The sequence below is a fragment of the Castor canadensis genome, chromosome 3, assembly GCF_047511655.1.
Source record: "Castor canadensis chromosome 3, mCasCan1.hap1v2, whole genome shotgun sequence".
Classification (NCBI taxonomy): Eukaryota; Metazoa; Chordata; class Mammalia; order Rodentia; family Castoridae; genus Castor; species Castor canadensis.
This window is the reverse complement of record NC_133388.1, coordinates 80,407,323-80,479,411: the sequence shown is the minus strand read 5'-3', so window position 1 is coordinate 80,479,411 and position 72,089 is coordinate 80,407,323. Positions and strand designations below refer to the sequence as shown.

General features: G+C 36.2%; 2 protein-coding genes and 1 pseudogene across 3 annotated transcripts; all 3 read left to right on the top strand.

Moving 5' to 3' along the window:
• Positions 1-19,066: 19,066 nt before the first annotated feature.
• LOC109687604 (dual specificity protein kinase TTK-like) lies at positions 19,067-63,434 on the top strand. 2 transcript variants are annotated; one of them, XR_012446203.1, is made up of 12 exons: positions 19,067-19,119; positions 32,946-33,047; positions 35,636-35,753; positions 37,914-37,974; positions 38,533-38,653; positions 40,304-40,467; positions 42,172-42,264; positions 42,846-42,989; positions 50,561-50,693; positions 52,025-52,145; positions 54,843-54,935; positions 60,154-61,314. XR_012446203.1 is itself a non-coding variant. In XM_074068255.1 (5 exons), exons 1-5 carry the CDS (start codon positions 59,803-59,805, stop codon positions 63,066-63,068), a joined length of 711 nt encoding a protein of 236 aa, XP_073924356.1. In that variant the 5' UTR covers positions 58,501-59,802; the 3' UTR covers positions 63,069-63,434. The 2 variants fall into 2 exon arrangements, 1 of the variants encoding a protein (XP_073924356.1); XM_074068255.1 differs by lacking the exons at positions 19,067-19,119; positions 32,946-33,047; positions 35,636-35,753; ... (6 more) ...; positions 52,025-52,145; positions 54,843-54,935 and adding exons at positions 58,501-60,038; positions 61,358-61,482; positions 62,721-62,801; positions 62,952-63,434 and having other exon boundaries at positions 60,154-60,305.
• Positions 27,323-29,474, top strand: LOC141421603 (m7GpppN-mRNA hydrolase-like). The gene has a single exon (XM_074068254.1). It carries the CDS (start codon positions 27,348-27,350, stop codon positions 28,617-28,619), a length of 1,272 nt encoding a protein of 423 aa, XP_073924355.1. The 5' UTR covers positions 27,323-27,347; the 3' UTR covers positions 28,620-29,474.
• Positions 63,435-71,405: 7,971 nt separating the features above from the next.
• Positions 71,406-72,089, top strand: part of LOC141421604 (fat storage-inducing transmembrane protein 1-like) — a 12,991-nt pseudogene continuing 12,307 nt past the window's right edge.

Here is a 72,089-nt window from a genome sequence, read left to right as displayed (position 1 = left end):
TCTGAAATGGAATAGGAAATAGAAGAAAAGGTGTTAGACATATTAATGAGTGGAGTGCTGTGAATTCTCTTGGATTTCTCAACTTTGCTTTTAGAGTAAAGGCAATAATACTTCCAATTTTATTCTGGGCTTCACTACTCTGCATCTCTTGCCTCTTAACAGCATTGTACAGGAACATTAAAATAAGTGAGGATTAGCCTTTCAGATGGATTTTGTTACCAGGAAAACTGTGGACCTACCATCCCAGTATGTCTGTCTCTGGTAGAAGAGACAATTGTGCATGTACATAACAAAACAGAGCTGGAATACTGCCCTCAGAAATTTTATAGTTGCAAAGTCCTACAGAGAAGATGAGGTCTTTACAATCCAAACAAGACATCATATCCATCCTTCCTACATATTTTCCTATAGAGTAGCTCGGATCTATACAGTCTCTGCAGAGTAGGAGAGATGGGGAAAGAAACATGAACAGTAAGGACTGGCAAATTCTAAAAGGCCTCCATTGAGCATGGAAGCTGCCAAGTCTGTGTCCTACCTGGTGTTTTAAGTCATCTACTCAACCAAAGGGAATTTAAAGCAATCCTACTAGAGTGATAAAAATGATAGGAAGTTCTTTTGTACTTTCTCCCCATGTATAAGAAAAGAATTTTAATGAGGAATAATTGTTTCTTTTGTGGACTTTTCCCAAAGGGTTGCAAATAGACCAGAGACATCAGTAGACAGTTGGTATTTTTTCAAACATCTGGACTCACTTCCATCATTCAGGTCAATTTTCTGACATGTCCTCTCTGAATTATAGAAATACATTCTGGTCATTTTCCATCACATGTACCTGTTCTTGCTGCTCAATTTGAGAGAGCAATTAGAAATAAGAGAATGCTAAAAGCACTTGAGTTTGATGCTCTCCTTTGGCATTTTCTAGCTGTGGACTGAAGACCTCAATCCTTGCTTACTCTTACTTTCCTTATCTGTAAAATGAGTATGCTACGTTAGTTCCATAATGAAGGTATATATAATCATATGAATACTTATATGCAATCACAGACATGAGCATTTTTAAAATTGGACCTATTATTTTATTTTCAAAGTTGAAGATAAGTCTATCGAAATGAGTATTACAGGAATAATTGAGGTCCAAGGTTAACTGAATGAGGAAAGGAAACATATTTTAATAAACATTTTATGGAATTTTTCTTAATGCTGTTTACAACTGTAAGAGATGAGTTACTATTCTTACTTTACGGATGGAGAAACTAAGGCTTTGAAGGCTAAACACCTACCCCTAAGTAATATAACTAATGACTAGAAAAAAATCAATTTGAACCCAGGACTATCTCATGTATATTAGTTACTTTTGTTTCACCCTCACAGAAACAACTTAAGGAATGAAGGATTTATTGTGGCTCACAGTTTCATAGGGTTCAGTCCCCAATCACTTGATTAAGTGAATGGTGAAGCAGAACATCATGATGGTAAAAGTACGCAGTGGAGGAGAGCTATTCACCTCATGGTAGACAGGAAGCAGAAAGACAGGAGAAGAGGCCAGGGCAAAGATATCCCCAAGGACTTATCTCTAGTTTCCTACTGCCTCCAGCTAGGCCCTACCTTCTAAAATTTCCAGAACCTCCCCAAAAAAGCACCACCAGCTGAGGGCATAGACTTTAAGACATGATCTTTGGGGAGTCAGGGGGTGGTCATTTCATATTGAAATCCCAACATCATGCCAAGGCTATGTATTTTTCCCCAAGAAGAGAAAGTACCAACTAGATTTAAAACAAGAAAAATATGGCATCAGTCAGACAGGTCAGGAAATGGGTTAGAAATATTACAGTCACAAATGACAAAAAGCAGAACCTATAGTGGTTGAGTATAAAGAGAAATAAGATTTTCTTCAGGGATAGCAAATCTTACTATTTTTATCATTTGATAAAGGATCAAATGATGCCACTAGAAACATTTGTCTATCTCTTCTTTGTTTTCCCTGGAAGTACCTCCATTCTCAAATAAGATGTCCTCCTGTACTTAGTTGTGCCAACTAAAATGGCACCTACAACTACAGTCCTTATGTTCATCTCTCACAGTTCAGAGGCTGGGAAGTCTAAGATCAAAGTGCTCACAGATTCCATATCTGGTGAGAACACATTTCCTGCTTTGCAGAGAGCCTTTCCTTACTGTGTCTTCAAATGGAGAAGAGATGAGAGGGAAAGAGAAGGAGATTGAGTCCATATCTCTCCCTCTATTTGTTTGTTTGTTTACTTATTTGTTTATTTAGGTAGGAGATTGAGCCAAAGCCTCACACATGCTAAACACATACTCTACCACAGAGCTAAACCCCCAGACCCTCGTCTTTTTTTTGTAAGGACAACAATCCTCCTATTCATTAGGGTCACATCCTCAGACCTAATTACTTTGTTAGAACCATCACCTCCATATATCATCACAGTAGGCATTTGGATTTCAACATATGAAGTGAAAAGTCAAAACATTCAGTCCGTAATAGTCAAATAGTGCACACATTTAGAAAGTGTTAATAAGTCATTTAGTAGGTTATAAGCATCCCATGCTTGTATATTATGATTGAGAGCACAAATTATAAGACATTTATTTGAAAGAATGGAAGAATATTTGAGTTACTCTGAGGTGAGCCATGAAGACCCCTGAAACTCATCAGTAGTTAACAGCTCGTATGTTTTAGAATCATAGCCTAGATCACTAGGTTCATCACCAGAAATAGTAACCAAACCCAAAACAGAGAATCAGTTCATATTCTTTAGTCCACCCCACTAAAAAATTATAGAATGGAACTGATGTCTGAAATCCTACATACTTTTACATTTTGAGGTAAAGGACCCTCCAGACAGTGAATCAGCATCTCTAGGTCTCTCCTGACCTTCTACAATTTTCAATTTTTGGAATTTGTCCTTATCTCATTTTTTCACTCATACCATCTCTTCTACTGCCCTTATGTAAAAGTATGCTACTTCTACTTTAAGAATTTTAAGGTTTGATGTAGAGATAAGAAGTAATTGCTTAGAGGCAAAAAAATTAAAGCATTTACAGTAGCTGCTTCCTACCTGCCTCCTTTTCTGGAAATGTGCTCTTGCCTGTGGTAACCTTCAAGATTACAACAGAATAGTATTCAAGATGAGATCTCCAACCCTCACACCATGAGTCATGACAACCCCCATCTCACCTGCCTGAGTCACCAGAGGGCGACACCTGCCTTTCTTCACTGACAGCTATAACATACCCTACTTCAAATTGTATCTTTGTTGACAGTGTGCTTGTTTAAACAAGCTTGGCCCAGCTTTGCGAACAAAACTGAATATAGTACTACTATTCTGAGGAATGTTTTAGTCTTCATTGTAAACGTGTGTATGTGTGTGTGTGCACATACACATGTGTTCATGTATGCTCACACTCTGATCAAGAAAAAGTCTCTGCTGTGTGGTCTACATCACTGCCTCAAGAGGCACAATCACAATCATTCCAGAAATTCCAACCCTTCTTGGCAAAGCTAAGGACTCTTCTGAGCAAAAGCCACATACACAAAACATTTAAGATAATTTCAAGAAATTGGGGGACCTTGGTTGGCAAATCCAGAGATTCTGGACTCCAGTTTAAAATCCTCTGTTCTATTCTGGGATCAAATCCCCCTTGCTGACTGAAGAAGACTGACTGAGGACACAGTCCACCTGGTAGAGAGAGAAAAGGTGTATCTTAAGTGGGGGTGATTTGTAGGGTATATTTGGCAATGTCTAAAGACAATTTTGATTGTCAAAACTGGAGAAATGTTAGTAGCTTAAAATGGAAGAGGCCAGAGATACTGCTACAACACACAGGACACAATTAACTGGTCCAATAACTCCAGAATATGGAAGTTGAGAAGCCCATTCAAAAGAAACAGAAGCCAAGCATGGTGGTGCACAGTGTAATCCGAACACTCAAGAGGTGGAAGCAGGAGGATGACAAGTTCAAGGTCAGCCTGAGTCACAGAACCAAGGGCTGAAGGTGTACAGCAGTGGTTGTCTAGCATGCACAGGCCCTGGGTTTGGACCCCAGCACTTTCTTTGGATGAGTGGGAAGGAAGGAAGGGGAGGGAAGGAGGGAAGGAAGAAAGGGAAGGGCAAAGGAAAAACAGAGAGGGGAAGAAGGAAGGAAGGGAGGGAGAGAGGGAAAGAGAAAGAGAAAAACAGATGAGTAGCAATTTGTCTTGAAAAAATCGTATTAGAACTTTACCTGGGCTATGATAATGAAAGACATACTTCAGGAGGACCCAAAGATGATAATTGGCCAAGGAGACATTTCTCCTTCCCAGGAAACTTCTGTCTGTACCTGAGAGACATCTCCACCCTTGGGCAATACAAAAAGGGCTATAAAAACCCAATTTCCAACCTGACCCAAGGGACCACCAGTTTCTGGGTCCCCCTGTATGCCCCTATGCAGTCTTTCTCTTCTGTTCTCTACAAATAAAATCTTTCCGACCCCTGCTGCTGGAGTCCATCTGTGTTTTCATTCTCAGTGTGGACCAAAGAACCCTGAGCACCAGAAAATTCCTGCGTGTATCATCCGTGCATCAGTAAGAGCACTGAAGAGGAGTGCATACTCCAGGCCTGGATGGACACTTCATCTATCTTTAGCTAAATTCAAATTGAATAATAGTAACAAAAGGTAAAAAATAAAACAAAACAAAACAAAAAAACCTCCCACTTGCTGCCAAGTCATAAAAAGGTTTATTCATTTCTAGACACTACTGTGTTAAAAGTACATTTAGCAACCCTATAGTTAACTATTTTTAGGAGACTTTAAGTCATTGTACTTCTAATGTCTTTGTATATTTCCATGGCCTGGATTATAATCCCTACTACATTAGAAGAGACAGAATGGAAAAACACTTAGGAACATGAACTCTGGAGCCCAAATGCTAAGGTCAAATCCCAGCTCTGCCACTCATTGCTTGGTCTCTAGCATAATATTCAACCTCTCTGTGTTTCAATCTCTCCATCTGCAAAATATGGGTAATAATAATACCAAACTCATGATGTTGCAAGGATTACAGAAATACGATGTATAAACCACTTACATTATGTTTAGGAATACTGGCTACCTGTATTATTATGGTCATCGTCATCACCATCTGCATATGAGACTTAAGACATTGCACCAAATAAAATCAATTTATTAGCTATTTGCCAGCCAAAGGGTAAGGTATCCATTTTTAAAGACATGTGTTTATAACCTAAATTTGAATCAAACATATGTTTGCTAATTATCATCTTTTATGTTAGTAGAAGCTAGCTCATATGTCAATATTATTTTAGAAATACAGCTCCTTCTGTTCACTCTAAATTGGGGGGAGAGGAGAATTAAAGCATCCATTAAAATGCCAGAATAGCAAAACAACATAATGGCATTTATTCAGAAAGTTTGAAGGAATAAAAGTGATTCCCAAGCTTGTCTTAACTGATTTAGTATTTTATTCTTCAAAAGGTTTTAATGGTTCCTTGCTGTCCACAGCAGAAAATTCAAACACTTTGCTTAAGCATTCTGCCATCTGGTCCACCTGCTGCAGTAAGTGTGTCACCCACTAGTTCCCTATCCAAAACTAAGTTTCTTGCCAAATTCTAAATGTACCATTTACCTTCCCTCAGCCATTACATTTAATCTAAATGTCGGATATACCTCCATTAATACCGTACTATTTTCGATAAAACGTCCTGTCTGCTAAAGTTTGGATTTACAATGTTCCTCAAAAGCACCTTAATTAAAGACCTGGTCCCCAGGCTGGGACTATTGGGAGGTGGTGAAAATTTTAAGAGGTGGGGACTGGTGGGAGGTACTTAGTTAATAGGAGACATGCCCTGGAAGGTGATTGTGGGACTCTGATCTCTTCCTCTTCCCCTCTTTCTTGTCCTAGCCACAAAGTTAATATCTTTTTGCTCAACCATGAGCTTGTGCTATGATGTGCTGCCCCCAATCCCGAGTCCGAAAAACAATGTGTCTGCCCATATCATGGACTGAAACTTCCAAAACGGTGAACTATGATAAACCTCTTCTCTTCCTAAGTTGATTTAGCTCAGGCATTTGCTATAGAAACAGAAAGCTGACTAATACACTGTCAAATGCCACCTCTACCATGAATAAGTTCTGTTTGCTCCACCTCCCCCTTCCCAAACCAAACACCATCATTCCTTCCATTGAGTTTCTGCAATCTTTGATTTACACCTTGCAGGTGCTTCTATACCAGTGAATCTAACAACACTATGCACAATATTAGAAACAGACATTTCCATCTGAGCTGGGAAAAGGATTCCTATAATTCTCACACTGTTATAATGTATAGAACTTGCAAGAGTAAGAAATCAGTTCTGAATTTGTAATCTGGGGCATTACATTTCTCTCTGGTTGGGGCAAAACATTGTTGAGACAAAGCATTTCCCTCCGTTTTAATCAATGACTGAATTACAGTGTTCATTTAAGAAACTAAGCATACAAGTCCTGTCCTCTTGCAATCAGAAATAGTCAAAATAAAATTCTGCTGGCAGCTTTAAGCCCATGGAATCAAAGACTCAGCAGGCTTAGAAAAATCATCAAATCCTTCCAATTATTTACACTAATTCTCATTATTTTCAACCCTTGGACCTTCTTTTTACCTTCAAGTAAGATAAACTCTTAGTACCTGGACTCTGTCTCTTTGTTTCTGTTTTTTGCTGGACCTTCGCAGGTCTGCATCATTACCCATTTTATCTTTCATGTCTCCCAGTACTCAGATTAAATATGAGTTTCTATGAAAGATCATTGGTAATTACATAAAATATAGTCCTGTTACTTTTCTTTTCTTTAAAAGGAGCAGGATAATTACAAGCTGCAACAAACGGAGCTGAAAATAACTCCCCAGGCAGTTGTGTATTAGGAATTAGATTAAAATGAGCCCAATTTATTTTTCAATGACCTGGTAATTTGTAGGAAAGATTTAAGCTACTTAAATTTTCATCAGTGGAAAACTAGGAGGCTCAGGAAAATCAACCATTGGTCACTGCAGTGGGAGACTAGACCCATTTCACAACAGCCAAAGAGGTGGTGTTGATAGACTGTTGTTTAAAGATTTACGTTTAAACAATAAGAGAAAAAGAAAGACCAAATTTAATATGAGTTTAATCTGCTTTAAAAGGCTAAAATAAAATAGTTCAATGTCAGTTCACAATTCTAGGTGAAAAAAATCTGTACTTATAGCTAATTTTCTGACTAGGGTTTGAAATCAAATCTCTAGTATTTTTCTTTTTCATTTAGGTATGTTGACTGCTTGCATTTATAGCATGAAGTATTCAGTTTTTCTGTAAAAAAAAGCAAGGTGACATTAAACTTCTCCTGTGCTCACTGCAAAATAGGAACTTGGTTGGGGCATTGAGGCAGGAGCCTCAATCTCTCTGCAGTCATACTCATTCCCACTGCCTCACACTACTGATTGTATAAGCATTTTTTAAAGGCAATCCCTATGAGGTTTCATCAAAGAATGATTCTGCTGACTCCCATCTCCCAAGGTTTAAACAATGAGCTATAGTAATAATGCTACATACTCTATAAGGTGATTGGCTGAATTTGATGAACTCTTAAGTTACTAAAAATTATTAATCCAAATTACCTTCCTTCCTCTCTTGGAAGGAAACTATTACAATTCCCCTAATCATGGTGCATATAGTTCAGTGTAAACATAAAAATCCTTCATATGAGCCATCTACGAGCAATACTTTGTATTCAGTATAGCAGTACAGTATTCAAACCTTTTCTAGACATAGATGACTACTGATCTTTCTCCTCTTAACTTCAACCATTTCTCTGGGGCTGAAAACACTGTTATAGACATATTGATGAATGTACATCAATAGCTATATACATATATACATATGTACATAGCCATATAGTCACATAGATATATACATATTTCATATAGCCCAAGGCAAAAGAACAGTTTGGTTGGTCACTGAGACATCACTCAAGTACTTAAACTTCCCACTTTAAGGAGGATTATTTGCTGAACCCAAAAGCATGAAATGTGTAAATATAGAGTACCTTAAACTTTTAATGGTGCCCAAAACAAACTAGGCTCAAGTAAGGCCAGATGTGTTCTATTGCTGTTTTCTACTCCAGAAATACTCTTTACTCTTGTTAGATTCCTTGGTATAGTTTATCTTTATTTTGTTGGAGTCTGTATCTGGGTATGTGTTTTCTTCATTTTGCTCTAAATACTGTACTCCATTTTTTTGGGGGGGAGAATGGTTTCCATCCCTTTTTCTTCTTCCCATATTTCCACTAGGTACTGTTTCTATCCCTAGACTATGTGTAACTTAGTATTAGCTGGGTTACAATATTAATACTAACAAAACCAAGAGAGAAGGATAAAAAAGAGAATGAGACAGAAAGATAAAAGGAAGAGAGAAGAGAGGGAAAAAAAATGAGAGAGATGATGGGTGATCAAACAGCAAACCAGGCAGCAAAACCCTTAAAGAAGGGGAAAAAAAGAAAAAACAAATCACCAGTTCTGGAAAAGTAGAATTAGAGTCTTAGTTGTTTTGACGTTACTTCTTTAGCATCCAGACCTGTGTGTGTGTCTCTTAGACAGGTTTGGAGCCCTCCTGTGGTGGGTAGCAGGTGGGTGTGGTCCCACGGGCCTGCAGGTGGAGGCCTTTTGTTGAGGCAAACTAGTGGGCCTTTGGAGTGTGGGCCTGGCATGCCTGAAGGGCATGGGCCTGGCAAAGTGGAGATCGTGTGTGTCTGTGGATTGCAAGCTTCGTAGGCTTCAGGGACATGGCCAGGCAGAGATTGTGAATGCCTGTGGATCGCCGGCTTGACAAGCCTTAGGAGCGCAAGCCGGTGGAGTGGAGATTGTGCAGGCCTTAGGGGTGCGGGCCTGGCAGAGTGGAGATCGTGAATGCCTATGGATCTCCAGCTTGGCAGGCCTTAAGGGCTCGGTCCATCCGAGATCCTGTGGGTCTGAGGGGTGGGAGTTTGGGGAGTGGCCCTGGCGAGGCTGAGGACCAGGCCCAAGGATCAGAGGTCCCATGGCCTGCAGAGCAGCGGCTCCGCGGGCCTATTTGGTGGGGCTTGGCATGCAGCGCCGAGTATTCTTTTAGTATACTGTGGCTTGGAGAAGCCTTCCACGAGCTAGGGGTTCAGAGTGCTGATGTTTCAGTTCTCCCTGGTGCTTTACCTCAGCCGAGGGTGTCTCCAGCCTCTCAGCAAAGTCCCTGGTCCACGGAACTCAGGAGGTCTGCGGCTGTGTCCCTATCTTGGATCTCTCTTCCCAGCTTTTAAAATCTGCTCAAGGAAAGGGATAGTTTCCACATAACCCTAACAGCTGCCATAAAGTAGATGCAAAGATATACATACAAATAAGAGGAAAAGGGTCACTTTGAATTGTTCAGATCTAGAAAGGTTGCATAAAGTCCATGTGGCATTTGAAACAGAGCTTCAAGGACTTTCAGGTAAGACTGGTGGAGACAAAGTCATCACTACAAGGTGAAGGAAAGATCAGGACCGCACCTAAACCTGAAAGACCGCAAAGTATTGGCAGCTTTCAGAGACAACTAGATGTTCCATGTGTACAAAGGAAGGATAAGGAACAACAATTAAAAAAAAAAAAAACTCTGAAAAGTGAATCTGGGGCCATACTTTAGAAAAGTTTGAACTTCAAGCAAATCCCAAAATTAGCAGGAGAGAAATAAGAAAAGTAAATGCTGAAATCAATGAAATAGAACCAAAAAAAGCATACAAAGAATCAACAAAACAAAAGCTGGTTCTTTGAAAAAATAAACAAGATTGACAGACCCCTGGCACACCAGACTAAAATGAGGAGAGAAAACACCCAAATCAGTAAAATCAGAAATGCAAAAGGGGAGATAACAACAAACACCACAGAAATCCAGGGAATCACATGGAAATCCAGAAAATCATAAGAGACTATTTTGAGAATGTATATTTTAATAAATTTGAACATCTTGAAGAAATGGACAAATTTCTAGATACTTACGACCATCCAAAATTTAACCAAGAGGGTATCAATCACCTGAATAGATCAGTAACACAAAATGAAATTGAAGAAGCAATAAAGCGTCTCCAAAAAAAGAAAAGTCCGGGACCTGATGGATTCTCTGGTGAATTCTATCAGACCTTTAAAGAAGAACTAATACCAACTCGCCTTAAACTTTTCGACAAAATAGAAAGGGAAGGAACACGGCCTAACTCATTTTATGAAGCCAGTATCACACTCATCCCAAAACCAGACAAAGACACCTCCAAAAAGGAGAACCACAGACTAATCTCCTTAATGGGCATCAATGCAAAAATCCTCAATAAAATAATGCAAACCAAATCCAACAACAAATCAGAAAGCTCATTCACCACAACCAAGTCAGTTTCGTCCTAAGGATACAAGGGTGGTTCAACATATGCAAATCTATAAATGTAATACAGCACATTAATAGAAGTAAATACAAAAACCACTTGATCATCTCAATAGGTGCAGAAAAACCCTGTGACAAAATCCAACACCACTTCATGATAAAAGCTCTAATAAAACTAGGAATAGAAGGAATGTACCTCAACATTGTAAAGGCTATTTATGAAAAACCTACAACCAACATCATACTTAATGGAGAAAAACTGAAACCATTTCCCCTAAAATCAGGAACAAGACAAGGGTGCCCACTATCTCCACTCCTATTAAACATAATAATGGAATTGCTAGCCAGAGCAATTAGGCAAGAAGAAGAAATAGGTAGCTACAAATAGGTAAAGAAACTGTCAAAATATCCCTATTTGCAGACGACATGATCCTAGATCTTTAAGACCCAAAAAACTACCCAAAAACTCCTAGACACCATAAACAGCTATAGCAAAGTGGCAGGATACAAAATCAACTTACAAAAATCATTAGCTTTTCTATACACCAACAATAAACAAATTAAGAAAGGATATTTGGAAACAATTCCATTTACAATAGCCTCAAAAAAAAAATCAAATACCTAGGAGTAAACTTAACAAAGGATGTGAATGACCTCTATAAGGAGAACGACAAACCCCTGAAGAAAGAGCTCGAGGAAGACTATAGAAGATGGAAAGATCTCCCGTGCTCATGGATTGGTAGAAGCAACATAGTGAAAATGGCTATACTACCAAAAGCAATCTACATGTTTAATGCAATTCCCATCAAAATCTCAATGACTTTCAGCATAGAGATTGACAAATCTACCCTAAAGTTCATTTGGAAACACAAGAGACCATGAATTGCTAAGGCAATACTCAGCAAAAAGAGCAATGCTGGCGGTATCACAATGCCTGACTTCAAACTATACTACAGAGCCATAGCAATAAAAACAGCATGGTACTGGCATAAAAACAGATATGAAGACTAGTGGAACAGAAGAGAGGACTCGGATGTGAATCCACACAGCTATGGCCACCTTATTTTTGACAAAGGAGCCAAAAACATACAATGGAGGAAAGACAGCCTCTTCAATAAATGTTGCTGAGAAAAGTGGTTATCCACCTGCAAAAAACTGAAGCTAGATCCATGTTTATCACCCTGTACTAGTATCAACTAAAAATGGATCAAGGACCTAAATATCAGACCCAAAACTCTGAAGTTAGCATAGGGAAGAGCAGGGAATACTCTGGAAGTAGTAAGTATAGGCAAGGACTTCCTCAATAGAACCCCAGCAGCCCAGCAACTAAGAGAATTAATTCAAAAGCTTCTGCACAATAAAAGAAATGGTCTCTAAACTGAAGAGACCACCCACAGAGTGGGAGAAAATATTTGCCAGCTGTACTTCAGACAAAGGACTGATAACCGGAATATACGGTGAAATTAAGAAACTAAACTCTCCCAAAATCAATGAACCAATAAAGAAATGGGCAACTGAACTAAACAGAGCTTTTTCAAAAGAAGAAATTCAAATGGCCAAAAAACACATGAAAAAATGCTCACCGTCTCTAGCCACAAAGGAAATGCAAATCAAAACCACACTAAGATTCCACCTCACTCCTGTTAGAATAGCCATCATCAAAAACACCACCAACAACAAATGCTGGCGAGGATGTGGGGAAAAAGGAACCCTCATGCACTGCTGGTGGGAATGCAAGCTGGTGCAACCACTGTGGAAAAAAATATGGAGGCTTCTTGAAAAATCTAAACATAGATCTGTCATATGATCCAGCAATCCCATTCCTAGGGATATACCCAAAGGAATTTGACTCAGGTTATTCCAGAGGCACTTGCACACCCATGTTTATTGCAGCACTATTCACAATAGCCAAGTTATGGAAACAGTCAAGATGCCCCACTACTGACGGGTGGATTAAGAAAATATGGTACTTGTACACAATAGAGTTTTACTCAGCCATGAAGAAGAATGAAATCTTATCATTCGCAAGTAAATGGATGGAACTGGAGAACATCATTCTGAGCAAGGTTAGCCAGTCTCAGAAGACCAAAAATCATATGTTCTCCATCATATGTGGACTTTAGATCTAGGGCAAAGGCAGTAATGTTGTTGGACATGGGTCACACACTAAGGGGAGAGCACATACGGGAAGTACGGGGATAGGTAGGAAACCAAAAACTTGAAAGTGTTTGATTTCCCCACTGCAGAGGAGCTAATACAGTAACCTTAAAATGACAGAGGTCAATTTGAGAAGGTGACTGGGAAGTAGTGAAGAGGTCAGTTAGAGATGAATCAATTTGGGTTGTAATACACTTGTGTCCAGAAGCAATGTTAGGAATCTCTCTGTATAGCTATCCTTATCTCAACTAGCAAAAATGCTATGTCTCTCTTATTATTGGCTTATGTCTACTGTTCAACAAAATTAGACAAAAGGGCAGAACAGGTTCAGCCTGGAAGCAATGGGGTTGGGGAGAGAGGGAGGGAGCAGGGGGCACGGGGGAGAAATGACCCAAACAATGTATGCACATATGAATAAATGAATTAAAAAAGAATCCAACAGCAAAATCAATAAGCAGAAGAAAGAATCTTCAAACTTAGACAAGTCTTTTGAAGTTATCCAGGCAAAAGACAGAATATGTAAAAACTAAAAAGGAATGAAGAAAGGACTTACAGGACATCTTTAAGTGAACTAATGTAAGCATTCTACGAGTTAACAACATAAGAAAAGGGAAAAAAGGACAGAGCTTATTTAAAGAAATAATGCCTAAAAACTTCCCAAAGTTGATAAAAGATTTAAATATCCAAGTGCAGGAAGCTCATAAGTCTCCAATCACTTTCAATCCAAAAAAGACTGAATCCAAACATACTATAATCAAAATGTCAAAAATCAAAGACAGAGAGTAAGCTTAACCTGATTTAATCATTACAGAATATATACATGTATCAAAACACCTCACAGAATCCCATTACTAAGTACAATTTTCATATTTTTGTGAATCAGTTAAAATGAATTCAATAGAAAAAGTATGTATTAAATAATAACAGTGGGAGGAAAAAGCAGAGTAATAAAAATATACAAATAATATTCTTTCAAAAGGAGAACTCCATTCTGGATAAAGATAGAGGAGTTAGCCACTTTGTTTGGAGATCCTGAAGACTCAGTTTTAGCAGAAGAGGAAACCCAGGTGACATTGAGGCTGGAATTTTGAAACCCAGGTAACCAGGAATTCTAGATATAATCAAATTCCTACAACCTCCACAAAGCAAATGCAAAGCTCTGGAAATTCATATCACTACAACTTCTTTGACTTATAAGATCCACTCCTTGATTCTTATGCAACCTTGGAAAAGGTCTTTAACCTTTCTAGACATGATGAGTGCCTTCATCTGCAGAAAAGGGCTCTAGGGACTTACTGCATAGTTTAAATGAAGTATCTTCTTGAAAAGATCTGATATATCGCAGTGAAGAATCAATGTCACTTTTCTCTTTTTTAATGGTAGGGTTTTAATCAAAGAATAACATGATTTTTATAGACATACATCATCTTTGAAGTTACTCACTCAATATCAGAGGATGCCAATGTATCAAATAGGGCTCTTGGGCACAAATAGTAGGGGAAAAAGCCCAGTTAACTAAACAAAACAGAAGAGTTTAATATAAGGATTATAGAGTCATCAAGAAGGAACTGAAACCACAGCCCAGAAAGCATCAAACATTCTCTCAATTTCTGATCTCACCCCTTATATATCCCTGCTTTCTCATTCTTGCTCACTTTTTTTTAGAGACAGGGTATTGCCATGAAGCCAAGGCTGGTCTCAGACTCACAATCCTCCTGCCTTAGCCTTTAGAATCCTGGGATTACAGACATTTACCACTTTGAACAGCTTCTTGCTCATTCTTTTAAGACTAACTTCATCCTGTCTGTGGGGGGGTAGTACCAGTGGGAGGGGGAGGATGTGGGGAAAGGGTATGGGAGCATGAATGTAGTGCAAATTCTGTGTATACATGTGTGTAAATGGAAAAATGAGACCTCTTGAAACTATTCCAAGAATGGGGCTACGGGGGATAAAGGAGAATGATGGAGGGGACAAATTCAAGTATGATATATTTGATAAATTGAAAGAACTTTTATAAATGTTACAATGTACCCCCAGCACAGCAATAAAAAAAGAGGAAAAAAAAGATCCATACAAGTGATAGGTACAAAATTAAAATAAAATCAATTAAAAAAAGACTTCCTTCTACTTCTCCTGCCTGTGGGATACACACTGTATGTCAATCACTGACAGACACTGAATCTCCCATTAGTTTCGAATCCAGATTCTCACAGGAGGCCTGTGAATGGCCCAGCTTGAATACAGGCCCAATGGGTTGAATCTAACAGTGTGGATTATATGCCAAAGGTTGCTGGACATATCTGCTGTGAGCTAAAAGCATCTTTTAAAGAGAATGAGGGTGTCATTATGAATTAGGCAGGTTCTCAATATAGTCATCCCAAACAGGTGGCCTATTCCTTAAGAATTCTACTGCCTTTACCACAGTCATGTTACTATGAGTAATTGCTTTAAAAGTGTTGACTAGTAGGTAGCAATTTAATATTAAGTCAGATTAGTGTTATTCCTTTTTATGAGTAATTTCTGTCAAGATAATATGCTCTAAGGAAATGTCACTGTAAGAAAAACCAAAGAAATGTATAGATGTTTCTATTGATATAAAGCAATGTTTGATAAATATCCAACCATAAAAGATGATTAAGTAATTTATGAAATGTCAATTTTCAGTGGAGTATCTTGAGTCATTAAAAATGATTTTGAGCTGGTGGAGTGGCTTAACTGGTAGAATGCCGGTGTAGCAAGCATGAGACCCTGAGTTCAAACCCCGGTTACCACCAAAACAAATTAACAACAATAGAAATAATCTTAATGGGGACCATAAAAATGCTTTTGAGAAAAAGCAGATTTTTTTTGTCTTGGTTTTGTTTCCAACTGACAATGGCCAACCTTATAAACTACCTCAAATACTTTTGAAAACAAAGTGCCTTATAAATTTTTAAAATAAATTTTAAAATATAAATTCATATAAACACACCAGTGATGAGCATGAAAATGAATCATTTTGTTAAAGGAATGGAATTAAGGATGTTTTTTCCACTTTTGTTTTGAAATTTGCTCAAGTAGTAAGAATACCTACGAAGCAAGCATGTGGCTGAGTTCAAAAGGCAGTAGCCACCCAAAAAAGTAAAATTTGTAACAACAATAACACTGGTTTTATAAAAGATAGCCTTGGGTTTGGTGGTTCATGCCTGTAATCCCAGCACTCAGAGGTCTGGAGCAGAAGGATGACAAGTTAATGAGTTTGAGGCCATCCAGGCAAACAGGAAACGACTCTATCTTTAAAAAGAAAGACTTCCATCATGAAGGCCAAGACTTTGGTCTGAGAGGTGACTGTGACAGATATATCAGCAGATGGTGAATCCTGGAAATGGTCTGGAATCCAAGTATCAAGGAATGTGCTACCCACACTTTTCCCTGCTGTCCCTGACGTGGCCATTAAGGATGCTCAGGTCACTGCAGCACAGGAAGGGGAATCCCCTCCTGCTAAAACTATCAACAAAAGTTTCAGGGAGCACTTACTTGAAATCCTTAAGAAAGCCTCCAATCCCAGAGAGCTGGTCTTCAGTGACAAGGGAAGGAAGTAAAGCCCAATGGTAACTTCTATACACCTGTCAGCAAGCTAGACCTCATCAGTGATGGGAGTCTGACCAGTGACTTGGGTTTCCCAGAACAGGACTTCTGATACCTCTCTCAGGTATGTTCTCAAATGGCAACCGTGCCTTGGAAGAAGAGATCTGGGATTTCCTGAATATGTTAAGGATCTCTGATGTGAGCAGTCATTTCATCTATGGGGATGGGGATGAAGAAACTCATTACTGATGATCTGGTGCAGTAAAATGACCTGAGTACTAGCAAGTACCAAGTTCATGCTATGAACTGCTGTGCGGTCCCCAAGTCTGTGTTGAAACCAACAAAATCAAAGTCCTGCAATTCTGGCCAAGGTCAGTGATGCCATCCCCAATGCCTTTCTATACCATTATGAATAGGTTTTGAGAATAAGAAAGAGAGTCCAAACTGAAATTGCAGCCAGTCATGGCACTTCTGCTAAAGCCAGTCCAAGTCAGAGGGCCAAGTCCATCTACTCTACCCCTAGTGAGATCTGAGGTAGATGGTTCACCTTGCAATTGAAAAGGCCTGCTAATCTTTGTTCTTGTTATGCATAAATAAGTTGTTCATAATATTTTTGTATTTTTCTTTTCTTTTTTTTTTTTGTGGTTCTGGGGTTTGAACTCAGGGTCTTCACCTTGAGCCACTCCACCAGCCCTATTTTTGTGAAAGGTTTTTGGAGACAGGGTCTCGCGGAACTATTTCCCATGCTGGCTTCAAATCGGATCCTCCTCATCTCTGCCTCCTGAGTAGCGAGGATTATAGGCATGAACCACCAGTGCCTGGCATTTTTGTATTTTTCAACTAGTCTTTTCAGCACAATATTTATTTATAATCTGAATGTAAATTGATGAATGTAGTGGATCACACAATTTTTGCCAGGCTTAATAGCAGGAGTCTCCTCTGTTTTGAAACTGAAATTGAGTTTCTTAAGCAATCTTGGTGACCTACAGCAGGATAACATGGCATGGAAATAGGGACATCCCTGGAAACATGAAAGATCCACACTGAAATGGGTGAGAACAGAAAAAAGAAAAAAAGTAAAAATTGGTCAGCTCTTGGTTTGCTTTATTTCATTTTTAGTCTTTGTTTTCAAACATGTAAAAGACATATACTGGGATTTGCGTATGTTATTCAAGAATATATGAGAAATTAAATAATAATGAATAAAAATGTAATCTAATTCACTATATATAGTGAAATATAACAGTGAAATAAATAGATAGATAGACAGACAGACAGATGGATGGATAGATAGCCATTATACAAGGCACTCTATTGTATGTTTTACATAACTTAGTTGATTTCATCCTCAAAGCAATTCTGTAAATTTACTGTTATAATAATTGGCACTTACAGAGAAGAATTTAAACCAAAATGATGCAAGCTTAAAGCCACACAGCAACGTTGTCATGATCAGACCTGAAGTCTAGATGATTCCATAATTGATCCTGCTTTCAAGTGCGTGCTTTAATACTGAGTGTGCATATGTACATGTTCATACATATGTACATACACTTAAAAATATAAATGAATTTTTCAAAATCAAGTGAAAATGAAATGATAGATCCACTTTTCATTGATAACCAACTGAAACTTTAATAAAAATGGAACAAAGCTCACCTATCCCAATATTACCTGGGGAAGGGTCAAAACATCAAGTGTTCAAAGTAGCTTAGTCAACAACATTTATAAGTTCCAAAACACTCAATGTCGATATTCTGTAACTCCCATTTCCAATAGTTCTTCAAAAGACACTTCTCTTTTCACAAACTATTCTCCATCAACTAATTAAGTTGATGCAAGGAGAAAACTCTCAGTATAATTTATATTTGCTAAGAGATTAATGGACACTTCCCTATCATGATTTCCACCCCCCCAGGCAAAGCACGGCAAGTACAACACATTTTAAAGTCATTTCACAGATCAAGTCACTCAGAGATATGATATAATTAGTCCTTTGACAGTATGCATTTATTAAATTAGGGAGGAACAACTAAATGAAAAAAGGATGAAAACATCAAAAATTAACACACCATTGACATTAAAATGTCAAAATGAGAATGTCATTATTGATACAAATATTTAAATTGGTAGGATTCTCACAAAGAATAAAAATTTGCTGCTGCAAGCGTTCTAACTATGGCAGAATTATAAAAGTCTTTTTAGGTTACAGGATAGAGCTATGTATTCCCCATAGTTTCTGTGAAACATGTTACAAGATAATTTTAAGAAGGAAATCTCTATAATTGTAACCTAGGGAGATTTTTTTGTTACGTTTTTCTATAGAATTTTTGTGTTCTGGGGAACTCATGTGCTTGAAAAGAGAGTGAATATTCTGAACTACAGTCTCAGCACAATAAAATCTCAGCTTCTCACACTGGATGAATTAATGCCTGCAAGCAACAAGTTTACCAACCATAATTAAATTCTGCTAGTTACTGTTGTTGAGGAGCACTAATGAACTAAGTTTACAGTGACCTAATAATACAGAGACCTAGCATGAATTATAAAGTACTGTGATATTCAAGAAGTAGAATGACTGCTGGCGGGAAGTGTGGCTCAACTGGCAGAACACCTGCCTCAAAAGCACAAAGCCCTAAGTTAAAATACCAGTAGAAAAAAGAAGAAGAAGAAGAAGAAGAAGAAGAAGAAGAAGAAGAAGAACAAGAACAAGAACAGAAAAAGACAAAGAAGTGGAACAAACCAGAAAGACAGAAAAGCTTCATCTTCTTTCACTTACAAATCAAAGATCTGACACCACTCCCTCAAGGGAGGCATTTTGAGAGTCCCAACACTGACAGTATTTTTGTTTTGGCTTAAACTCATTGCTTTAGAATGTCTCTAACATTTTTTTCTTCTGTGTTATTATCATTAGGTTCATTGAGAGGAACCAACCATATATTTCTCCTCAAGACAGGGTATTTCAGAAGAATAAAGAGGAAATCAAGACAAAAAGGTAAGAGAGCTACTAGAGGGTAAGGGTCTCAAGTAATAATAATGGTAAAATAACCATAACAATAGTGGTAATATAGTAGTAAAACACATTAAATATCATAATAATAGTGGTAACAGTAATAAAATACTTTAAGTATTATTTTCCAATGAATTATAGGATTAGGTGGCTGGAATTATATATGATCTAAAGAAAACAAATCCAAGAAACATCAATGCCACCTTAACCCCCAAACAAGTGATCCTAATGAAAAATTAAAACATGGGCAAAAGTATACCAGACAAATACAAATAAAAAGAAAGCAAAAATGCTGGTTTTAATAGCAAAAGGTAGACTGCAATCCAAAAGTATTAATCAGAGAATATATAGAAATTTACTGTATAAAAGATCAAAATTAATAAAATTATAGATATCTAAGAATTACAAAGCATGTATCAATATTCATAAACTAGAAGCTGTATGAATAAGAATCAATGAACAGAATACACACTAGATAATAAAATATAATTAACCTCTGCCAATGGCACATCAAGGATTCAAAAATGTAAGAATACAGAACACTTTAATAAAATAATTACTAAAGTGTACATTTGTTAAGTATCCAATGCTAAATTCTCAAAATATCAAAATACGACTTCTTTCCAAATATTAATATAATAAACACTAAAACTAATCATACATTATGCCATAGAGGATATCATATTAAATTCAGAAATTTCTCACAATACACTAAAACTAATTAATAACATCAGAATGGTCCCTTTCACCTAAAAATTAAATTGCTCTTGAACAACTCTTCATAAAAGAAGAGATGCTAACTAAATGACATAATTTCATTTTTAAAACAACAGACTACAGCTGAGGCAGTTCAGAGGAAAATCCAGTCTTAAATGCGTCTGTGATGGAGATTCAAGATGGAGTCGCCAGCTAGGAAGGGATCAACACACCATGGCAAAATCACATTTCCAGCTTCTCTTACCCACTCCAAGCCAGGCAGGAGGTGCTTCTCTTTCCTATTCAATTGCTCCCCAGTTTACATTGTTTTTCTGAATAAATCCTTGCTACACTTAAAAAGAGAAAGAAATAGCTAAAGAAAAATGATATATTAGACAAATGGTTCCAAAAAAACTTCCAAATACATGAAGAAAAATAAGAAGGAAAAACATAGAAAACAAAATTAAACAGATTTTCAAGACAGTAGAACTAATACGTGCCCCCCCAAATTGAAGAAAGTAATTATTTGAAAATAAAATAAAATACAGTACTAGCTACAATACTAGGAAAAATGAAAACTTCATAAAGCATGCAAATTAGAAATAATAAAAGGGATAGTAACTCATAGAGATAGAGAATTAAAAAAAATCATAAAAAGCTGATTTTGCTCAATTTTATCCAAGGAAGGTTGAAACAAAACTATCTAGTAAAAAAGATACCAAAACTAAAAGATATTTAAAAATCTAAAAAGATCCAGTCTCCTCCTCAAACAAATTCTGTTTAAGAAAGAGATAATGGTGTCATATTCCTACTATCCCTGCTTCTTCCTCCACTTGCCAAAAAAACATGAGCTTGTGGAAGAATTTTCAAAAGCTCTTAACAATTACTCCTAAATGCATTCATATTGTCCAAAGTGGAGAAGAGAAGAAGTCATCTAAAGTCTTATGAAGTAAATATTGGTTTCACACACACATCACATCACATCATATCACAAACACACATGAAACATACTAAACTCATATATTACCGATAGAAAAATCTTCATAAACTGTTTGATTTTTAAATTATTTTATTGTTGCACTGGGGATGCATTGTGACATTCACAAAAGTTCTTACATCATATCATAGTCCAATTGATTATATATATATTGATCTTACATCCTACAACTGTGCAAATTCTTTCACTAGTCCTAAAAGCTTTTTCGTGAATTTCTTATGATTTCCATATGTAAGATCATCCCATCTACAGACACAGTTTTATCTCTTTCTTTGTAATCTCGATGCCTTTTTTTCCTTTTTCTTGCCTAATTGCCCTGACTATGAGAACCTCTAGTACTACTCTGGATAGAAGTGGGGAGAGTGGCAATCCTTGTCTTAATTTCTTTTCTGTTTTATTTATTTGGTGTTACTGGGGTTTGAACTGAGGACCTTGCACTTGCTATGGCAAGTACTCTACCACTTGAGCCACATTAGTCTTGATCCTGACTTTAGGAGGAAAGCATTCAGTTTTTCACCATTAATTATTATGTTAGTTGTTTTTTTCTTTTTCTTTCTTTCTTTTTTTAAGTTTATCAAGTTAAGGAAGATCCTTTCTGTTCCAATTGGAGTGTTTTTTTTTTATCATGGTTTTTATGTCTGTTGAGATGATCATATTTTTTTTGGTCTTTTATTCTGTTCTTGTGTATTAGTTATATTTGGTTGATTTTCATGTGTAGAATCATTCTTTTATTCTGGGGATATTCCACTTGATCATGTATGATATTTGTATATGCTCCTGAGTTCGGTTTGTTAGATTTTGTTGGTGATTTTTTTTTTTTTTTGTAATTTAAGGGATATTGGTTTTAGTTTTCCTGTAATTTCCTTGGCTTCAGTTTCAAGATAATATTTACCTTATTGCATGAGTTGAGAAGTACTCCTCATCTGCATTTTACAGTGATTGGGAAGAATTGGTTTTAATACTTCTTTAAATGTTCAGTTGAATTCACCAATGAAGTCATCTGATCCTGGACTTTTCATTGTGGGCATTTTTTTCTTTTTGATTACTGATTAAATCCCTTTACTTATTGTAGGCATTTTCAGATCTTTGTTTTGTATTGTGTAGGTTTTAGTAGTTGTGCTTTCTATTTGTCCTTTCCATCTAGGTTATCAAATTTATTGGTGTACAGATGTATTCATAGTTCATAGCATTCTGATATCTTTTTTATTTTTAGAATGTTTGGTTATAAAGTTGCCTCTTTATTTCCATAATTTAGGTCTGCTCTTTTTTTATAAGAAAGATTCTAGCTAAAAGCTTGTCAGTTTTGATTATTTTCAAAGAACCAACTTTGACTTTTGTTGATTATCTTTATTTTTTCTAGTCATTTCTTTTATTCCCAGACTAATCTTTGTTTTTTTAAAAAGATTTTTATTATCATATTATTGTTCTACTGAGGGTACATTTTGACATATACAAAAGTGCTTACAAATATATCAGTCAAATTCATCATTCTCCTTTATCTCTCCTCCACTCTTCTTAGAATAGAAATCTTTGCTTAAAAAAAATTTTTTTTTTGCTTATTTTGGGTTCATTTTCTCTTCTTTTCTATAGGTGCTTAGAGTAATTTGAGATTTTTTTTTTCCTGTTTAGTCTGTCTTTTGTGTAAAATAGATAGTTCATGTGCTTTAAAAATTCCCTTGTAATTTCCTTTACCGTATTTTTAAAAGCTATTTTCTTAGTGTCTTCGTAGAGTATGATATTATAAAACAATCCTGTTTGTATTAATGCCAGCTTAATTTCAGCATTATTTTAAAAAGTATTGTTTCTTCATAGCTCTCTCTCCTCCCTACACTTTGTGCTATTGTCATTTACGTTGTATCTTTGTATATTGTATACCTCTCAACATAGATTTGTTTTGTTTCTGCTTCATGCAGTTGGAAAAGAAAGAGCTCTTAAGGAAAAAATACGTTCACACTTTATTTATTTATGTAGTTATCTTTGTTGGTGTTCTTATTTCTTGATGTGGATTTGAGTTAGTCAACTACCCTTTCATCTCGGCCTGAATTATTTCATTTTAGTATTTCTTTTTAGGGCAGGTTTCCTAATAACAAACTGTCTTTGTTGTGTTAATCTGAGAATGTCTTAATTTCTTTATTCTTAGAGGATAATTTTGCTAGAAAATAGAATTCTGGTTGACTATCTTTTCTCTGTTAGGACTGTGTTATCCCATTGCCTTCTGGCCTCCATGGTTTCTGTTGAAAAATTAAGGCCTGAGTCTTTTTTGAGGGCCCCTTGCATATGATTAGCGACTTTCTTACTTCCTGTCTCTCCAGATTCATTTCTTTACATTTCAACAATGTATGGTGTGTCTAGATGTGATTCTCTCTAAGTTTATGTAAATAGTTGTTTGTTGTGCATTTTGGATGTACAGATTGATGTTTTCCATCAAATTTGGTAAGTTTTTAGCCATTATTTCTTCATATATTCTTCTTTTATCCTTCCCATCCCACCCCCATTCTGGGACTTATGTGTCTTGATATGCTTCATGAGTCTTCTCTACTTTGTTTTTCTTCATTCTTTTTTGTTTTTGGTCTTTATATTAGATAATCTCAATTGACTTTAATTGCTGTTTTTTCAAAGATATTCTTAATTTTATGAAATATTATCTTCATCATTTTATTTTTCAGACATGGTTTCCTTTATTTTTTTAAAATAGCTAGTTTAAAGTCTTTATCTAGTGAGTCCAAATCTTGACTTCTTCCAGGACAGTTTCTCTTAGCTGCTTTTTTTCTTGTGTGTGGGTCATACTTACATCTTTCATTGCATCTCTGCATCTTTCATAATTTTTTTTCTGTTGGGATCTGGACATTTAAATGATAGTGTTACATCTCTAGAAATAAGATTCTTTCTCATCCTTAGGGTTTGCTGTTTTTTTTTTGTTTGTTTAATGACTTTTCTAAGCTAATTCTGTAAATTGTGACTTCTTTGTCATATTTGACTATTAACATCTACTTAGTTGGGCAGTAGTCAGTGAATACTTAAGCAATTTTCCATTAATGTCTAGAAGCAGTTTTTGCCTAGAGGATCTCCATGTGTTGGTGACATGCTGCCAGTGTTCAGATTGGCAGTTTATAGTGTGTCTTCACTTATGTTTCCTTCTTGTGCAGAATCTCAGCTTATGCCAGAGGTTTTAGCCTTCAAAAGTCTTTTCTGGGTATGTTCATTTGTGTGGCTACATTCACAGGACTATATTAGCAATTTTCAAAAATTCCTGCAGACATCTGCATTAGTCTGCTCCGGGTGCCATCACAAAAGTCTATAGATTAAGTGCCTTAATATCATAAGTTTATTTTCTCACAGTTCTGGAGGCTAGATGTCCTAGAGCATGCTCTGGAAGAGTTGATTTCTGGTGAAGGCTCTCTTCTAGGCTTGCACATGGCATCTTCATATGTTGTCACATGGCCTTAATGCATGTGTGTAAAAAGATTGTAAGCAAGGTCTCTAGGATCTCTTCTTAGAATAACACTAATCCTATTGGATTAGTGCCCACACTTAATGACCTCATTTAACTTTAGTTACTTCCTGAGAGGTCCCCTTTCCAAATATAGCCATACTGGGGAGTAGGACTTCAACAGCTGAATGTTAAGATTTTTTTTCCTTCTGTTGCTTATTTTTATTTTGTACAGTTAGCATCATCTCAGGCAGCCTCAATCAATGTTAAGCAATTATTGCTGATAATTTTTAGTAAATGCCCCTAGGGAAAAGCTTGTTTTCAACAAGCAAGCTTTGACACAGGTCAAATAAAGACATGCATTTCTAGTGGCATTTCCAGGAAAGAACCAGGTCATACAGTGGTAGTTCTTTGGTAATATTGCTCTGTGATTGTTCTTCCTCTCCCCAGTGTCTCCTAGGCTGCTCATTTTCATTGTGATTGTGGATCTGTTGATTTTGGTACAGGTTGATGATCCCTTATCCAAAGTACTTGGAACTTAGAAGTATTTTGGAGTTTGGATGTTTTTAAAAAAATTGGAATATTCATAAATACATAAGGAGATATCTTGAGGTAGAAAAAAACCTAAACATGAAATTCACTTATGTATCATATATACCTTATACACATACCCTGAAGGTAATTTTATTCAGTAGTTTTAGTGTGTTTGCATTTTGATTCTAACGTCACATGAGGTCAGCTGTGGAATTTTCCATTTCATGTCAACATTCAAAAAGGTTTGAATTTTGCAAATTAATATAACCATTATGGAAAGCAGTATGGAGATGTCTCAAAAAGCCAAAGATAGTACTGCTGTATGATCCAGTGATAACTGTCTTGGGCACATATGTAGGAACATAAAGTCAGGATACAATAGAGACACCTGTACACTGATGTTCATCGTAGCACTATTCACAATACTAAGTTCTGCAAATAACCCAGATGTCCTACGACTGATGAATGGATCAAGAAAATATGGTGTATATACACAATGGAGTTTTACTTAACCATAAGGAATAGTGATATGTGGGTGGAAAGTAAATGGATACAATTGGAGGACATTATGTTAAGTAAGTTAGTCTCAGAAAGACAAAGGCTGCATGTTTTCTCTCATGTGGAAGATAGATCTGAAAGATAAACATAAACAAAAACAAATGTGATCATATGCAAATGCATATGTAGAACATGTTTGTAATAGTGGAACTACTCTGTGGAACTCAGAAGGAGGGAAAGGAAAAGAGAGATGGAGCATCAGCAATAGCATAAAACAACATCTGAAGATAGAGGATGTAAGGATATGTATTGAAAGCTATTGAAAAATGGGGGGTCGGAGGTAAAAGGTAGGGGAGAGCAATTGAAGTAGTTGAAGGACTAGTGTAAAGTAGTCTTACAGTGGGGACACAGTGTGAAACCCCTTGGAACATTGACTTAAATATTAATAAGGAAAGACAGGACAGGACTGTATAACAGGTATAGAATGTGTGTGGGTGATACTAGTGGGAGGGGGAGAGTAAAGGAGATTAAGGTGAGGGTATATGGTGGATGGACTTCATTCATCTACTTTTATGAAATAGAACAAAGAAACCTTGCAATTGCTCTAAGTGGGGCAGGGAAGGAGTTGAGGGGTGAGACAGCAAGGGTGATCTAACCAATGTACAATATAAGCCTATTTGGAATTGTCACAGTGAATTCTCCCTGTACTATGAATATATCCTAACTTAAAATACCTCATAAAAACGTTTTGGATTTTGGGAATATTGAATTTTTTGGATTAGGGAAGCTTATAACTTTTAGCTGAAAATTAAAAGCTTCTGTGACCCAAGGCTTACTTGTTTTTTTTAAACCAAGATTCAGTCACTTTTCTTGAGTAAATACATACCAGATTAATGTAAGCCTTTGGCTGATTTCTGGAATTCTGAAAAAGTTGATTTCAATAATTTTTGCTAGACTTCAGATTGCATTTATGGAGGAAAGAATTTTCAGATGTTCTTGTCTGTCATTCCCATTGACCATCACTTTTTCATTTTTATAAAACATTTTCTGTTCTTTTTCTTTGGTAACCTCTTTTCTCCTTCCCTGTTATCTTCCTGTTTCTGTTATTTTGCTTAGGGGCAAGTGTTTAAGATCATTGGCAGTACTTAGGATCAAGAAGGCAATTTTATTTTCCAATTTTTTTGTTTAAGAGCATAAATATTCCATTTTCATACAGTCATACAATGTACATTCACCATATTAGCCCTCCTTCACCCTCTCCATTTATTTTCCCCCTTCTAATTGGTACCCACCCTAAAACAAAACCTGTTTTACCTTCTTGGTCTTCATTTATTTAAGTGAATGTTGACTGTTCAAGGGGATTTTGCCTTGATGTTTCACACATGTGTATATTGTACTTTAATCAGATTAACCCCCTCTAATACTCTCTCTTTCTTCGTGCCCCAGTTCCCTATTATTTAGCAGCTCTCAGTGCATTTTATTACACTATCTTCATACACAGATGCAATATATTTCAATAGTATTTGATTTCTATCATGCGCTTTACCTCTCCTGCCACCCCATAGTCACCTCAGACTCACTGTTATGATCATGCTATCTCTCTCTCCCTCTGTCTGTCTTTCTCTCTCTCTCTCGTGTATGTATATAGGTATATAAGATCATACCTGTATTGATGTAGTTCCTACAGGTCTAGCTTCAACGTAGGAAGGAAAAGATTGTGACCTTTGTCCTTCTGAGCCTGGCTTACTTGACTTAACGTGGATATCTCCAGTTCTATGCCCTTACCTGCAATTAACATAATTTCATTCTTCTTTGGCTGAATAATACTCCAGGATGTGTATGTACTGCAATTCTTTAATCCATGCATCAGTTGTGTGGCATCTAAGGTGTTTCTGAAGCTTGGCTATTGTGAATAGTGCTGGAATAAAGATGGGCGTGCAAGTGGCTCTGTTGTGTACTAGCTTATGAAGGTTATTTTAAATTAAGGAACTTCTATAGTGTTTAGTTTTTAAAGTGTTATTAGGAGAGGATGCACTGCTCCTGCTGCGGGTCCTCATCATGGACACCAAACGGGTGGAGATTCCCGGCAGCGTGCTGGACGATCTCTGCAGCCGATTTATTTTGCATATTCCCAGCGAGGAAAGAGACAATGCAATCCGAGTATGTTTTCAGATTGAACTTGCCCATTGGTTTTACTTGGATTTCTACATGCAGAACACACCAGGATTACCTCAGTGTGGGATAAGAGACTTTGCTAAAGCCGTCTTCAGTCATTGTCCGTTTTTGCTGCCACAAGGTGAAGATGTGGAAAAAATTTTGGATGAATGGAAGGAATATAAAATGGGAGTACCAACATATGGTGCGATTATTCTTGATGAGACACTTGAAAATGTACTACTGGTTCAGGGTTACCTAGCAAAGTCAGGCTGGGGATTTCCAAAAGGAAATGTAAATAAAGAAGAAGCTCCTCATGATTGTGCTGCTAGAGAGGTCTTTGAAGAAACTGGTTTTGATATCAAAGACTATATTTGTAAAGATGATTACATTGAACTTCGAATCAATGACCAGCTTGCTCGTTTGTACATCATTCCAGGAATTCCAAAAGACACAAAATTTAACCCAAAAACCAGAAGAGAAATTCGGAATATTGAATGGTTTTCCATTGAGAAATTGCCTTGTCATAGAAATGATATGACCCCAAAATCCAAGCTTGGTTTGGCACCAAACAAATTTCTTATGGCTATTCCCTTTATTAGACCACTAAGGGACTGGCTTTCTAGAAGATTTGGAGATTCCTCAGACAGTGACAATGGATTTTCCTCAGTTGGCAGCACACCAGCTAAACCCACTGTGGAAAAATTGAGTCGAACCAAATTCCGCCACAGTCAGCAGCTATTTCCTGAAGGTTCTCCTGGTGACCAGTGGGTAAAGCCCAGGCATCCACTGCAGCAAAAGCCATACAGTAACCATTCTGAAATGTCTGATATTTTAAAAGCAAAGAATCAAAATATCAGGGGAAATGGCAGAAAACAGTATCAAGACTCACCTAATCAAAAGAAAAGAACAAATGGAATCCATAGTCAACCAGCAAAGCAACAAAATTCCTCGATGAAATGTGAAAAGAAATTACATCCACGAAAACTTCAGGATAACTTTGAATCAGATGCTGTGTATGACTTTCCTTGTTCCGGTGAAGACGGATCACTAGAACTTGCCGAGGGACACTCTGGGCCATGTAATGGACACTGCAGGTTCCCTTTTTCATCCAGAGCCTTTTTGAGTTTCAAGTTTGACCATAATGCTATAATGAAGATCTTGGACCTTTATTAGCAACAGATGTATTGCAGAAGTCACAAGATCAGAATCCTGTTGCATTTGAGTGGGTGTCTCCTCAAGCCTTACCTTTCTCAGGTGTTTCAAAGAAATGCAGGGAGGCAATGTTTCTGAAGAGATTTTCTGTGCAGAAGAGAAAGTAGAAAGAAACACAAGTTTGCACTGTAAATGCAGTTAAACCTTTTATACAGATTTACCTTTTCAGTGTTTGGAACCAAGGTTTAAGTTGCTTCTTTTCTTTAGAGGGCATTTATTCTGTGTGACTGTGCGTATTATTTTGTATTCTGGTCAAGAAAATAGTGTTTTGAGTCATCAGCTAGTAGCCGAATGAGTGGAATTTCATCATCTCCCCATTTAGTGATTGCAATTATAGTTTATCTACATTGGAATTTTAAAAAGAAACTTAAGACACCAAGTTATCAGTGAGCATCAAAGCTGACAAGACACAGATGTCAAGATTTCAGGTCATCTGTTGTGGTGCCATTTTGCTCATTTTTCTTCTTCTAATCACTGAGACTACAGCACCTGCTCTGCTTGGAGTTGTATTGAGAGGATTCATTTAGAGCCAGCATCTGCAATGTAATATTCATGTGTAAAATGAACTCTTAGCACTTCAGAAGGACAAAGTTTGCAGCCTGGAGAGGAATCAAGTTGGTGGGGAGTTGGAGCTCTAATTTTGAGTTGTACCTCATGGCAGAGAGTTGAATGCTGGAGCAGGGAGCATAGAGGTCTAGACTTTGGGTCATGTGTTTACCATCCTGCCTCCAACCCTTTAGTATTATACAATAATTTTGGTCATGTGAAATTTTCGTACATATTCCAGTTGTGTAAATATGTGTGGAAAACTGACATTATTATTTGACATTGCCTCTCAGTGTTGATCTGTGGAAACTGGTGTTAAATTAGGTTCCAGTTTGCGGTAGTAGCAATGTGACATGCTTTTATCGGCATCCTGAAATCCCTGGATTATGGTGTCAGAAAGGTAGTGCTGTGCAGTTTAACCAAGTGCAAATAAAGCATTTCACTAGGAGAGGATCAGGCTCTAAGCGTAACATACTTAACTCATGCCTAGGAATGTATTTTGTTCCTTCAGGATTCTTAAGTTCAAATAAGGAAGGCAGTGCCCATTTTAAGAAGTATTTCACCTATAATTGAGGACAATCACTGGAGCTTTAAGGAGGCAATACTGTTTTGGCTGCATCTTACCTCATTGGAGCTATTTCTTAGAGGTGGGGATAGAGGAATGTTTGAGTATATGTGTGCATCTGCTTATGTCATGTGGATTTTGAAAGTCTTTTTTTTTTAAACAAGTGATAATCCACAAAGTATATCTCTGCTTATAAATGTTACTATAGAAATCTTTATTCTGTATAGGTAGCCTATTTAATAGGGGATCTACTTAACTCCATGGGACTTTTAAAAGAAGAGCTATTGTAAGGAATTTACTTGGTATTACTGCTTTGCTTTAGCTTTTAAATACCTTGATTTTAAAGGAGAAATTCTATTTATTAATGAAAGTGTCATTTGGTGCTAAGCAGAAGAATCCACAGTTACAGCTGGGTGTTTAGAATTAGGTTATCCAGAATCCTGCATCCTTTTTTTTTTTTTAATGTGACTAATTTGTGAATCCTTCTGTGATCTTTGCTTTTTGATGCATTATGTGATTGCATTTGGAAGCCCTTACTGTTCTTTTCAGAAATATAGCTGCTTGCTCAGGTCTCCTTGAGCCATATTTATAGTTGGTCCCAGCATTCCAGATTTCTCTTAAATGGTTAAGGGAGTAAAAACTTACTGTGCCAGGCAGATGAATCATTTTCACTCACTGTCATCTGGAAACCATTTAATTTTTAGCGTGTGTTTGTTCATTTTTTTCTTTTTAAACAAGTACTTTGGTCAGTCTTTCTGGTGCCTATGGAGGTAGATTTTCCAGCTCTCACTACTTAAGCAAAAGAGATTAGGGTTAGTTACAAGAAGGTATGACCTCTATTGTAGTTGACATTTTGAACAAACAAATTATCTTTTTAATTACAACAGTTATTGCTGTTGTGCTGCTTCATTTAATGCACTGTGGAACAAAACAAAGGTGTGGATGGGATGTGATTGTAATGTGAGGCTTTTAGCATTCAACAAGTTGAGGTTAAAAACATGAAAGGTGAGTTAAAATTTGTGTGTATGATGTGACTTAACTATGCAGAAAATGTTTAATTCGAATGTACCTGTTTTGTGTACTTCTGTTGTGTAACATCTCTCAGTGTTCAGGTTATCGAGAGTGAAGCCATGCTTTACCGCAGTACTAGATTGCTCCTTTGAAATACTCGAGCATGGTTTGAGGAAATCTGATGATAAAGAAGTATGCTGATATGCAATAATATACTTCCATTGCTGCATTTTTAAGAAGCTATGTGAGAACAGTAGTTGTGTTGTCTTCATTTTGTTTTATGTGTTTGAGAGGTTAGGTCTTAGAATTCACTTTTAAATGTTTTTATGTTCCAACCATGTGTGTTCCAAGGTGCAGTGCACTGTGAATCTTTTTTTTTTTAATTTTTTAGGTGCTTTTATGTATAACTTTAATGATTCATAGGATATTAAATGAATTGTTTTTTGTACTTAACCATTGTAGTCCAAAAGATATGGGTACAGTTTACATGCTTTTCATAAGTTTTTTTGTTAAGAAATAGCAAATGAATGAGTATAGAATTTCAAATAGTGATGCCCTCCTGAAACATGACCATTTGGAGAGGTCTGACAACCTAGTAAATCTCTGTTAGCTTGGGTGAAATTTGGTTAACCATGTTGGAAAATTTAAGTTCCATTTTTGTAGTAATATATAAAGAACAAGTCTCCCAGTACTGTCAAAAGGAATTGTGGTCACTACTTGCTGTTTTGAGCTTTGAATATCATTGTTTTTGTATTAAATATTAATTAGTAAATACAGATAATGAAGATATATAACATTAATTTTATGCTATAAGATTGGGTTGTACTTTTTCTTTTGAAGGCATTAATAATTTGTGGGTAATGTCAAAAAGAACTCAAATCTAAGTGAATGACATACTTTCACTATAGGAATTAAATTTAAATTCCTTTATGAAACAGTATACTGTGTTTTCTAGAAAAGTTAAGGTTTGAGTGCCTGTGTACATTAAAATCATTTAATTATCAATTCCCTTAATTATCCTCTCTCCCCCAATATCTAGTTGAATAGTACGAAAGCAAAAATCAATTAAAAATTAGCCTTTTTGCCAAGTTGTTTTTTTTGGCTTTTTATCTTTATCCCAGTGCACCTCCCTGCTCATAGATTTTGTTTTGATGTCTGTTATGTCTTTATATTCTCTGAAGCAGTATTTTCTTTATGTATTAATCATAGTTACAGTCATTAACACTCCTTCATGGTTTTGGCTTAGATAATTTTCTAGCCTTTGGGAAGGGGTTCGTATGTATTATTGTAAGTTTAAATTGATGTTAAGTAAAGCAAACCATTATTTTGTCTGATGATATCCTTTAACTTTATGTACCTGACTCTAGGTAAACAATGTTAGTAAAACAATAGTTTGTTAAACCTTATTCCTGAAAGCCTTGTAAAGCCTAGGTAGAGTTTCTAATTTTTTTTTGTCCTGAGACTGTAAAGTACATTTGTATAGTTGCCAAAAATTCTAAAAATGAGTTTATGATGAAAAAAAAATAAAGTGTTATTAGATGATAAATTGTGTTTTAAATAAGAACGTGTTAAGAGCTCCCATATATAAAGATGTATCTCTATATAAATATATCCCCCATGTGTGAAGAGAAATATTTCTCAAACTAATAAATAGAATGGAAAGTCAAATCTCAGCATCATACTTAAACACACACATATATAGATATTCTAATAGTCTTCTACACTGAAATCATCACCTCAGTTTGGCTTCCCATGTGAACCAAAGCATTTTTGCTTTCATTGTTGTGCTGGCTGGGGTACATTGTGGCATTTACTAAAGTTCTTACAATATATCAAACAGGTCATACTTAAATTCACCCCCTCCACCATTCTTCTTCATCTTGCTTTCCCCCTATTCCTGGAATAGTGTCAACCAATTCCATTTTTCCATTTACATACATGTATACACAGTGTTTGCACCATATTTTGGTATATATTTTTTTCAGTTTTCTAATGAAAAGATAGACATATTTTGATGTATTTAGTATTGGTCATAGTAGCCATTCCAACATGTAGAGCATAATCAGAATTTTCTCTTTCCTATCTTAACGTTTAATTTTTTTCCCCAGGTATAATGATTACAAAGTAATAGAGAGTAATATTTGTTTTCTTTTTCTTTCTGTTAGAATCTCAAAATGTGGATTTTATTTGTAGTGTTCTTGTAGTGGCTGATCAACTTCTCATAACTCGATTGAAAGAGATTTGTGAAGTAGCATTAACTGAAAAACGTGAGTAACTTTAAATTAGAGCATTAGCATGTTTTCAGATTGGTTCAGGATTACTGTATTATATTAGTGTTATTACTCATTATGGTAAAATACACCACTATTTGTACCACAGAAAATGTCAAAAAATTTAAATTATTGCATGCTATCATTTGTAAGCATATCCTTACCTCAGAAATGCAAAAGTATATACATCTTATACTTGAAAGATGGTGTTAACTTTTTATTGAAATGTCATAGAGCCATGAATAATAGTGATGATATGAAGTTTATTTGAGAACCTGCAGTTTGAAAGCAGAATTTTTTTACCCTTATTCTGTTCTTGATTGTGTCTCTGATTTTAGCTCTTGATTGTATCTCTGATTTTATCTACTATTTGCTGGAATTTTTCTCTAATTCTTCTGTGAATAATGTCAATAAACCATATCTATTATCTCTCAAAACATTCTGTTTTTTATTTTGGTTATTTCAAGGCTATTCTTAACACTCAACTTTGAAATCCAAAATTGCTCTTTTATTTGTCTTTTGTCCTTTATGCTCAAACTCTTTCAGGTATCAAAATTGATGTGTCTTCATGATAAAAGCGAGAGCACACAAGGGAGGGGTGAGGATAGGTAAGACACCTAAAAAACTAGCTAGCATTTGTTGCCCTTAACGGAGAGAAACTAAAGCAGATACCTTAAAAGCAACTGAGGCCAATAGGAAAAGGGGACCAGGAACTAGAGAAAAGGTTAGATCAAAAAGAATTAACCTAGAAGGTAACACACACGCTCAGGAAATTAATGTGAGTCAACTCCCTGTATAGCTATCCGTACCTCAACTAGCAAAAACCCTTATTCCTTCCTATTATTGCTTATACTGTCTCTTCAACAAAATTAGAAATAAGGGCAAAATAGTTTCTGCTGGGTATTGAGGGGGTAGGGGGGAGAGAGAGGGGGCGGAGTGGGTGGTAAGGGAGGGGGTGGGGGCAGGGGGGAGAAATGACCCAAGCCTTGTATGCACATATGAATAATAAAATTAAAAAAAATTGATGTCTTAACTGTAGGTCACATTTTCCCATCTTCTGATTCTCAGTTACTATGCTAGTTAGGTCTGGTATCCATTTCTTTTGTGCAGAATCACGGTAGTCTTTAAATGCTTTTCCTCCCTTCTACTTTCTTTAATCTTGCTATAGGAAGTAATTGTGTGTTCTTCATGTTTAGATATTTTTAGTTGCTTACTCTAGAATGAAAGTTAAATTTTCTTAGCCTTAACACGGAAGGTTTATGGTTTTCTAATTTTATATTTCTTTTGCTTCATTGTTACTTTAGGAAGCATGAAGGAAATTCCTGTCAAATTCTTCTGATTTGTACTTAGATGACTTTACTTAGCTCCATTATCTTTTTTTGAGCACTGTAGATCATCTTGTCCTTGGTTATCAGTGAGAGAAAAATACCCTGGATCTTTTATAGGCAAGAAAAAAACATATTAAAATAAAGGGCAGCATATAATACATATATTTACATATAATACTTTCACTTTTTTAACTGACTTTCCTGATCTCCCTTGGATATTCTTTCTTGGCACCTGCTGCATAGTTGCCTCTATTTATTAAGGAATTCCATGATCTTCCTAGAAACTAGAAAAAAAATTCCACAGAAGTTTGATCTCTGGTTATTGGGCAGTGTGTATATCTTTGTTCCCAACTGAAGAATTCTAGGAAGTTTTTTATATGATCCAATATTATTAATTCTGTGAGATGTGAGATGTTTTCATCATCTGTTGAAACTAGGTTAGTCAGGGGTAAAGCAGAAACCATTATTGACTGCAATTGCAACTTTTGATAAAATACAAAAGAGAAGAAATAAAAAGATAAGTAGAAGCCAGGTTCAGAAAACAACTGTATTCCTCTGCTGACTGGGACTCAGAGTAAGACAAAGAACAGAGAGGTTCAAGAAGTTGCAGTTTTGTGCTACATAGGTAGAATGTTCTTGAAGGGTCTCTAGCAGAATCAGATACTTCACATCTAAAATTAATAGGATGGTTACTAAATTCACTCTTTTGTACAGTATATCAGATTCTGAGCTGGCATGGGTAATATTTTGGTAAGAGTTAGATGTGTATTCCAAACACACACACACACACACACACACACACACACACACACACACACACACACACAAATATATAATGCCTGATAGATTAATAAACATTCATTCATTTTATAGAATTATTTCATCTGTTTCTCTTAGTCTTAAGAATATCTCTTTTGGTTTTATGGAAGCGGGAATAGCTATAAATAAAAAGGAAAGTTTAATTAATGAAAGTTAAAAATATTAAATTGTTAGGAGTGTTGTTAGTACTTACATGTTTGCCCTTTCCATATTTGCTTTGCTTAAAATGTTTGTATATGCATGCCTTTTGAAAGTACTCTAGCGTACTGTAATGGCAAATGAATCCTTCATTTGTCCAGTATAAGTTGCTTTTGGTAACAAAATACTTTCAGTTTCCTTGTTCTAAGTGTTCAAATATGACAACTTTCAAAACCAATATATTTTATCTACTGTAATGTGCCTTTCATCTAATTTTGCAAATCTTTTCTTTCTTTGTAGTTACCCTTAAGAATGCTGCTATGCTGTTGGAATTTGCAGCAATGTATAGCGCTGAACAGCTGAAACTGTCTTGTTTACAGTTTATAGGACTGAATATGGCAGCTTTACTTGAAGCGAGGTTGGCTGAATACATCCATTATATGACTTCAGCAAAAGCAAAATAAAAGATATGCTATAATTTAAAAATGGATATTTACCTGGAAACAGTTTGATAAATGCTAATAATTTAGAATTCGTACAGATTTTAAAATTAGAGGAATGTTGGAAATGTCAGTTATTTTTATTACTGATTTTGGGTTTTTGAGACAGGATCATTATGTTGCCTGGGTTGGCCTCAAACTAATGATCCCCCTACCTCAGTCTTCTGAGTACTGGAATAGGTGTGTGCCAGCAGGCCTGGCTGGGAATGATTTGTTTTTTTAATGAAAAACTTCATACTTTACAATCACATATTAGGTCAAACTATTGCTTTTTTCTCACTAAAAAGTTAGTGGTAAGAGAAATGAGTCTATATTGGTGATTATAGATGTTTGATATTAAAATCCTAGTGTCAATTTGCATTGTAAGGATTTATCATCTAGTTCATTTCTTTATTTTGTTCAGTAATAATAATAATAACTAATACTTAGTGCTTACTTTGTACTTGCTTTTGTGTTTTGCTTCAATGATTATAACAATAATTATTGCTTACTATGTAGTGGGTATTTTTCCAAAATACGTTAGATTAATTTGTATAACTTTCATGAAAACTGTGTACAGTAGGCTCTGTTAATATCTTTTTATTACAAATGAGGAAACCAAGAGACCCTTTTTCTTTTGGAAAAGAACCAAGAAAATTTTGGTTTATATTGTTACTATGTTAACAGCTTTTTAATAACTCACTTTTCAAAGTCTTTAATCAAACTAATTCCAAAACATGATTGAAAAGTAATGTTCTGCTGTTTCTTGGAGATGAATCACTAATGTTCTTAAAATTGTCAGGTAGAACTCAATTAGGAGAAAATTCTTTTGCTATTTAAGCTCTATTATTTTGTGAAAAAAATGCTTTTAAGTGAAAATCAATGTTATGAAATATTAGACAGTGTTATTTTAAAATGCATTTGATACCTAGTCAGAACCCGGCTAGATTTTCAGACTAAATTTAATTTCATTGCTACATTGTTTTAGTGTTTCTGTTGAAAACATTTTTATTACTTTCTATTGCCAAATTAATATCATTTGGTTTGTCAAATAAGAATCAACCAAAAATAAAATAAACATCAACTCTACCTAAAATCATATATTGGAGGGCTGGCAGAGTGGCTCAAGTGGTAGAGCATCTGCCTAGCAAGGGTGAGGCCCAGAGTTCAAATCCTAGTACCACCGAAAGAGTAAATAAATACTATATTAGAAAGTGATGTGTCACTATTGTTCAACTATTATCTTGGGACAGGTGTTTCAGCTGAACCACTTAAGGATAGTACTTGTGGTGATGTCTCATATAGTTTTGCTTAAGTAGACATACAAGTTCAGTCAAAGATTTATACAAATTAAGTTCTTAATCACATATGAGTTTGCTAGAAATATAAATAATATGTGCAGAGCACTAAAATTGATGTAGCATCACAAGTTAATGTATCATTTATTATCAGTGTTGAAAACTGATTTAGTACAGATTTGAATATATAAGTAATTTCATACTAGGTGTAGAAATTGCTTTAAAAACATGTATACACATACACACAAAAATGTACATACACAAATATATATATTCATACACACATACAGAAATAGAGTATGAATTTTTACAATTTCCACTGATGCCTTATAATACCTGTATGGAACCTGAATGAAATGCAGCTGATACAGTCCAAACTTCATTTTGCACATGAAGATGGTAAACCCAGAAAAAAGTTGAGTTATTCAAAGTCATGCAGGTAGTGGTACAATGATAATTCTGGATAGAATTTGCTTATCCTGATACATAAGCCATTGTTAATTCAGTGTTGTAATTTATGGAAAATGAATACTTACTATTTTGTTAAAATAGAAAAGATTCTTTGTAAACTTATTTGTATAAGTACTTGAGTTTTTTTTCAAGATATTTGTCTCTTAGGTTTGCTGTTTACTTGAAATAACATAATTACTATGTATTTCCAAAAGGTTTTTATAGTAGACAGTATATATAAGCTTGAAAAATAATGTTGTTACTTATTTGGCAATTTGAAATATTTGTACATATTTGAAAATCTTGGCAGCTATTAAATTGAGTGTTATAATTTTATTTCTCATTTTTTAGGTCTCTTGATGTTTTAAGTGATGACGTTTTGAAGGATCTTTCTGTATTTTACCGAAAAGTGGTAAGGTTTGTGTTCTTCCAGTGAAGATTTAGTGGCCATAATATTATCATCTAAATAAATTAGATCAGATTTCACAGTGGAATAATTTCTTAAGGAGTGCATATACATTAGGATCTTTTAGAAATGAGAAAATGGAATTTCTTTTGGATACCAAGATGAGTATGGTAATCTAAATTGAAGATACTTAATGATAGGATTTGTATCTATATTAATTCACTTGTAAATAAAACTTACTGAAAATTTCAGAGTTTTTCTTACTTACCAAAGGTCAGGACAGTGCAGGAACAGGGATTCACATGACCTAACAAATGGACTAGTCTGTACTTAATAATAAAGTACAGCTTTTATGCAAGGTAGGTTTTTTTTTCACAGTTTTATGAAATACACTTTTTAATGAATCTAATCAAATTTTTCTTCCCTTGTGAATTTAGGAAGTTACTAGGCATTCTAGATCTTTTCTAGTTATTGTCACCATATACTAAAACAGATGGAATATTTTATCTATATTTTAAATCTTTAAAAATTTTGTATTTAAAAAGTGACATTTTTATTCTACAGATTCCAGCAATGGATAGAAGAGTCATTACACCATACCAAGAAGGACCAGATATCAGCCATTGGAAGTAGAGGATGGAGATGTCTTTTTGAAAGAAGAAATAAATATGGAACAAAGTTGTTTGTAAGCTCTGTTTCTTTCCTTCTCTCCTTTCTGTTCTTCCTTCTTTCTTCCCTGCATTCTGGGACCTGAAACTTTTGTCTTGATACTGAAATAAGAAATTGAGGAATTTTGACATAAGAAATACATATTTCTGTTCATTCAGAGTCTTGATATATTAAAGAAATAATTGATATTTACATATTTGATATTTTAGGTCTTAAGAAATTTAAAGTATAAAAAGAAATTTAAATATATTGGGTTAAATAAGTACATTTATCTTACCTACCTCTGCCAAACATTTTTAAAAGGTCTATTTCAGTAGAGCAGAGAAAATAGGAAAGGAACAGGCAATAATAATGGGATGTTAATAGTTTTGGAAGCTGCAAAGTAGTTGCTGAGCAAGACAATTTTAGAACAGAAAAAGCTAAAACAATTCTGAAAATGCTTAAGACATAGTAGTAGCAGGGTGATGAAGGCTAGAATGAATACTTGGATTTAGGGAGCATTAGATCCCTGGTCCCTCATGAAGCCCTTCAGTGAATGATTGATTGCCCCTCCTCTGTCTTGTCAGAGGAACTCTAGACACTTGTCCTTGAGAGAGGTTGAACTACAGAGGCTCCAACGAGGAGTGCATCAGCCACAGGTGAGGTATAGTTTTTCTAGTTTTGGATCTTTTAATGGCAGTTTTGAACCCTTTATAAATATTACTTCTAACCTTTCTAATCTTTAAAACTATGAAGACATATTGAGAAAAACATTTGTAGTTAAATTGCTGAAATATATTTTGGGAAATTCAGTTAATACCAGATAAAATTTGTCCAACGAAAATGATTTTGAAAGTAAGCCAAATTTCAAATTCTGCGAAGGGTCTTTCTTTCATGATGTTAACTGGAGCTGAATGAGGTAGAACGATTGAGTTCTTCTAGTCTAGCACAATTAACTTTAAGCTGTATGATTACTATTGTGGTTAACTCTGAGAGGGGCATCCTTAACATCTCATTCCACAGTTGTTAATCTAAAAGATAGGAAATTCTACAGTGTTCTAGGCTCCATGGTGTTTTTACTGTAAAGAAGTTTGGCGGCGGGGGGGGGGGGGCAATTGTTAATTCTCATAAGGTTGGTCTGGAAGACAATTGAGGCTTAAAGGAAGGTCGGAGGCATATTGTGAATGTTTTGCAATAATAGAATATGATCCTGACAGTGGAAATGCCATTTTAATAATGTTTTTGACCCATTATAACAGAAATAGTTTTAGGGTCCCCTTTGAATTGTCAGTATTACTTGACTTTAATTTTATTCAGAATACTTTAATTATATTCAGTGAATTATAGGACATTTATACCAAACTTCCATTTTGTGGTCTATCTGAAGTCATGAATATTAATTTAAAAATAACTGCATCATATCTTACATGTACAACTTTCATTTAAAACATTTTATTTAATATTTGTGTAAATATAAATTTAATATGCAAACTCATTTCCCATAATAATCCCTCTCCCTCATTCTCTGTACTTAAAGCAATAAACTATAGAAGAGCATGTATTGAAAATGCTAGGTGATTTTATCACCATAGGATTTTTAATATTTATTAAGTATCTACTGTATATTAGTGACTAAAGTATGCACCTACTATTGCTGACTCTTTAAATTTGTTTTTCCTTCCCACAGGGGAAAATTAAATCATATATTAATGGTACACCTCCGACGTATTCTAGGGAAGATTTTAAACCATGGGAAAAATCACCAACACATAAAATATCTGCTCCACAGCCCATTCCCAGCAACAGAATTGATAATACAAGCTCTTCCAGTTGGGTTGCTGGCTCTTTAAGGTAGGATTTGCATTTTGTTTTGTATCTCTCTTTCTAAGAAATTGCCATCTACTTTTAGTCAAATGAAAAATTTTAGTGAAGCACATTAAATATTAGTCTGATACACGGAAAATTATCTATACATATAAAAATTGCTGATCAATTATGATAGGCATGTTCCCCCTGGGGCAAAATTAATGTTTGTATTAACACCAGTAAATAGTAGCAAATATTTTATTTTTACTTACATGTAAGTATATATTTAAGTCTATATATATGTGACTTACAGCAGCAATTTTTTTGTAGTTGATACATTAGTTAAAACTCCCCCCTTGGTACAGGTGAGGATGGGGAAAGGTAGATTTATGTTAGGTACTAGGCTATAGTTACTTTGAAGAAAGACATTCTGGTGTTCTTAATGTACTGTTTATTTAAAAAATAAAAAGCTAGAACGAAAGGTTTTTAGTGTTTTCCCTATAAAGAAGTGGTACAAGCCAGGTGCCTGTGGCTCACCCTTGTAATATTACCTACTTGGAAGGCTGAGATGGGGAGGATTGCAGTTCAAGGTTAGTCCAGGCAGATAGTTTGTGAGACCCTGAAATAAGCAGAAGAGAATGGCTAGACATGCGGCTCAAGCTGTAGAGTGCCAGCTTTGCAAGTGTGCAGCTCTGAGTTCAAACCCCAGTCCCACCAAAATAAAGTGATACATATTTGAGGTTACAGGCTTGCTGCTAATTGAGTTGTTAACTGACTTGTTATTGTCATTTGGACTGTTTATGTAATTTATTTGAAAAATGCTGTCTTTTGCAGTTGGAACAAAGATTATGTTTCATAGTCTAAACGCTGTTCATAAGTTAGTCTCACTTTTGCTGTTCTAAGTAAACAAATTGGAACATACATAATTTGTGGGAACACTTAGAAACTGTCTTTTAATTGCTAATGTTAGAATAGCTTACTAAACATGTTTAAAGAATACCTTGGTATAAAGCCAACCAATATAGGTTGGCTATCAATTTCAGTACAGTGTCTACTAACAGTGTTTAGCAATATGATCGGTATTTTCAGTATATACACAAACATTTCTACATTCACTCTGAAGTATTACCTAGCAGGAGTAGTGATTAGAAGTTCTTATTGAAAGAAAATGAAGTAAACAGGTTGCCCTTTCATATGCAATAATATGATTTCTTTTTAGGTGTATCATAAATTTCACTTAGATAAACTATATCTAAAGATTGTAGGATTCTTTTCTTATGATGCAACTCCCTCTGGTGGGTATCCAATATTGTTCAGCACTCCTCAAATTTTCTGATAAATCTCTGGTTTTTGTTACTACTAGATAGTAGTAAGTTGTAAAAAAAAAATAGAAAGGAAAGAATTTTCAACTTTTATTCATTCCAAAGAATAAGAATTTAATTAGAACTTTAGTGAGTTCTTTTGCCTAATTTAGGCAACCTAAGAATCTACTATTGTTTGACTTTTTATTTATGTTTTAGAATTCCAGATTTATACTTTATGAATTTAGATGCACTTAAGTTGTAATTATGTATGCATATATAATAGCAGCTTTCACTTAAAATATCCTTTTTGTGTTGGCTGCAGCTGACAAATCTAAAGTATACTTTCATCATAAATCTTACATATCATGTACAGTTTCAGTTAAGTTTGAGGTTGGGCTTGATAGATAAACTGAATGCTTGGTAAAATTTTTTTTATGTCTTTTAGTCCTGTTAGTCCTCCTGTTGTGGATCTCAGAACCACCATGGAAACAGAAGAAAGTAGACAAAAATGTGGAGCTACACCAAAGTCAAATTTAGGGTTGGTTAAAAAAAATCAAAAAAGAAACGATCATATGGTATTATATTTCTGCCATGAAGAATTGGAAAGATCTGTTGTATCTTTGCTGTTATTTTTCTGCATTTTAATGTAATAGCTCTAAACCTTTTTATAGGATACTTAATCTTTATAATATTATTTTTAAATATGTGCTAAAGATTGAGTCGAGTTTGTAGATCAGTTCTTATTGAACACAGTATTACATGTTAGAAACTTACCTCTAAAATGATCATTGCTGGCTATTTCTAAAAAAAACCCTCAAGATTTAAGCCTTGTGGTGCACATTCCCCTGGAAAAGTATTATATGTAGGAGGGTTCATATATAGCAATTACTTGTTCACTTATAGTATAAACTGATAATTATCATTATTGAAACTTAACATTGTAATCCAAAAATTGTAAAATCACAATAAATAGAATATATCATCTGTAACCTTCATTAAGCATAAAATGATGTTAATTGGTTTAATTTTATTTATAGTAAAATGATTTTTCATAAAATAAACTTTCTCAGAATCAGTGAAACCAGTGAACTAATTGGTTTAATCTAATATAATTTTTAGAAAAATGATTTCCCATGGAGTTAAACTTTCTCAGAAGCAACGAAAAATGATTGCATTGCCTACCAAAGAAAGCAATTCAGGAATGAATAGCATGGAAACAGTTTTAACTACTCCTTCAAAGTTACCCAAACCAGCGAATGCATGGTATGCTCTTATTTTTATTAAATCATTGTAGGTCTTGATGTTAGCTTTTAAGGTTGTTTTAGGCTCCTGAGTTTCTCCCCTACCTAAAGTATTTTCAAATATTTCTTTCCCCCCTTTTCTTTTAAGTTAAACATTGGAATTTGAGGAACAAGAACTTTTTTTCCCTTAATTTTGGCTGTATTAACATTATAAACCACTGCTTCCAAATGTGGATTTTTCATATGTGGGTATAGTATCTTCTTCATATTCTGCAACTTCCCTTGCCAAAGTGGTTTAAAATAATTTTACCTTTTCACTTCTTAATAAGAAATAAAATGTGTTACAGTAAATTTCATAAAAGAACACTTTACTTTTAGTACATTAATCTCTTTATTTTTCTGCATGTACCGTAAGTATCTTCACATGGTTAAAATCAAACCTTTTTGTACTTTTTGAAGAGGTGTTACTTAACATTGTGTCACATAAGTTTTCTCCATCATAATTCACCCCACAGTGGCAGCATTAGTAGGAGTAACCTCCAGAGGGTAAGAAAACAGTTCCATTTTGTTTGCAACTCAGAATATCTGGAAACTGAGTCTAGAAGAGCAGTTGATGGATAGACTGAAGGGTAAGGAAGAAATAAAAAGAACCCTCTTTCTCTCACAAGGACTGAGGAGGGTATTTGTAGCTGTCCTTAGTTTGGTGAATTCCTTTGGTGTTTCTAATGTCACATTAATCTATTTGTAAGAAGGAATATTCTTCCCACTGAAAATGTAAATTATTTTGAAGAGAACAGCAACTCATTTTATTATCATGTTACCAGTGGAACTGAATCAGTACCTTTCAGAACCTCTAGTAAATTCGAAGCATGATCACTGAAAAAGAAAATGAAACAAGGAATGGGAAACCCCAATTAGAGGATAAAGAGGGTGCAACTTGAGAGAATGGGTTTAGTGGAAACTTTAAATTCATCAGTATTTGTTAAGTGCCTTCTACATGCAAGGTTCTCTGCTAATTTCTGGTGACAACTCATAAATCTTTGTAAGATTTATGGTGTATTGGTTGCAACACTGAGTTACTTTCTCTAAACACTGGACAAGATCAAGAAGAAAAAAATTTTTGAGACAGTTGTCAAGATATTAAATATTACTGTAATTTGAGAAAACTAACAGAACATGAGGATGCTTTGGGCTTAGTAATCAAATTTAGCTGTGCAGTTTCCTTATTTAAAGGCAAAAAGGTAAATGAGGAAGTTTCAGTTCTCCTGGAAGCATCTTTCTTAGAGCTCTGTGTTCTTTGGTCTCTTGTCAGTCTTTTCTAGGCCTGCTTGGGTATATGTCATCTTGAGGCTTTCCTTAATTATCACGTAGGAAATTTCCTTTGCTTTCCTCTGTTGTCAGGTCTTGTTTCCATGTCCTGTGTTTTTCTATTTAGTTTGCTCTTTGTTTTGATGTAGTATAACTTGAGTAGTTTTCTGGGAAAGAATGTACAGCACATACATTTTTGGAGTTCTTGAATCCATGCAAATGTTTTTATTCACTCTTGTCTTTATTCTTGACTAATAGTTACATTGAAACAGCATTCTAGATTCGAAACTATTTGGAGAATTTGTTCCATTTTCTTTCTGCTGGTGTGTTTGGGAATTCTAATACTGTTTGATTCCAAATTCTTTTTACATTACTCCTTATTTTCCTTTTTCTACCTTTGTTTTTTCCCCCTGGAAGCTTATACAGCCTTTTCTTTACCCCTAATGTTCAGAAATTTTGCACAATATAGGTCTGATTAGAATTCCACCTGTACCACAGACACCCATGACAGTGACTGAGACACCTGTCAGAGGTTCACTCCCTGCTTTATCTGATAGGGCAAGGTTGTTTAGGGAGTGTCCAGCAGCTCAACTAGTCCTGTCAGTATCCACAGATGCCTCTGGGGTGAAGAAGTGGGCAATAAGGGTTCCTGTCCTCTAAAAACAGCCAGGGTGAGGAAAAACTAAGAGGCCCTTTCCCCACCAACGCTATAGGTAAGTGCAGAGTGGAGAAGAACAGAAGAAAAGTAGAAACTGGTAAAATGGTAGCATTTATTTTGGCAACATGTTTCTCTTAAAGAAAACAAACCACCTGATTTTTTCCAAAGAGAAGGAAAGAGTAACAGGAATTTAGTGGTGTATTAGTGGGTGAAATTGATGAGACTTTACAAAAAAAGCAAGTTTCTTTGCAATAGTACTTCAATAGTTTTGATATTTGATTTTGATTTAGCATTCTGAATTGTGGTCACTTGAGAAAGAAAGGCATCTTAGTATTTAATCATCAAATAGGGCCATAGAGTCATAATGGAAATAATAGCAATTAGTCTTAATTTCCTGAAGGAACTATCTTACGGTGAAACCAAAAATGACAAAATTTAAAATTTGCAAGCCACTGTATGATGGTCAAGGTGCTTTTACTTAGTTTTATTTGATCCTCACAGCAGTTTATGAGCTAGGCAGCACAAATTCTTTCATCATTTTTCAGGTAGAAGATTCAAATCCAGATCAGTTTAGTGACTTGCCCTAGGTTATATGGCTGGAAAAACCAAAACTGAGACTAGAACTCTGGACTACTGCTTCTCAGTCCACTTTTGTTTCTCGTAGAAAGATATTCATAATTCTACAGATCTGTCATTGCAAATAGTCAATAGTTTCCAGAGATGAGTGAAACTTATCCACAGATAGTGTAATTCACAGTACTTATCTATGTGGGATTGATGTATTTTATTCTAGTCCATTTTCACGAACTGTAAAATAATATGCGAGTCAATCTAGTAAACTCAGCTCTCAACTTTTCTTTGGATTCTCCAAGAGACTTAATCGCAGCTTGGTTGGCAGATGTAACTTTTGAAGAGCATCACTTTTCCTGCTCCAGCCTTTGACCCAGTTTCTACCAAAAGTTGGCACCACAGCTGTCATATTGCACACACTGCAGAAGCTTTGCGCTTGCTTTAGATCTGTCTCAGCAACTTTCAATCAGATTATTTAATTCACTCTGGAAAGGGCAGAAGTAGAGAAACACATTTGCAGGGACACCATCAGGTTCATTCCCTTCCCCACCTATTTCCTAGATTCATCCATTTCCTTTCAGGCCAGGGAGAAAGCATACATGCCGGTGGTGTAATCTTGAGGCTCACAAAGACCTTGAGAGTCCATTAAAAACTGTCAGCTCTGAAGGACCCCCAGAAGCCATGGAAGTTTCGAATGGGATACGATTCCATGAAGAATATCGTGTTTATTGCATTTCTAGTCTCCTTGGGTTTCCTTTATGATCCGAAAAGGCAGACCCTTAACATTTGAGAGTTCCAGGGCAAGAGAACAAATAGAGGTCCACATTTTAAGTGTCAGCATAAATAGATGTAAAATAAAATATACTCTGTTCTCCTACTGCAAAAATGGTGCATCAATAATGAGAAATTAAGATGCATATTTAAAGTTACAGTTTTATGTTACTAATATTTGGCAAAATATAAGGCATTTGAATTTATTATTAGTTTATACTTTAGACATTTTTGTTATCATGCCACTGATATTTGCATGAATATCATATGCAAGTATATAATTTATAAGTTATAACTTGATTTATTGCATAGATTGTTCTTATTCTCATTAGAAAGAGATTACTTATTATGCTGCATTAATTAAGATTTTAGTAACTTGGTGTAGTGACACATACCTGTAATCCCAGCATTTGGGAGGCAGAGGTGGGTTTAAGGCCAGCCTGGGCTACTTAGTGAGACCCCATCTCAAACAAAAAAAATGTTAAAAACCACAACAAGCCAGGAGTGGAGGTTCATGCCCAACTACGTGGGAGGCTGAGATCAGGAGGATCTTGGTTTGAGGCCAGCCTCTGTAAAAGAAAGTTCACAAGACTCCATCTAAACCAGTAAAAAGCCGAGCATAGTGGTGCCTTCCTGCCATCCCCGCTACTCAGGAAGTGTAAATGGAAGAGTATTTGTCTAGGCTGGCCTGAGCATAAACTCGAGTCCCTACTTGAGAAATAAGTAAAGCCAAAAGTGGTAAAATAAAGCTCAAGTGGTAGAATGCCTGCCTAGGAAGCCCAAAGCTGTGAGTTCAAACTCCATTACCACCAAAAAACCCCCAAAACCAACAACAAAAACATTTTCACATAGTTTGTGCTCTATTAACAATAATGAGTTAAGAGATCAAAAATTGATTGTAATTATACAGAGTACAAAATTTGAATGTTTCAGCAATAATTAAAAGTAAACATAAAATTAATATCATTCTGCACATATATACATGTTTTTGGTACTGAGAAGTATGGGGAGGAACAAAAGGAACTAAGGCAAATTTTTCTTTTTTATGTGGCAGTGGTATTGCAAGCAGGATGGCCTCAAGCTTGCAAGGCAAGTGCTCTACCACTTGCCACAGCCCCACCCCAAAAGTGACTTGTCTTTTAAAATATTCAAAATGATCTATTAAAATTAAAAGTCTCTATTAATGTACATAAAACTATAATTAAAATTACCTAAACAAGTTAAAATTTTAAATTCACTTTTCAAAAATTTAATTAAGTCTTTAGATAATTTCCTAAAAATAAAATTCTTCACAATTTTATCATTGAATGTCCATTAGCTGTCAGTATAAAAATTAGGATCACATTTTATTTGTTATGTTTATATTGGCATTGTCCAGGAGAAATACAGAACAAACCACATATATGTTTTTATTTTTCCTATTAAAAGCTTGTCTATATTAGCAAAATTAAAAAGCAAACATTCCAAAAATTGAAATATATTTTAACATATTTTATTACAACATGATTAAAATATTTCAGCATGCAATCAATATAAATCAATAAAGCCTCTTACATTCTTTTTTCAAATCAGTGGCATATTTCAGATGTAACCCCAAAGACTGATACAGAGGTACCTTTGTTTTCCCTTAAAGTACAACGTTGCTGTCATGTCTGAATTTTGACGTTTGTCTTATATATTTTCTATTGTTAATACCTATGTGCCATATTTAGAGAGATAGTTTATTTAAAGATTTTTAAAAGTCATTCAGAATACAGCGATAAGTAACAGCTATTAGTTAAGTCAGATTATGTCAGGTTCAATTTTATTTTCAATACTGTTTCTAGATTGTTAATAGATGTGTACAAGTGTTGGCAGACTAAATGGTCCAAATCTAGTTTCTAGCCTGTTTGTGTAAAGTTTTATTGGAACTTTGGCACACCCATTGGTTTACTTATCCATGGCTGCTTTTGCACCGTAACAGCAGAGTTGAGTAGTTTGCAATGGAGACATGGCCGGCCTGTAATGCCTAAGGATATTGTCCTTTACTTAAAACTCTGTGTTGACCTCTGAACCAGTGCCATGCCATGCTGTCCCAAGCGTTTAACAGTTCTGTTCCCTACAGTCATGTTGATTGATAAAAACAGAAAAATGCTGACTACATAATGCCTTGAATTTGAGTGATCATGCTCAGTGGTCATTTTTAGAAGGAATGATGGGGTAGGCTACGGGAAGAGTCACACCTATGATCCATGGTCACACATTCCTCACCATTTCTTTTCAGTGGCTTGCTGTGAAGTCAGTAAAGGCCTTGCATTCTAGCTCAGTGAATCAGATATGTTGGTCTTGTGACCCTCTTTACACTCTTAATTAGTGAGGACTCTAAAGAACTTTTGCTTATGTGGATTATATTTGTTTCTGTTCACCACATTAGAAAATAAAGCGAGGACATATGAAGTATTTGTTAATTTATTTAAAAAATAGCTGGCAAGTGTATTACATATGAATATAAATATGCTTCTGAAAAATAAGTGTTTTTTTAAGCAAAATAATTATAGTGAGAAAAGTGATATTGTCTTACAATTTTTGAAAATCTCTTTAATGGTTGGCTTAACAGATGATTGGATTGTTGTATCCACTTTTATACTTACTATATTTTATTATATGTCATATAATATCTGGAAAACTTTAGCATATACTTATGAGAAAATAAAAGTGAGAAAAGCACATGCTATCTTGGGATTACTATGAAAATTCTTTACACCTCTCAGACCCCCTAAAATGGTCCTGTGGACATCTTTCTCATTTGCAGATTTTCCAGTGAGCTTAGTAACAGGTGTAGATAATAAATGGTAGATGGTGTGGATCCTGACAAGTTGGATCATGGATCAAATTAAATAAGTACCTCTTTGTCTTTTGGAATTTGAAAACCAATAGGCTGGCAAAGGGACTCAAAAAGCAAAGAGTGTGAAAGGATGGCTATAGTTAAAGAGACAATAACAACTGTGTTGGTTAAGATCTGGAGAATTTTAAAAGGCTTATTCACTGTTAGTGTGAGTGTAGTCATTTTGGAGCACAGCCTGGCAAATCCTCAAAAGGGTAAGCATAGTGTTTATATACGACCTACTAATTCCACTCCTAGATTTTTAGTCAAGAGAATTGAAAACATATGTCCACACATATTTGTGCTTGCTCAGTAATGTTCTAAAACATTTTCTTAATTACACGCTCACCACTAATTCCAAGGTATGCACATGAAGAAGTCTTAAAGGAAAATTATTCAGAAAGAGATTTATTAGCCATCTTCAATACTTAAAAGGACTTCAGTGTAGAAAGAGATTTATCCATTGTGGTTCTTGAGAGCATAGTGAGAATGCATGGGTTGAAATTATAATAGAGAAATCAATTTAATTTCATACTTTTTAATAACTAAAATTGTCCTCAAATTGAAGTGAACCTCTGTGGACAGTAGAGTGCTTATTTACTGAAAGTTTCCATGCAAGACACGGCTCTTTATTTGGTCATGATGCCGTAAGGCGTCGTGGTAAACTTTTTGGAAAGGCTTAGGCTTTGCAGTCCAGGGGATTTCTGTTGTAACTTTTCAACTCTGCCATTACAGTATGAAAGCAGCTATAGACCATATGTAAACAAATAGGCATGGCCTTATTCCAATAAAACTTCAAAAAAGTAGGCAACAGGCCAGATTCAGCCTGCAAACTCTAATCTGCTGATGCCTGCTATGGAGGATGTTCACCCATCATTTGGGATTTGTAAGAGAGAAATTTTTCAAGTTCTGTGTCTCTTATGAGAGAGAGGCACACAGATAGGCATTTGCATTTCAGTTTTTGCTAAGTAATTAGTATTTGGCTACATTTGAGGGGGGATGTAGTTTTATTGATTAAAGCAACTTTGTTGTTGCTGGGGATTGAACCCAGGTCCTCAATCATGTTAAGCATGTGTGCTACCACTGAGACAAACCCTTAGCCCCTGTTTTCCTAAGGTATAAAAACTTAATTCTGTTAAAATAGCCCTGATGGGTGGGGGGGATGGTAGGTCCTATTTTGTTATATAATTTTGTGGGCTTGTAATCAATTTGAGCAGAATGTGTTAGGTTTAAGAGTTTGGAGTAAAATGATTATACTAAAAAGTTATTGAAAGTCTAAAATAAATATGCCCACCTTTTTTAGTATGCTTTTGTTTTCATATTTCTATTAGTTTATTAGTTCTGAAAGGTTATGCTTATTAAATGTTACACAGATGACTAACTTAAAAATTCTTAAGTCATAACATCTTAAATTTTCTTTTAGCAGAAACACACCTCTGAGCAACCTGTCTTTTCAGTTTCAAAGCAGTCACCACCGACATCAGTACCTAAATGGATTGATCCCAAATCTATTTCTAAGACACCAAGTAGGAATACCTTGGATGATACATGAGCTGGTAATTGGCACCTAGCTCAGAACTCAGGGTGGGGAAATAGAAATAAGATGAGCTTTGGGACCAAATAGATCTGTGATTGAATCCTGTTGGGTTACTTTACAGACTTTGCAAGATACAATTTTTCTCATCATCAGTTTTATCTATAAAATGTGAAAGGGAAGGTGATTACAATAATAAATATTTTTAAGGATTGTTATGAATGTAGTCTGTCATATTGTAATCTATTAAAAACCTATAAATCATCTAAGAATGTGAGCCTTTATAACCATGTATTACCAAACGGATACCTCTCTACTTGAGAGAGATTTTAAAGGAAGGTTAACATTCTTAGAGTGAATAAATATTTTAGTATAGGAAGTGTTATTTGGAGCATGATAGTTTCTGGAAGAGGTTAGTTGTATGGTTTACATAGTTCTGAAGGTGTTCAAAGAAGACAGACTTGAGTGAATAAGAATGAGGGGGTGAGTGAGGAAATTAGTCAGCGCTGATTAAAAGAAAACACAAGGGGTGTTGCAAAAGCAAATGAATGACATGTCAACGAAAACAACTTAAAGGAATGTGATACACTGTGACCTTTAACTTGTGGCTATATTAATGGTTTAAGGTATAACTTAGTTCACGATGCCTTTGGCTTTTCATTTTCATAATGTAATTGATCTCTGTTAAAATTGACCTTCTTTTAAAACCTCTTTAATGCAATTTTGCTATATATCACCTCATTTTACTACATGTAGAAATTTTAAAGAATGGCTGTTAACTAAAATGATAACATAGATATTTCTTGTGATACTAGATTATTTATTGTTAATAAATATTTGTAGAGCTTTTGTGCCAAGTACTGTTCTAGATGTTGAAGCTATAATAGCAAATATGGTAAAGAAAGTATAAATGTGTGCTGAACAGATAATACGGGCTTAATGGCCTTACTCCTTTAATGATGTAACTGGCTTCTAGATATTTCTAGCAAGACCATTATAGAACATTATGGCTTAAAAGCACTCAAACTCAATGATAGTCATAAGCTGAATCTTGCCTTGGCTTCCTTCTTATAAAATTACTCTAACTTTCTATTTTAAATTCTGTCTTACTTATTTTGCTAGCACAGATTTCTTGTCTGGGGACAAAAAATTAATTTCGGAAAGAATTTCCCCAAATAAAATATCTGGTGAAACTAAAATAAACATCAACTATCAATTATGAAAACTAACTTAGGTTCTGTTTGATGTGGCACATGTTAAGTTAATAGCATTTAAAATACACACAAACTTGATCAGAATCTTGGGTTTTCTTTAATTTCAATATTTTGAATTAAGAAAAAAACTCTTTCCTAGTTTTAGGACTCCAGTTGTAAAGAATGACTTTCCACCTTCTTACCCGTCATCAACACCTTACCACCAGCTTGCCTGTTTCCAGCAGCAGCAAGTCCCTGTTACTCCTCTTCAAAACTTACAGGTTCGACAAGCTTTGTTTGTGGTGGGTTTGGTTTATATTTAGGTACACTCAGTTTTATAGATTTTCGTTTTATGGCAGCAAGTTGTCAGGGAGAGTCTTAACTTGTCCATTCTTATTCCCACTAGGCAAAACTTTTTTTGACATCCAAATAAGGGTGTGATTCTTAAATTTGAGAAGTTAGTTAATGAAGAAGACACTAACAAAACTGTTCTACTTAACAAGGTCTAAGGTTTTAGTTTGAGCACCTGAATAAAATTTCACATTACTTGAAGTTTCTTTCTAGTCTATTTAACTATCCACTTCAGCTGTTTGCAAACAGCTTCATTTCTTATGTTGATGAATCTGTAATGCGTTTGGAAAAGTAAATCTTCAAGATTATCAGCATAGCACGATGAGAATACTATTGGAGTATATTATAATTTTTATAAACTAATAGAAAAAGTTTTGCTTGTGAGGCTAATGCACTGCTGTCTAAAAAGAAAATTGATACTCTTGACACTAACAACTAAAACTAGTTTATAGTAACTGAGAGACAGCCGATACCGGTAGAAGACATGAGCCTTGTAGACAGACTCCCTGGGCTCACTACTGTGAGGTCAGTTGTGTGATCTTATGCAAGTTATTACACAATTCTTGTACCCATACCTACTTACCGAGTGGTTGCGAAGATAACATTAGTTAATATGTGGGTAACTCTTAAAACAGAGCATGGCACTGTTTAGATAATAAATGTTGAGAGTTATGGTTATTTAAATGAAATAGGAAAAATAACTACCTACAAAAACCAGTTGATGAAAAAATTGACAGAAAGTATAACAGTAGTTACTGCGCTGAAGAGGAGGGAATGAGGAGTTATCCTTCAGTGGGTATTTCAGTATTCAATGTTTCAGTATTCAGTGTTTCAATATTCAATGGCAAAAAAGTTCTGAAGATGGTGGTGGTGTTTGCACAATGATGTGAATGTACTTACACCAATGAATTGTATTTAACAATTGTTAAAATGGTAAAGCTTTTATTTAACAAATGGATAAAAAAATTAGCTGACAAGATAATTAACTATGGAGAGAGGTGATAGTGTTTTGAGGATTGGAGCAATATAATAAATTTTGAAGGAAAAAGAGAAAGATGATCAGGTTTGTCCATACATTCATTCAAAACACATTTAATGAGCTATTACTTGTATCAGACTCTGTTTGGGTCAAAATCTAGAAGGTGACTCAGAGGTGACTAGAAGAGGGTCTTGGGGGCCTTCTAAGAGGAGGCCAGTGTCAGAGGGAACTGAAAAGAGGCCCGGGTGTACCTCTAGGTTAGGAAAGGGAAGGAGTGAACCCTGTAGATTTTACCCTTAATAGGGATAGGAAGCTGAGGAAGAGGTTGAAGGAAGCAGGAGAGTTAAAGTGTCTGATTTACACTTTGAAAACTCTGGCCTCAGTAAGAGAGTAGACTAAGGGGACTGTGAATGTCCTGGGCAGAAAACTACCCTCACATTGGTGTTGAATTAGAGTAAGTTGGAATTACTTTATTTTAAAACCCACCAGCAGCCCATGGGAAAGGACATCAGGCTGCTGCTCTCTTCCCTAAGAAGTGTTTGCAGTTTAAGGAAGAACATTTCATAACAATGTCTCTTACCCCAAAGACGAAAGAAATTAGAATTCTTCCAAAAGAAAGAAATCAAAAAAGAAAGAAAGAAAGGCTATCTTATTTAAACAGAAGGAGATTACATGAGAGATTCTACCATTTGGGATCTAAATCAGGACTTAGTTCAGTTGAGGTTTATTCAGACTGATTCAGTTTGACTAATTGGCTAATCAAAAATGCTTTGTTTCAACTTTTTTTTTCCCCTCCATACTGGCTTAGACTCAGGACCTTTCCCATACTAGTAAGCTCTTTGCCACTTGAGCCACATCAGGGCATGGCTCTTTGTTTCAAGTTTATCAGCTCAGCTTGAGTCTTCTCCGCATGCCATCTGTTCAGGCATTTATAAGTGCATGGAGAGATGATCCAGCATGAGGGAAGAAATGGAAGGGCAGCTTATGATAATAGTACATGTGTTGAAAGTTTGCTGGGGAAGATGCTGAAGTTCAGAGAAATCAAGCAACTTGCTGAGCATCACTCAGCACAAAGGAAATTTGTGTTGAAATTTGCATTTGTCTGACTCACAGCACCCAGTACAATAGTACATTGCTTCTTTTATAAAATAATGCTAAATGGGGAAAAAAGAACATAGATATAATTGTGTGTCTTTTTATGTAAGTAAGGAGGTGTAAGGAAAAAAAAGTGATAGCTTATTAGTGTGTTGTGCATTAAGTGGTATTTTCTTCTTAAGTTTTCTATTTGTGTTAAGAAATAGAACCAGTTAAAAGGAAGGAGAAGCTTGTGTATTAATTTAACACATTTTTAAAATGTTTTTGGTGATTTTCAGAAAGGGTCTTAGTATATAGCCCAGGCTGGCCTTGAACTCTCATTCTTTTTGCTTCAGCCTCCGAGGGCTGTGATTATAGACACAGACCACCATGCCTGGTAGTTTCTTTTATTAAAGTAAAGTATGCAATACAAGTTCCCCCTTTAAAATATTATAACATATCTCATTACTTAAGAATTAGGATAATTTCAAAACTGGCAGCGTTTTACTATACTCAATGCAAGCTAGTTTCTTAGGCATATTTTTTTTAACCTTTGTTTATATATATTATTTAGATTTCAGGATCCTCTTCAACAAATGAATGCATTTCAGTTAAAGGAAGAATTTATTTCATATTAAAGTAACTAGGCAGTGGAGGGTCAAGTAAGGTAGGTATTTTAAATACTTAAGAAATGAATAAAAATATTATAAACTTTCATTTGTCTTTTTAGCTATGGGGGCTCTTTTATCTTTTAGGGACCATGTTGCCCTTGAGCCAAAAAAGCTGCCTCATTTTCTGCCCTTCTCCCTTTTCGCTCTAAAAAGACCTACCTCTTGATAGCAGTCTTATGTCTTTCCCTCCAATGTCCTTTGCTTCCTAATTTCTTCATCTTACGTTAACGTTGGCTGTGGTGGCAAATGACCACTATGTATCATCACAGAAGACTCTAAAAATGAATCAGAATATGATGTGAATTACTTATATGCTTATTATTCATGTAGCTTATTCAGTAAAGGCTTTTTACTAATGGATTTCTTTTTTTGTTTTGAGTTTTTATCTAAAAAACATTGTAGTAATCTAAATTCATCGGAGTTCTATTTTTTTGTTGTTGTCATTCTGTGGATTGAACAGAGAACCCTGCACATGCTAGGCAAACTGTCTACCACTGAGCTAATATTCCTGGCCCCTGAGTTTTTAATTTATGTGAATCTAATTCTTTATGGCTGGGTAGCATCTTGAGCTAGTGCTCAATACATGCCATAATTAATTCTTGCTCTGTTAAATCTACAGAGTTTTGCCATTAACATTCACCATACAACTATAACGAAGAGCACCAAAAACTTCCATATTCTTGCTAAATTTAGTTCTTAGCTTTGAATTTTAGGTCACTTAGTATTTGGAACAGTTGATTTCTTTTTTCATTTTGCTTTCCTGTTGTCTCCTCTGTTTTCATTTTCTCACACTGGCCATTCCTTTTCAGTCTTCCTTATGTTCCAGGACTCAGTGCTGCAGTGCCTCTTTTCTTCTTTGTCTAAACTGCTAATTTTCTTGTAGTCTTATCTGTAGGTTTATGGCTCATAATTTCCAGACTTCTATTTCCAGTTCATACCTCTCCTTTTGATCCAGACTAGCATATCTAATTTGGCTCTACACATCTCTTTTTGGTTACCAGGCATTTAAAACTGTGTGTGCAAACACAACTCTTGCTCCATTGTCTTTGCAATTTCAGTAAATGGCAACTCTGTTCTTCTTATTGCTTGGCCAAAAGCCAGTCTGTACTCTTATTCTCACTTTCATATCCAACCAATCAACAAGTCTTATTTGTTCCACCTCAAAGTATCTCTAGAATTTATTTTTTACCAGCACTATAACTTTGGTTGAAGCAGCTGTCATCTTTTCACTTTTTATTTTATTTTATTTATATTATTTATATTTATTTTATATTTATATTATATATTAATTATATTTGATTATTATTTATATTGTATTTATATTTATATTTATATTTATATTTTATTTTATTTTATTATAGTGCCCTTCTCATGAGTCTCATTGAGTCAGTCCTTGTCCTCCTGATTTATTGGATGTGTGTTTTAACACAACAGTTGATTTTCCTCCAAGCACACTCATATCTTTGCCCTAGTATATTCTCAGTCAGGGTTCCATTGACCTCACTCTAAAACTGTAACTCCCAAATTTCCAATCACAGTGTTCTCCGTTTCCCTATCTGCTTTTTCTCTGTAGCATACCTTTTAACATGCTCTTATATTTATTTGATTTGCTTTTGTCCCTCTACACACGAATGTGAGCTCCATGAACATAGCAGTGTTTGATTTGCTCAGTGATCCTAGCCCTGGTATCCAGAATACAACAGAATAGTAGTTGAATGAATAAACTGCCTCCCTCAGCAATTGTGCTGTGGGTAACATGAAACAAAGGCTACTGGACTTATTTTAAGCTATGCTATAGTTTTCTAAGCCAGCTAATAATGACTAGACTTACTTGTGACTATCTTACTAATTTATTAAAAATAAGGAAGTGCCTGTAATCCTAGATATTTGGGAGGTGGAGATCAGGAGGATCAATGTTTGAGGCCATCCTGGGCAAAATGTATGTGAGATGCATTTCAACCAATAAAACCTGGGCATGGTGGCATACGCCTGTCATCCCAGGTGGGTAGGAAGTGTAAATAGGAGGATCTCAATCCAGACCAGCTCTGGCGAATAAATGTGAGACCCTATTCAAAAAATAAGTAAGGCAAAAAAGGGTGGGGATGTGATTTAAGTGATGGAGCACTGGCATAGCAAGCATAAGGCCCTGAGTTCACACCCCATACTGCCAAAATATAAGTAAGTGTCTGCCTGATGGCATGTATCTATAATCTCAGTACTTAGAAGGCTGAGGCAGGAGGAGTGCAAGTTTGAGGCTAGTCTGGGTTATATGAGGCATGTAGACTGTATGGATAGTGGTAGAACATGTGCTTAGCATGTGTGCAATTTGGGTATAATCTCTAGCACCACAAAAAACCCAATGAATACAAAAAAATAAATAAAGCCTGTACATTACCATGTAGAGCAATCTTCAATAAATATTTTATTTATACACTCCCTTTCTCCTCCTTGTATCAAATTTCAGTCATGGGAATAAAGGAATCATTTTACTTAAATACCGGATTTAATTGCTTTTGGAGACATTCTTTAGCTAATATTTATTAGTTATTTGATTATGTTCCGTAATGTGAGGGTGTTGACACTTGTTACTTAGTGGCATGTTTTCAGAGATGAAGAATTGTTTTAGTGGTGTTTTTTTTTCCTTGGAGTATATTGAAGCTGTAAGCTTACTTAAGTCAAGGGCCAAGTGATAAAGCTATACTGGCCCATATTTTCTGAGTCCAATTAAATTATGATTCAACTTAATAATTATGAAGGTAAAAAACCAGCATGCCTTAGAAGAGGGTGAGTTTAGGCTATTACCAACTTACACTATATTTATTAAGAACATCTAGAATGGTCATGGAGCTCATGAAGATGGTCAAGACACTGGTGTACCCAATCTATTTCTACTTTATTACTTCCCTGTGAAATTGACAGAGCATATTTCTGACACTAACTGGCCGCTGTCCTTGGGAGGCTGAGTCAGGATCATTTGAGCACAGGAGTTCAAGGTCAGGCAACATGAGACCCATCTCAAAAAAACCTCCAAAACCAAATAAACCAAAGTAACTGACATCTCTGTGGTGAGAAAAAAAGGCTACCCAGTCAAGACCATAGAGGTTATTTATTGCAAGAGTTTTGCCAAAGTTAGTGATATTTGAGGGGTAATATATGCATACAAAAAGTTGAAAGTTTTCATTTACTGAAAAATTTTAGATCATACGTATGTGTATTTCTATCTCTAGTATCCTTCAAGTTTTTCTGATATATCCAACTTTAAATGTTTAAAAATATCTATTCTGTCCTGAATGTTTTTAATGATGATAGCAAACATTTGCTATACTATGGACACACTGTAGAATACTGGGCAAATGTCAGTCATCTCTGTCATTTTTCAAACCCTGTGCAGTAGATATTACTAACAGTATTTTATTTTTGAGAATTAAGAAACGTGTCCAAAGTTAGATTGCTGATGGAGTGAGCCGGAATTCAAATGCAGGTGCTTTCCTCTAGCCTTTTGTAAGTTTTGTATGTTTTATTTGTATGTGTGTGTGTACTTGTGTAGTATTATCTATAATCTTTAAATTTTACTGTTAGGCTACAAAGCTGTTTCACTGAATGAATATACTACCTCACACCTTATTAAACAGCATACACATAAACTATAATCATTAGGTTTAGGGTTAGTAGTGTCGTATTGTACCACACAACAACGGTGCTCTCAATTCATTCAGCTTTGTGAGGCAATTTACCCTATACAAAATGGCTTTGTGCTGCTATTTTAAAATTCATTTTGTCCCTTTCATTGTTATTCTCTGCTATCTATTACCCTACCACTGTTTTACATTCCATCTCCTAATTTTCCTGTGTCCAAGTAAACTCAACAACATTCATTTTGAGTTTTATACTTGAAGATGAAATGTAACTGAGTTGTACTTAAGGGTCTGTGATAGACCTTATTTATTAGTTTAGTTCTAGCCCATGAGCCTCCTCCTTACTTCTTTCCTGTATCTGCTGGGTAGTCAAGGTTAAGTGACTCTTTGCTTCAATGTGTCAAAGGGTATAAATGAATACAGTATTTCTTGCATACATGGGCATTTTGTATTTGAATTTATGAAGTCTTGAAGGAGCACTGTTGTTCCATGTTTGGTGAAAGTTAGACACATTCTGATGTTTTGTTCTTAGAAATTGACTGTTCATTATAGCCAGAACTATTTCACCTTGACATTAGAGATCCTGACAATGTACTTATGAGAACATCTTGTTCTTGAAAATTGGACCTGTCCTTTTTTTCACAACCGAAATATACTGATAGCATATTATCTGTTACATGGATGAGCTTGTCAACATCAGGCACAGTGGGAAAACATCATCTATGAAGTGAATTTTCTGTTCATCACAGCCTTAGTCATCCTTAACATTTTTGAATGTGCTTTTCTGTATGTTAATTTTTCTGGTTAAGGCACCCAAAAGAGTATTATGAACATGTCAAATTTAAATTGTTTTTCTTTTGTGTTAACATAGAAAGTTTTGTGGTTTATATGTCTTTGAGTTACTGAATTTACATATGTGATTGGAAGTGGGCTGTTATTCTTGTATCATGATTATTTTTTTCCTTTTATATTCAAAGTAGGCCCAGGATTTGTTTCAGAATTTTCTCAGCCTAAAATTCTGTCTTAACAAGTTTAGAAGTATTGTGATAGTATACAGATAGTACATTCTAAACTTTCTTCTTTGTCGTACTGTATAGGTATTTCAGGTATTGAATGAGAAGAAACAGATATATGCCATAAAGTATGTGAACTTTAGCATAGGGGAGAAATGACCCAAGCCTTGTATGCACATACGAATAATAAAACAATAATAAAAAAAAAGAAATAGATGGAAGTACTTCTGCCCTTCTGTGGGGATTTACCTGCCCCGTATAGCCAATGGGCCACAATAGCAGAGCTTTTCTTCTTAGATTTCACTAAGTACAGGCAACGGATCAAAAAAAAAAAAAAGTATGTGAACTTAGAAGAAGCAGATAACCAAACTATCGATAGGTACCGGAATGAAGTAGCATATTTAAATAAACTACAACAACACAGTGATAAGATCATCCGACTTTATGATTAGTAAGAATTCTTTTTTCAATTAAAAAAATTTTTTTTGCTATAGTTCTTCAAGTAAGTGTTAAGTAAATCTTAATATAACCTAGCTATTTGTTGTTTTGTTTGGTTTTAATTGCAGTGAAATCATGGACCAGTATATCTACATGGTAATGGAATGTGGAAATACTGACTTGAATAGTTGGCTTAAAAAGAAAAAATCCATCAATCCATGGGAACGCAAGAGTTACTGGAAAAATATGTTGGAAGCAGTACACACAATCCATCAACATGGTATTAAAATCTCTTCCTGTGGGTAAAGTTAAAATATTTGTTAAGGGCTATAGGCTTGGCTTAAGCAGTAAAGCACCTGCCTAGCAAGCATGAAGCCCTGAGTTCAAAGCCTAGCACTACCAAAAAAAGTTGTTGTTAATGTCATCTTAGAAAAATACACTTATTATTTTATTGGTATCTTTAGCTAGGTGAACTAAATAATTGGAAGTATTTTTAAAGATGAGGAAACGAAGCCATTTCTTAATACTGTTAACCCAAAGGGTATAGTACATGAACTCAAATTCCTGCATTCGTAATGGAAAAAAGCATCTTTCTCAGTATTAATGTAGTCTGTGGTCCTTATCTTCAAATATTTTGGATTTTAGTATATCTGAGACTTTTGGGTTCAATTATCCTAAAAATATGAGATGTTTATTTCCCTCTTTCTCCTAATGATTTTGCATTATGTGCCCTTTGTGAAAGTTGGTTTATTTTTTTACCGTTAGCCTCAGGCTTTTATTTTAACATGTTCTTTTTTTCATTTTAGAGCTTTCTCTGCCTTTCCCCTATCTTTAGAACAAAACTCTTTAATCTAGATGATTGTAATTTATCTCCCCCTGAATAAGTTTTCTTTACAAGTTAAAAGATAATTTATTAGTGATTACCATTAGTGCTGTAGGAAGTGTCTTTACATCTGGCAGTATAATTTACAATGCTCTGTACTGGAGAGAGATCCACAGTGGTTAAAGATAGATTGAAGCCAGACTGCTTGCCCTCAACTCATGACATTGTCACTTAGGCCTTGTGACCTTGAATGGTTTACTTAAACTCTCATTGCCTTAGTTTCCTCACCTGAAAGTGGGGATGATAATAGTGGTATTTCCTTAGCATTGTTTTTGAGGATTAAATGACTCATTAAAAGCAGCAAACTTAGATTGTACCTTGCATGTAACACATGCTAAGAAAGTACAGACCTTATGAGAAAGGGATATTTAATTGGGTTGACTAACTGAAAGAACCAACTACAGATTGTAAATTTTACATTGTCTCATAATGGATTTTTTATTTTGAAGGCATTGTTCATAGTGATCTGAAGCCTGCTAACTTTTTAATAGTTGATGGAATGCTAAAACTAATTGATTTTGGGATTGCAAACCAAATGCAGCCAGATACGACAAGCATTGTTAAGGACTCTCAGGTAGGACATCTAGCGAATAGTTGGTTGTTTGCTACCTGGTATTATTTATATCACCTCATTCTCCAAAGAATTTAGAGTCTTTTTATAAGAATAGGTACTAAAACCATAAAAAATTTCAAAACCATGGTCAATATGATTTAGAAAAGTAAGACAAGATTGTATAGAAATATATCTAGCAATTTTGAGTAATTTTCCTACAACTGAGGTAAAGAAGCAGTAATACCTGTCTTGGTAATCATTTTGTTCATGTTCTAAAATTGACCTGACAGTTGACTTTGGGTTTCCTGGTAGCAATCAGAGAGAGAATTGGAGTAACATGTTTTCCATTGTCGTCCATGAGGTGAGGTCATTTCAATTTAAGAGGGCTTTCATATTGGAAATGCCATAATTACTATTGTTTCCAACAGCACTTTTGTAATAGGATATGCAATAGCAAATGTAATTAAGTTGTTCAATAAAAGCTAAAATAATGATAGCAAAGCATAACTAAAAGAATCTTGCTTGGAGATGACATGATGTGTCCATGTATGCTCATTTCTGTTGTAGATCTCCCTGAATTCTGGGAGCAGAACTGGGCTTTGATAAAAGGAATAGATGGGCAGCATGCCCGTAAAACAATTCTATCTGACAGTCATTACTTAATGTCAAAACTGGCTGAACATTGAGTTGTAAATCGGCTTGAAGATACCTTCTATAGCAAGCCCTAAGCTATGGGTAATTTGTGTTGAAGGCAGAGCCATTTATGTTAGAATCAAAGGTACAGTGCAATGTTGGCACCATCCAATTGTAGAGACTGTTGCATGACTTAGAAGTCCACTCTATCTCAGTTTGCACATGGGCCCTAGAGTCCCAGGATACCAAGCTAGATGTTTTTGTTGTTTGTTTACATATGAGTTTGTTGGTTTATTAAAGGGGAGTAACATGTTGAGTCTATTCAAGCATAGAAGAGAAAGTGATACTCCAATTCCTTAAAGCTTATTACCATTTATAGAATTTTAGCCTGGACAGTTTTTAAGGCAGATATGTTTTAAGGCACAGTACTCTGAAAGGAGTCAGTCTTCTGCTTCTGAACCCAATTCCTTTTGCTGAAGTTGGGAAGTTATTTGAATTTTTCAAGTTTATCGCTTAAATTTATAAGTATCCTAAGTCTCTAAGGATCTGGCATTTGTACTTTTAAAAAACCTGAAGCAGAATGAAATATTTTCATTGATTGACGTTTTCTGTGATTTGGCAAATAGGTTGGCACAGTTAATTACATGCCACCAGAAGCAATCAAAGATATGTCATCCCGAAGAGAGAATGGGAAATCCAAGTCAAAGGTACTGTATTGGGAATTTTACAAAAGTGACTTGGAGTAAAAACATCATTCTTTTGAGTGAATGTCTAGAATGGAACTTCTGTAATATGATGTGGTCTGGAAAGTATCAAAGAAAACCTGCTTTAAAAAAATTCATCATTATTTTTTATAGTGTTGTTTAATAAGGGACCCTAAACAGAGGATATCCATTCCTGAGCTCCTGGTACATCCATATGTCCAAATTCAAATTCATGCAGGTACTGCTTCTTTAAAAATTGCTCATTACTAGGTTCCTATGAACAGCCTATTAACTGTAACAAAACTAGAATCTAAATTGGCTACTCTTTTTGCTGCCTGCCCTCTTGCCAAACAGTAATGTAAATAAAAATGTCTGTCTTCATTGATGTCATTCAGTTTTAATTATCCTGCATAGGGGACAGTGATTGGTAGTAAATTATAAGAATGCCATTTATTGTGTTGTTAAGCAGAGTATATATTTTTGTTGCTTTATTTTTTGTTTTGAGACAGGATCTCACTTTTATGTATCCCAGGCTGGCCTCAACTCAAACTAATTATTTGCCTCTCTAAGTTGCTGGAGTATGTGCTTTTAATTGAATTTATATGTTTATTAGTATCACTGTGTTGATATTGTATATTTTATAGGTAACCAGATAGCTAAGGGAACCACTGATGAAATGAAATATGTCCTGGGTCAACTTGTTGGTCTGAATTCTCCTAACTCTATTTTTTTTTTTTTTAAAGGTACTGGGGTTTGAACTCAGGATCTTTTGCTTGCTAGGCAGGCACTCAAACCATTGAGCCATACCTCCAGCCCCTCTCCTAACTCTATTTTGAAAGCTGCTAAAGTAAGTATGTGTGTTCTCTGTGTTAATTAACTATTTTAATATAGCTTAATGAGTTACACCCTTAGAGAAACAGGTAACCCAAAGGAAAGTTGGGCCAGCGGTCTTGAAGTCTTTATTTCTGCACTTAGGTATTTAACACATCCTATTTGACAAGTACCTATCTTTTTTATTTATTTATTTTTTTGGCAGGAGATGGGGGACACACAGTCTGGGGTTTGAGCTTGAGGGCCTCACTCTTACTAGTTAGGCAATGAGCCATGCCCCCAGCCCTTTTTTGCTTTCTTTATCTTTCTAAGAAGTTCTTGTTTTTATGCCTGTGTGTGCCTGGACTGCTCTCCTCCTATTTATACTTCCCGAGTAACTGGAATGGCAGCATTGTGCCACCACACACAGCTTTTTATTGGTTGAGATGTGGTCTCGCTAGCCCACGCATGCTTCAAACCACAGACTTCCTGATCTCCACCTCCCAAGAAGCTAGGATTATAAGCGTGAGCCGCCATGCCTGGCTTGATTCCTGTTCTGTGCATATAGCACAGGCCAGAGTGGGTTTTCAAAACAGGTACATTCAAAGGATTACTGTCAGGCCTCAATTGAATAAATTTAGTATAGCACGTTATCTTTTAAATCATTCTCAACACGATTCTTAACACGGCTTTTGAATTCATTCCTTCTAGCCAATTTCTTATTAAACTTTAGAGATACAATAGTATTTGTAGCGCTTCTGTAAAGCTGTGCATAGCCATCAGCACAGGCCTCAGGCTTTCAGACTCCCATTACCTATTTGTGTCTGCACTATTCTTTTTGTCTTTCACTGTCTCAAATACCTAGTCATTTCTAGAATATTGTGAAAATTCATCGATCAACTGGTTTAGCTGCCAAGAGAGTACTAATGATATATTTCAGTTACAAGACTATTATAAAATTATGGAAGCATGAATTAACATTCTTATGTCTATGGCTCAGTCTACGTTACTAAGAGCCTGGACACACTTCTGAATGAAATATTACATTTGCATTCAAATAAGGTAAAATTTTTCTTAAACTTTCTCAAGTGCTTCTGGCTGAATCAGTGGCTTTAGGAATTAAGATTGGGCACATTGTGTTTTTTAATTGCTTTGTATTTTATATGTCCACGTTTAAAATTCATACTAATGTATTGCTCAAAACTTTTATAAATAAAATTGAGATGATTAGTCACCTTTATCACTGAAAGGCAAAAATGTCATTTTCATAAAGTAGATGTTAGCTAAGCCTTCAATCTTTTTTTAATACATTGACTTCAATATATAGTTGGCCTTTTGTATCCATGAGTTCCACATCCATAGATTAAATAAAGTGCAATTCAAAAATATGCATGAGTAAAGAACATATATAAACTTGCTTCTTATTACTCCATAAAAAATACAGCATAACAATGATTTATATCATGTTCACATCGTATTAGTTGTTATCAGTGATCTAGAGATAATTTAAAGTATACAGGAGGATATACATACGCACATGCAAATAGTGTGCACTTTACAGAAGAGACTAGAACATTTACATTTTGGAATCTGTGGGGTGAGGATTTTGCAACCAGTCCCCCAGAGATACCAAGAACGACTGTACCTAATTATACTTGTTTACATCATTATTTACTACTGGTTTGTGTGTGTGCGGGTGTGCGTGTACGTGTGCACGTGTGCATGTGTGTGTATTCTGTGATGTGTGTATGTGTGATGTGTGTGCATGTGTGTGACGGGTGTATATATGTATGTGTGTCTATGTATGTGTGTGGTGTATGTGTGTAATGTGTGTATGTGTATTGTGTGTGTGTGTATGTGTTTGTGATGTGTATGTTTGTATGTATGTGTGTGTATGTATGGGTGTGTCTGTGTGTGGTGTATGTATGTGTGGTGTGTGTCTGTGTATGTGTGTGTATTGTATGCGCATGTGTGGTGTGTGTATTGTGTGTATGTGTGTGTGTGTGGTGCATGTGTATTGTGTGTGGCGTGTGTACATGTGTGTATGTGTGTGTCTGGTGTGTGTATGTGTGGTGTGTGTGTGTAGTGTGTGTATGTGTGTGGTGTGTGTGTAGGTTTTTTGTGTAGTGTGTGGTGTGTGTATTGTGTGTATGTATGTGTGTGTGGTGTGTGGTGGGTGTATTGTGTGTGTGTGTGTATGTCTGTGTATGTGTGTTTATGTCTGTGTGGTGTGTGTGATTTGTGTGGATGTATGTGTGTGTGATTTTTGTGTGTATTGTGTGTAGGTGGTGCGTGTGTATTCTGTGTGGTGTGTATGTGTGTGGTGTATTTGTGTATGTGTTGGGGTGTGTGTATTGTATGTGTGTATATCTGTGTGGTGTGTATGTGTATAGGTGTGTGTATTGTATGAGTGGTGTGTATTGTGTGTACGTCTGTGGTTTGTATATATGTTTATGTGTGTGTATGTATGTGTCATGTATGTGTGTGGTGAGTGTATTGTGTGTTTGTGGTGTGTATGTACGTGTGTGATGTGTGTGTAGGTGGTGTGTGTATTGTATGTGTGGGTTGTGTGTGGTGTGTATGTGTGTATGTGGTGTGTGTATGTGTAGTGTGTGTATGTATCTGTTTGTGGTGTGTATGTGTGTATGTATGTATTTGTGTTGTATGTATGGGTGTGTGTGTGGCGTGTGTGTCTCTGTATGTTTATGTGTATGTGTTTGTGTGTGTGTGTGTGTGTGGTGTATGTATGCATATGTGTATGTATATGTGTGTGTGTGGTGTGCCTCGTGTGTGCTTTTGTGCAGTGTGTGTGTGTATGTGTGTGTGGGTGTATTAAGTGTGTATACTTCTGGGGTGTGTGTATGTGTGTACGTAGTGTGTGTTTGTATTGTGTGTATGTGTGTGTTGTGTGTGTATTGTGTGTATATGTGTGGGTGTGTGGATTGTGTGTATGTGTGTGTGGTGTTTGTATGTGTGGGGTGTGTGTGGTGTGCATGTATTGTATGTATGCGTGATGGTGTGTGTATTTTGTGTATGTATGTGTGTGGTGCGTTTGTATTGTGTGTATGTGTGAGGTGTATGTGTGGGGGTGTGTGGTGTGTGTATTTTGTGTATGTATGTGTGGTGTCTGTGTATTGTGTGTGTGGTGTGTGGATGTGTGTAGTGTGTGTGGTGTGTGTGGTATATGTGTGTGTGGTTGGTGTATGTGTGTGGTGGGTGTATTGTGTATGTGTGTGTATGTCCGTGTGGTGTGTGTGTGTTGTGTGTGTAGTGTGTCTGTGTGTTTGTACTTGTGCATGTGTGTGTATATTCATGTGTGTGTGAGGGTGAGTGTGTGTGTGTTTATGAGTGTGTGTATGGGTGTGTGTTGGCATCTGTGTATGTGTGTGTTTGTATGTGTGTATGCTTGTGAGTGTGTATTTGTGTGAGTCTATTTTCGAGTGAGAGTGAGTATGAATGTTGGTGAGAGTGAGAGTGGGTACATGTGTGATTGTATGTGCATATGTTTGTGAGTGTATATTTGTGTGTGTGAGTGTGTAAGAGGGTGTGTGTATGTGTGTTTGAGTGAGTGAGAGTGTGTGTAGGTGTGTGTGTTTGTGTATATGTGTGTGTGATTGCATGTGGTGTTGAGTGTGTGAGTGTGAGTGACTGTGTGTGAGTGTTTTGTTTGTGTGAGTTGGATTGTGAGTATGTGTTTAAATGTGTGTGTGAGTTGTGAGTGTGTGTATGTGTGTGATGTGTGTTAGTGGGTTGGCATCTGTGTTTGAGTATGGAATCAAATGCGTGTGAGTGTGTGTTTGTGTGTGACTGCGAGAAAGAGTAAATGTGTAAATGTGTGTAGGTGTATGAGTGTGAGTGTATATGTATGTGTAGGTGAGTGGGTGAGACTAAATGTGTGAGTGTGCGAGCGTGTGTGTTTCGTGTAGATGTGCATGTGTGGTTGTATGTGAGTGCATGTGTAGCTGAGTGTGAGTGTGTGTGTGTGTGTGTATGTGTGTGAATGTGTGAGTGCATCTGTGTGTACATGTGTATTTGAAGATGAGGTTCTATGTTCACGGGTGCGAGAGTTATTGTGAGTGTGTTAGAGTGTGACAGTGTGTATGTTGGTGTGTGCAGGTGTGTATGTGCAGGTGTGTGTAAGTGAGTGTGTGAGTGTGTTTGCATTTGAATGTGAGTGGGTATTTGGGTGCAGGTGTGTGAATGAGTGTGTATGTTAGTGTGTTCAGGTGTGTGTGTGTTTATGTGTGTGAGCGTATGTAGTGGGGGATATGTGGGTGAGTATGAGAGTGAATGTGTGTGTGTATTTGTATGTTATTGTGTTGGCTTGGGTGTATTGACGTTTGTGTGAGTATGCGTCTGTAAGTGTGAGTGTGATTTTGGGTGAGTGTGTGAATGTGAGTGTAGAGTCTGTGTGTGTTGATTGTGAGTTCACATGTGTGCATTAGTGTTTGTGTATATCTATGTGTTTGTGTGTTTGTATGTGTATGAATGTGTTTTTGTGTATGTGTCTGTGTACGTGTGTGTGAATTTGTGAATGTGTGCATGAGAGTGTGCATGTAGGTCTGTGTTTCTGTAGGTTTGTGTGTGTATATGTATATATGTGAATGTGTATGGGTGTGAGTGTATATGGGTACGTGTTGTGAGTGTGTGTGTATGAAAGTGTGTGGGAATGTGTACGTGTGAGTGTACGGGAGGGTGTCAGTCTGTAAAGGTGTGCACAAATGTATGATTGCTGATGACTGTGAGTGTGACTGTGTATGTGCGTGTTTGTATGAGTGTGAAAGTGTGTAGGTGTGTATAGATGACAGTGTGTATATGTGTGAGTGTGTGACTGCATGTGTGTGTGTATGTACGTGAATGTGTGGTGTCTCAGTGTGAGTGAATGTGTGAGTCTGTGTGTGTGTATGTGTGTCTGAGTGTGTGAGTGTGAGTCTGTGTGTGCATGTGAGTGTGTTGGCTTGCATGTTGGTGTGTGTGTGCGATGTGGGTGAGTGGGTTGGCTTGTGTGTTAAGAGTATGGATTCAAATGTGTGAGTGTGTGCTTCTCTGTGTGTGTGTGTGAATGTATGTGTTTGAGTTTGAGTGTGAATGTGTGCATGTGTGTGTGAGTGAGTGTGTGTGTGTCTTAGGGTCCTGGTCAACCAATTCTCTTCTCTGTTCCACTCATGGTTGTGTTTTAACTTACTGACCCATTTCTCTTCGTTTAGAGTTGCATTCATTTTTCTGGTTTGAATGTCCGGTAATTTTTTACATTAGATGCCAGATATTTTACTTCTAAAAATTCATTATTACTAGTGGTACTGGGGATTGAATTCAGGGTCTCAAACTTACTAGGCTAGTGCTCTACAACTCGAGCCACGCCCCCAGCCCCACGTATTTTAAATTTGACCCTGTTGAATCTTCTTGTACTTCTATAAATATTCCTGAGCTGTGTTCCGGCCTGTAGGTAAGTTGTGTAGAAACAGTCTGATTCTTTAAAGGTTTGCTTTCAGGTTTGTTAGTTTAGACCAGTGAAGGCTTTGGTCTTGCTTTAATTTTGCCTCACTACACTCAGTCCTCTGTATCTATGGGTACATATCCATGGATTCAATCCTCTGTGGATCTAAAATTTTTTAAAAATTACATTTATAGTACACAGATTTTTTGTCATTATTCCCTAAATAATACAGTATAACTATATCCCGTTTGCATTGAATTAGGTAATCTATGGATGATTAAAAATAACAGGAGAACGTACAGAGATCACATGTAATTCTACGGCATTTTATGTAAAGCAGTTGCGCCACCAAGATCTGGGATCCTTGCTGATATCCAAAGCGGAGAGGACAGGGTCTCATGTTAGCTGGGGATGACAGGGTTCTAACGGAAGCCTGCAAGTTCACAGGTGACAGCTGTAGTTTCCTACACATATCCCCAAACCAACCGGTCTTACCATACAGCATGTCACAGATCATCTCCTCTCCTCTCGCAGATGAAGAGAAACCGCTGCTCTGCACTACAAAGCCACTTAGCAGCGCCGCCCTCCCTCCCCACCCGGACACCTGTCCCCTTCACTGGGACCCCCGGAGGGAGAGGGGCTGATAGAGCGAACTACGGCAGAGCAATCCCGGCGGAACCTGAGAATTTTGACACAGGGTAAGTAAGGTCTTGGCTTGACGAGGCAAGGAAGACTCAAGGGTGGTGCTTCCAGACAACAATGGGAGCCCAATGACAAAAGCACCGAGATTCCTGCGCGGACTGCAGGGCTGAGCCGCGAAACGTCTTTTCTCGCCACGCCCTCCCTAAGGCCCGCAGTGAGGGCGCTGGGGACCCAGCCGCGGGGTGGCGTGGGGGTGAAGGACCCACCACGCACTTGATGTGGTGAGCGGCTGTTCCCGCCCCGATGTTCATCTCCGCCGGGAGTGGCCACCCTCCTGGCAGAAATTGGGCCTGCTTAAACTGGAGGAGCAGGAAAGACAGTCGACTCGCGTCCGGGAAGCAGCTGCCGCGCTCCACCCAGCACCCTACCAGGGGCTACAGACATGGGGTCAGGCTCCCGAACGCAGGAGGCGGGGAGGCGCCGACGCAAGGAACCAATCACCACAGACGCTCCCACGTGATTAACCTTGACCAATAGGAGGCCGCGGCAATAGCGGCGGAGCAACTCAAACGCGCTTACGAAGAGAGATGGGGGTTCCGTCTTTTCTTCTCTTCCGCTCGGCTTCCTGGAGGCGAGTATTGGCTCGCGGGCGCATCGAGGAGCGGCGGCGGCCGGTATGTGGGCTCTTTAGCAGCGAAGACCGGAGAGGGGTGGGGGCGAAGCGGGGCAGCACAGAGCTGCGTAGCCGACAGGGCGCGTCTACATGACCTGGCGGGGGAGGGAAGGTTCGCGGCTTCTGCGATCTAGAGGGTGGGGTGATGCCGCAGTAAGAAGCGCGTGTGGACCTCGCTGGAAAGAAGGCGCGGCGGGCACTGGCGCAGAAGATTTGTCTCCTAGGACAGACCCTCCTCTGCTGGCTTAAAATTGGGACAGGCGGTGGTGTCCTGACATTGGACTTTCAAACCTGATTTAAGGGGTGGGTGATAACTTGCTGCCTACTTTATCGCCCCTTTTTATTGTCAAGTTCCAGAACAGGTGACAGTGCAGGCAGTGATCCCGAGTGAATCTGTTGATGTTTGAGAATCACAAAGATGAGATGGACAGGAAGAAAGATTGTAGACACTTCGTTTACCTAACACCACCCACCATTATGCAGATGAGCACGTGCTCAGTACTGTAGTTGAGTTCTGTAGTAGAATGACTGAGGCAGTAGTTCGTTGATTCTGCCAAATCCACACAAGAACAAAGCTGCTGAATCTCAAGCATCAGTATACGTTCTGCTTTGAAAGTATTCATTGTGAAGCTTTACGCACATAAAGCAGATGACTAGAGCAGCAGTTAATTTCATTCCCAAAGGGATTCTTCCTGTCTATATGTTACTACCAGAATCCAGGCAAACACTGTATATATTTTAAATGATAAAATTTGCAGATGGCCCACAGGACATAATTCTGGAAAAAAGTGAAAGGAAGTTTAAAATGAGGGAGAAATTTTTGTGTTGTGCAGTGACTTCAGGATTGCAACTTTACAGAGGCCATTGGGAAGAAAAGGTAATTTTACCTATTGAAACCTTCCCGGACAGATTACAAAGCCATATAGATCCATTATGTTAGTCCACGTAGCTCCACTAAGACTTTTTAAGAAAGAGTTGCATTTAGATATGTTCCCCAAACTAATGCTTTATCTTCCAGAAAACTAGTTGCAACTTAGAAATGGAGGCTGAGGAGTTAAGTGGCAGAGAATTGACAATCGATTCCATAATGAGCAAAGTGAGAGATTTTAAAAATGAAGATCTTACTGATGAGCTAAGCTTGAATAAAGTCTCTGCTGATACTACAGGTAAGCTTTTTCTTTTTTCCTTTTATAATTCATTGCGATGCTGGGTATTGAACTCACGACCTCACACATGCTAAGCAAATGTTGTACTACTGCGCTATATCTCTAGCCTCTTGTTTTTAAAGAAGCAAAAACAAAAAAAGCAATTAACTTAAAGTGTCCTGTAAGGTATAAGGAAGTAGATGTTAACCTCTGTGTTAATATAATGTACATTTCTCAGTCGTTGATGCTTATCTACCAGAGTGCACTTTATTTGAACCTGTTTGTCTGGAACTAGTCCACAACTGTCTGCTTGTTTTAAAAAGATGAAACATCATCTGGACTTGGTGGCTCCCATCTGTCATCTCAGCACTTAGGATGCTGAGGCAGGAGGATCTCTAGTTCTCTTATTCAGCTGGGGCTGTACAGCAAGGTGAAGGCCAGCATGAGCACATAGTGAAACCCTGTCTCAAAACACAAAGAAAGAGAGAGAGGTAGGAAGGGAAAGGGCTGGGGAAGGGGGGTGGAGAAAGAGAGGGAAGAGGGCAGGGAAAGAAAGAAATGATCTTTCTTATTAGTGTGCTTAC

What these genes read in the sequence shown, in the direction of transcription:
- LOC141421603 (XM_074068254.1), top strand. Translation starts at nt 27,348, where the DNA reads ATGGACACCAAACGGGTGGAGATTCCCGGCAGCGTGCTGGACGATCTC.
- LOC109687604 (XM_074068255.1), top strand. Translation starts at nt 59,803, where the DNA reads ATGGAAGTACTTCTGCCCTTCTGTGGGGATTTACCTGCCCCGTATAGC. An exon ending in ACACACAATCCATCAACATG is followed by an intron (nt 60,306 to 61,357) that starts GTATTAAAATCT and finishes TTTATTTTGAAG; the next exon opens with GCATTGTTCATAGTGATCTG. An exon ending in GCATTGTTAAGGACTCTCAG is followed by an intron (nt 61,483 to 62,720) that starts GTAGGACATCTA and finishes TTTGGCAAATAG; the next exon opens with GTTGGCACAGTTAATTACAT.